Raw genomic sequence first — 72,089 nt, 5'->3', positions numbered from 1 at the left:
CTAATTGCTTCAATACTACTAATTCAAGTAGAAAATGCTTTAAATGTCATGGTTTTGGACATATTGCTTCCGATTGTCCAAATCGCAAGATGATCTCCCTTGTTGAGGAAGAATTGGAAGATAATGCTGAGGAGGAGCAAGGTGAGGAAGAATCCAAGGAGGAGTTGACATATGCGGATCAAGGAGAGTCTCTTGTCATTCGCAGAATCTTGAAGTCGACTTATGTAGAAGATGATTGGTTTCGGAACAACATTTTTCACACCAAATGCACTTCCAATGGCAAGGTGTGTAATGTCATCATTGATGGGGGAAGTTGTGAGAATGTGGTATCTACAACCATGGTGGAGAAGCTAAATCTAAAAACAAAAGCCCGTTCCCATCTTTACGAACTTCAATGGCTTCAAAAGGGCAATGATATCCAGGTTACTAAGAAATGCTTTGTTCAATTCTCTATTGGAAAAAGTTAATGAGGATGAAATTATGTGTGATGTTGTTCCTATGGATGCATGTCGTATATTACTTGGTAGGCCATGGCAGTATGATAGGAAAACTGTCCATAATGTCTCAAAAATACCTATTCTTTTGTAAAAGATTGAGTTAAAGTGACTTTAGTCCCATTGAAAAGGGAAATTACTCCTAAGCCTTCTAAATGGGAGGGTTGCAGTTTACTTTCTATAGGTGAAGTTGAGAAAACTTTAACTGAATGTGGGGAGGGGTATGCTCTTGTGGTAGTTGAAAAAAAAGACCCCATTGAAATTCCACTTATAATACAACTACTTCTTGAGGAATTCCCTGATGTTATTCCTAAAGAACTTCCACGGAGCCTTTCACCTATGAGGAGTATACAATACCATATTGATCTTATTCCAGGTTCTGTTTTATCTAACAAAGCAGCCTATAGGATGAACCCAAGGGAGCACGAAGAGTTGCAAAGGCAAGTTGACGAGCTGATCTCCAAAGGCCTTGTGCGAGAAAGCATGAGTCGTTGCTCCGTTCCAGCACTTCTTGTACCAAAGAAGTATGGCTCATGGCGTATGTGCATTGACAACAGGGCTATCAACAAAAGCACCATCCGGTACAGCTTTCCCATCCCGCGGTTGGATGATCTCCTCGATCAACTTCATGGCACCACAATCTTCTCAAACATCGATCTTTGTAGCAGATATCATCCAATTCGCATGAGAGATGACGATGAATGGAAGACAGCGTTCAAAATGAGATATGGTCTTTATGAATGGATGGTCATGCCATTCAGACTATCTAATGCTCCGAGTACTTTTATGCGCCTTATGAATCATATTTTCAAACCATTTATGGGTCAATTTGTTGTTGTTTACTTTGATGATGTCTTCATCTTCATCAAGTTTTCCAAACCCTAGGAGAACAAAAGCTATATGTCAACTTGAAGAAGTGTCATCTCTTCACCAATAGCCTTATGTTCTTTTGGCTATGTTGTTTGCAAAGAAGGAATCATGATGGATCCGAGCAAGATAGAGGCAATCACCAGCTGGCCTATTCCCAAGTCCCTTCACGACATAAGAAGCTTTCATGGACTTGCATCATTCTATCGACGATTCATCAAAGGCTTTAGCACCATTATTGCTCCTATCATGGAATGCCTTAAAGGAGGGACATTGAAATGGACGGAGGAAGCCCAAAAGAGTTTTGAACTTCTCAAACAGAAGGTAACAAAGGCCCTAGTCCTTACACTCCCAGATTTCTCCAAAGTGTTCGAAGTTGATTGCTATGCCTCTAATTTAGGAGTTGGTGGTGCTCTCAGTCAAGAAGGTAAGCCAATTGCCTTCTTTAGTGAAAAGCTCAATGAATCTTGAAAGAAGTATTCCACCTATGACAAAGAATTCTATGCTCTTCTTCGTGCCTTGGAACATTGTAGTCATTATCTACTCTTTAAGGAGTTTATACTTCATTCAGACTATGAAGCTTTGAAGTACTTAAATAGTCAACAAAAACTTAGCAAGCGACATGCAAAGTGGAGTGAATTTTTGCAAGCTTATTCATTCTCCATCGAGCACAAGTCAGGTAAATTCAATCAAGTTGCTAATGCCCTAAGTCGAAGACACTCTTTACTTAATACCATGCAAGTGCAGGTTTTGGGTTTTGAAATTGTCAAGGAAATTTATATAGATGATCCTGATTTTGGCGATACATGGAAGGAATGTTCTAAAAGTCCTAACAGCCATTTCCTGTTACAAGATGGGTTTCCCTTTAAAGACAATCACTTGTGCATTCCTCAATGTTCGTTGCGAGAAGCCATTATCAAAGAAGCCCATGGAGGAGGTCTTGCTGGTCATTTTGGTAGAGAAAAAACTTTAACTCTTTTGCAGGAACATTTTGTTTGGCCAAAAATGGTGTGAGATGTTGTGTGACACGTGAAGCAATGTCGAATTCACCACCTCGCAAAGAGTCACAAACAGTTTACCGGGCTATACATCCCATTACCTGTTCCTAATGCTCCATGGGAAGATATTAGTCTTGATTTTGTTGTAGGTTTGCCAAGAACTCAAAGAAACAAAGACTCCATTATGGTGGTGGTTGATCGATTCTCAAAGATGGCTCATTTTGTTCCTTGCAACAAAACTCTTGATGCAGCTCATGTTGCCAACTTATACTTCAGAGAAATAGTCAAGCTTCATGGCATTCCTATGACGATCACCTCTGATTGTGATTCCAAGCTTGTCGGATATTTTTGGCGTACTCTTTGGGGAAAGCTTGGCACTATCCTTCAATTCAGCTCTACTTATCATCCCCAAACAGATGGTCAAACTGAAGCTGTTGATCGGAATTCGGAAAATCTCTTGAGAAGTATTGTAGGAAAGAACATCCGTCAATGGAACCTCCTCCTAGCTCAAGATGAATTTGCCTATAATTGGTCTACAAGCCAAACCACTGGTTGTAGCCCATTTGAAGCTGTCTATGGTCTTAAACCCATTAGCCCTCTTGATTTGGCTCCACTTCCCACTACTACTCAATTTAGTGTAAACGCCGATGAGTGAACGAATGAGATCAAGAAGTTACATGAACAAATTCGAAGTCATATTGAGAAACAAAATGAGAAGTACTGCACACAAACAAATAAACATAGAAAGCCTGCAACTTTCAAGGAAGGAGATCTGGTATGGATTCATCTTCAAAAGGAGCGTTTCCCGAGAAACGTCGGTCTAAATTTCTACCACGAGTAGATGGTCCATTTAAGGTACTTTTGCGCATTGGGAAAAATGCTTACAAGATTGAACTTCATGGAGATTATGGTATATCTGCAACTTTCAATGTGAGTGACTTATCTCCCTATGAAGAAAATGAAGAAATCATGGACTTGAGAGCAAGTCCTTAGAAACCGGGAGAGTCTGACAAGGGTATGTCTAACAAGAGTCACATAACATCATGTCAAGTAAGCAAGGTTGAAGCCCAAATGGAAATGATCCTGATGCAACAACCGATTGGGTTTTAAGTCCATCATAACCGGCCCAATATATATCCATTTTAAGACTTTCTTATGTCTAAATTGAAGTTCAAGATGTCATATTTTCAACTAGACAAGTTTCAATCTATTTGGAGGTGCGCACATGGAGATATGACCGTTTTAACTAGAGTGGTTGGGGCAGGCCGAAATTTCAGGATCCCATTTTCTTCCTACTTGACATTTGATAGCATGCTTTGTCCATTTGACTACTTTCCCACGAATCTTACATGTTTGTCTTTAGATTATTCTCAATTCTATGCTTAGAGGGTTGTTCTAAGCTTCTATAAGTATTTATGTTTGTAAGTGTAGAGTAGACTGAAGTTTATGAATTGAATCAGCCTTTGGTTTTGTAAGAAGAGAGAATTCTCCTTCTTGTAATTCTATATCTCTTTGGTATAATCCTTAGAGTGGCGAATTCTTTTAGTTCTGTATCCCTTGTTTTAATCCTTTCGGTGGTGATATTCTATATCCCTTTGGTGTTATTTCTTGGGTGGTGAACCCCTATTTTTCATTTCTTTGTTTGTTTGTTGAGTTTCCTTCACCTCCATTTCAATCTGGTATCTTCTACTAAATTTTTTGAAATTTTTTCTTTGTGACTTCAAATGACTATCTCTTGAAATCCGACCTTTGGGCAAAGCTACCATTTTTAGAAATTAAATTTACCTTCGTCATGGAAGTATTATTTTCATTTTGAACCATCAAAGCATCTTGGCCTCTAGCTTCCTCTTCTACCCGAATATGCATAATTAAGGTCCCTAAGGATGTCTCCTTTTGTTTGTGATGCATCAAATTTTGAAACTCCCTCCATGAAGGTGGTAGCTTGTCAATGATGCCACAAACAATTAGATTGTCTCCAATTTTGATGCCTTCGGATCGAACTTCTGCTATAACCATTTGAGAATCTTGCACTTGCTCTACGATGGACTTTCCATCTACCATTTGATATTAAAAGAAGCGACTTGTCGCATATTTCTTTGCTCCAACTTCTTCCGTGTCATATTTATTACATAAAGCTTTCCAAATTTTCTTTGCAGACGAGTAAGTAGTATTGTAGAAATTAAAAAAAAAATGATCTACAAGGCAATTCAAAAGGTAACATCGGCAATTATACTCATCTTTTGTATATTTTTCAATCTTTTCTTCATGAGTTTTCACTTGTGCTTCAATCATGTTCTCGATAGTGATCTTACTAGGATTCTTTGTAGTGAGAACATAGGAGACATTGAGAAGACTTAGATAGAAGAGCACATTATACTTCCATATCTTGAAATATGCTCCCATGAAACAGAAGGGCTTGTTGAGATCTCCAACGCTTTCTGTGGATTTTTCGTTTGTAAGCTCCATATGAATCTCCTTAAAATTGTTAGGAAATATGCAGTAATAAAATAACAATTACAATGAAATAAAAAATGCAAATAAGACCAGTTTGGACGGAAGCATTAGAATCTCACTCTTTTTGTAGAGATCTATGCCCTCTGCGATATGTAAAGTTTCAAATGAACGGGTGCAATAGATCTCCTCTTGACTTGTCTCCTCAAGGATACAACAACTCAACTGATCATCATATAGTTTAAACCAACTTTGCACAAGTGATTGGGTCCAAAGCTTCTCTAAAAATAACACATCTCTCGTCTGGAAAATTCTCTATAATCTCTAAACACTACATTTTTTTTTTTTTTGTAAAACTTCTCACTATAGACAAATGACTAGCTTTCTCAATAGCCTTTAAAAGCAAATGTTGAAGATTTTTTTGTTAGTCGGTTATTCACTTTGAAATTTTAGATGCCGAAAATAAATGAATAAATCTTTTTCAACGAAAGAAAATGATTCGGTATAATCCTTCCTCAACAGAAAAAGGTTTGAAGGAACGCAACGGTTATATAAAAAAATCTTACTAACAAATACAATCTGTTAAAAAATGTCAACATCTTGCAGTAGCTTATGCCATGTCCACACTTCACGCCCATGAAAATGATTCTGTTGCAACTTGCGTTGCTCCGCCACAGGTCAACATCCACCTCCACACTCCACGGCCCACTCCATGCCATAGGTATAAGCTAAATAAATATATATATATATATATATATATATACACCCTTTTGTTGAGTAGTGAAAATTGAAGAAGAGAAAAATGGTCTTGAGGAGGGAAGTAGTCAATTTTCCGTCGGTGGTAATAATAGTGGTGGGAATATTAATGTAATTTTGAATTTTTTTTCCTTGCAGTGAGTCTTGTGGACCTGTAGTTTGCACGTAACTATATTTAAGATATATTCTTATTTCCTTTTTTAATTTTATATTATATAGTTCCATGGGTTTTAGGATTGACTCTCAGATATATTCTACGGAACTTGGCATTTGCAGGGTTTGATTTTTTTTTTTTTTTGCTAGGACAGGGTTTGATTTCTGATTTTTTGAACATCCTTGATATCTATGGATCATTTGGTGATATCCTCTCTAGGTTATTCATGGGAGTCTGTAACTTCTATTAGGATTGAAGTTTAATAAAAAAAAATTGAAATTTCTATTATTTAGGTCAATATTTGAATTGATAAATTTTGTACCATGAGAGTTGATAGCTTGATTTCTCTTCTCTTTTTTTTTTCCTTTTTTTTTTATCATTATGCAATAGTATAAAAGTGTCAAGTCACCAATCCAATACTGCTACATCTATGACACTTGCTCCAGCAAGATCAGAGAATCCAAAATGGGCCCATGCACGCATTGTGCAAGGGCAATATATAGTACTCAATGTGTCTATTATAACGAAATAATTAGAGGCAATGGAGTCATTAGGTTGAAATATCATCGATCTGAGATTCCAGTAATATAGAAGCATATAGAAAGATCCCTAATGATATAAAATGGCCAATGAAGGAGCTAATCAATGAATTGAAAAAAAAAAAGAAAAAAGAAAAGAGAGAGAGAGAGAGAGAGAGAGAGAGAGAAGAAGAAGAAGAAGAAGAAGAGGAAAATAAACGAAAAAATTGGAAGCCCTTATGGTGATGTCATCATATGATGATAATGAGGGACACTATCATGATTCAAAAGGGAAGGGGAAGGAGAGGAAATGTAGAAAGTTAACTGGGGTATTTAATAGGTTTTTCGCTTCAAGAATAGCTCCTGGATCTCAACCTTCCATAAAGAGTACTATGTGTTTAAAGGAGATCATTGACAAAGAAAAGATGTCTGTAACAAAGTGGTGGTCTGATACTAATCTACCTTTCAATGCACCTCAATTTCAATTTTATCAACCAGCTATAGATACCATAACTGCTATTGAGCCAGGATTCAAGAGTCATTGTTTACATGAGTTAAGAGGAAATCTTTTGAAGAATTCAGTGAATGAGGTGTTCTCTTAAATATTAAAAATGGGAGGAAAGTGGTTGTTAACTAATTTAAGATGGTTGGACAAATAAATAATTAGAAACCAATAATCAACTTTTTAGTTTATTCTCCAAATACTACAATGTTCTGGAAGTCTATTGATGCATTGGATTTTCGAAAAAATGTAGAAACATTATTTAACATTTTTTTTATGAAGTGGTTTAAAAAGTTAGTGATATGAACCTGCAGGAATGGAATCCCTACCTTAGTTCCCATCAGTTAGGGTTGAGAATATTGTGTAGTTTATCACAGACAATGATACAAACTATAAGGCTGTAGGGGAAAAGTGGCAACAGAAGTCGGAGGGCAGAGTCGGAGGGCAAAGTCGAAGTTGGAGTCGGAGCATGGAGTCAAATCGGATCGAAGTCGGAGTCAAAGTTGGTCCAGCAACACCTCCAACTCCGACTTCGATTGAAAAATTAAAAAAAAAAAAATTGACTCCAATTCCACTTTGTTTAAAACATAATAAACAAATCAACTTTTTCAAATCACAAACTAATATTATTATTAAAATAATATTCTAACAATATTTTATTCAACTTTCAACTTTCATCTCATCTCAATTCATTATCCAAACGGCACCTAAGTTTTATTGGGTTAACCTAAATACGACTCGTTTAACCCGTTTTCATGTAAATGTATTGAACTAACTTGTATATTTATTCTGAACTAATTAATATAATTTCATTTATAATATGAGAATAATTATATAAATCATTTACAATTACAAATGGATTTATGATAAAAAAAAATATTTTATGATCAATATCTAAATCTATAAAAGAAATCGAATATTCCATAAAATGAAATTACATATTACAAAAAAGTTTAATAGTTTGAGATATTTGGTAGTCAAATACTAATACTAATATTACATCCCAACAATAGTAAAGGCATATAAAATTAAACAATTATAGAATTTAAAAATATAATTTATTTCTGTTATACGGGTTGATTGTGGGTTTTGCGAGTTGATCTGCGATTGACCCTTTCATTAATCATGTCTTATCGAGTCAACATATTTTAACCTCATTAATATCACACTCAAATTCGATAATTTCGTGTCATAATCATGTTGATTTAATGGGTCGTGTCATATATTGTCACTCCTAATTGCTAAGACTGTTCACCCAACCTGAACAGGCCAAAATCTTACTTTCGACTCAACTTGAATTTAGTGTGAGTTAGAAGAAATATTTCTGAACCAAAAAGGTCCGGTAGAATTTCTAACCTGACTGCTTCCGATTTTATTTTTGTACTTATTTTTATTTTAATCAAATTTCTTTCAGGTGATTCAGATAATGTTGGTAGATAATTGCATCGGGTTGATCAGTATGATACATTTCGAAATATTATGGGTGTAACCGGTCCAGTTTTAAACAAAATTCGAGACTAAATCGGTATGTACCGGTTTTATATTTTCAAAAACTGATTACGCATCAATTATCCCCCTAAACCAATATTTCTGATTTTACCGGTTTAGGTCTGATTTGATTCAATTTTTCGATTTCAATAAAATGCAAATTTGTAAAAATAAAAAAAAATAAAAAAAAATCTATTTATAACAAAATCTGTTGCTATTAAAAAACTCTGATTTACTAAAAAAATCCAATAACTGATTTAGAAGCGCATATGGAATTTGAAATTGGGGTCCAGTGAAATTGAGCTATAACAATGCATAATCAAACAATAGTCCAGTGATGATTCACAAAAAACAGATATTTGGAATTGGGTCCCTACGAAAATATTTAATGGCTGAACCTTATTCGCAAAAAACAGTCATGACACCACATTTTTAAATAAATTAACAGATGATACTTAAATAATTTTACAAATAATTTCATTTTGTTACAAAGGGACAGAAAGATTAGTATATAGCATTAATCCAATCATATATTGTTTACAAGGTTGGACCAAACAATGCAAACATTGTCACAGACTCAAAGTCATATTTCTAACGCTTTCTCACCAACCAAACATCGTCATAGTCACAAACAATGAAAAACAAATTCAAGAATCATTGACAAAAATTAAAATGAACAAGCAAAGTAGCAGATTAATGAGTAATGACTATGTAAATACTAAATAGTAAATATAAGTTACATTACAACAACAAAAAAATCATAAATAATCGTGGCCCATGTGATGACTGATGAGGGAGAGAAATGCAGGAGAGAAGAAGAGAAAGTACTGTGGGTTTGTGAGAAATACATGGCTAGGAGAGAGGCTGTGTGAGACGGCGATTGGTGAGAGAGATGAAGGGAGGTCCAACGGCAAGAGTAAGGGTCTTGTTAGGGACCCCGATCTTGTCCCTAACACTAAGGTCCACGGGCTCATCTTGGTGATGATGGTGACCGAGTGTTCTTACCAACTTGCTTGGCCTTCCACAAAAGGATGGTGTTTGAGTGATGGGATGATGATATATTTGGGTAGGCTAAGTGTTTAGGCTAAGGCAAATCAATGTGGATGGCTAGTCTTGTTCTTGAGTGAAGTGCCAAGATGATGGAGGCTAGGGTTGAATGGATGAGATGAGGTTAGGGTTCAGGTTGGAGGCAACTAGGGATGTCATTGGCTATGGTAGAATTAGGGTTGGTGTGGTGTTGGAAGATTGGCTTAGGATTCTGGGTGTTTGATGCAATGAGAATGGCTTAAGGGTTGCCCTTGATGTTTGGACCACTGGGATGGTGATTAGCGTAGGAATGTTGAAGTGTAGCTAGGGTTTTTGTGAGGTGGCTAGGGTGGATTTCGAGATTTGGAAAAGTTGGCTTAAGGTTGGAGTTTAGGATGATGCTAGGGTTTAGGAATGAGATGGAAGAGTGATGCTAGGGTTCGGTTGGCTAGGGTTGCCGAAATGGTAAGGTGGGATTAGGGTTTTGGATGTTGGGTGGCTAAGATAAAGGGATTGGGTTGACTTGATATTTGGAAGGTTGGCTAGATTTTGGATGATTTGGAAATGGATATGGAAGTTTGAAAGATGAAGGGAATCTTTGAGGGAAGAAGGGAATTCGATTTTGGCTAGGATTGGTAGATAGAGATGATTGAGGGAAGATTCCTAAGTGGTAGGAATCTTGGAGGGAATTGGAAATTCGAATTTGAATTGAGATGGTAAGTCAATAGTTGACTAGAGGGATTTTAGGAATAGTGATTAAAGGAATTGAAGAGGATTTGCAATTCCTTAAATTAAGGGATTTGAATTGAAATTTGAATTTGAATTTGAATTAGAGGAAGTCAAGACTCCTAAAATGAATGAGTTTCCTTATAGGGCTTGAGGTGGGCGGCTAGGATTTATGGTGGATGAATTTAGGATGGCTGAATATGGTAAGTGGATGGTGTGGCTAGGGTTTTATGACTATGATTGATGAAGGGCAATTATGGGAATGTGAACTAATATGGAAAGTAGGGCAACACTAGGGTTGGCCGAATGGTGTATGTGGGAGTGGAGGCTATATGTATTTCGGCTAGGGCAAGATGTATGGAGGGAACAATTTATAGAAAGTTGACAAACTTATGGAAATGATGACAAATACTATGGTGGTCGAGTATGTGGTATGAAATGGATCAAATGAGCAATGAAATGGATGAACACTAAGAACAAATGAAGAATACGACGTACAAGTGATAAATAATCAAGACAAAGTGAACAAAAGATAGCCAATTCAACTATGATTCACAAATTGCACATAGATGAAATAAACCTCTTTATCGATGAACTTGAAAATAACAAAGAGAACTACAACTTGGATTCACAAATTGCACCAAGTTGTAAGAACAAAATAGATTGAACCACACCTATTCACAAATTGCAAGGTGTGATCCTCTCTTAGGGGATTCACGTATTGCGCCCCAAATAGCCCAAGTGCATTAGCACCGAATGGTGATTTCAAGAACAAAATAGTCTACCCACAAGGGAATTTGCCAAAAGATGTAAATGCAAAGTCTAAGGGTCCTATTTATAACGATTACAACTTGGAAACCCCCAATAGGTTCCTTGGAAAATAAATAATTAAATAAAAGTAAATAATAAAAAATAACATAGTTGGCATGGCCAAGTTGACCCATGGCATGCATGAGCTCATGGGTGGGCTACGCTGGCCCATGACATGGGCCATGGGCATGGCTAGCATGGCTGTTGGCATGTGGCTGACATGCCCATGGGACTGCTGTGGGACTGTCCAGCCTTGTCATGACATGGCTAGTGGCTTGATCATGGGTCACGAAACATGGGGTCCTACCATTTCCCCTCCCTTCAAGAACATCCTTGCCCTCAAGGATTAAATTTGAAAATTTCCATGCTCTCCCCTCATTCTCTTCCTTAGCCATCTCCATGGCACAACAATGTGCCCCTCCTTTGCCCAATTTTTCTAACATTGAGACCTCACTCGACTTGGCCTCCTTGGGAGCTAAAGTTGCCCATACTTTCTTCTTGGACCCTAGCTTGAATTCTATGGTCCTATTGTTGTAGTCAAGCACTATTCTTCCAAGGCCCTTGAGCCATGGAGTGCCCAGTACAACATCAAGCCCTACCAAAGGAAGTACATGTAGGTCCGCCACTACTTTCACTCCTTGCACATTCATTTTCACTTTCTTTACTAACCCTTCACATTTCATCTTGTCCCCACTTGCCATCCTTACATCAAATGGCTCTATAGAAATTGGCTTCAACCCCAACCTTGGTGTTAATAAAGTTGTGTGTGGAGCCACTATCTACCAACAAAGGAACCTCAAATGTTCCTATCCATGCCATCACCCTCAATGTGGTATGCTTTTGGGTCCCCATCAAGGTATTAAGGGACAATTCGGCCTCCCCATAATTTTCATTCACTTTGGTCTCCTCTTAGTTGCACTCTTGGCTAGATGATTCCACAAAATAACCATCATCATCTTCCTCACTTCTTTCATCAACCAACATGTACACTTGTCCCGATCCACGTTTGTGCCCTATGCCCCATTTTTCTCCACACTTAAAACAAAGACCCTTTTTTATTCTCTCTTGTACCTCTTCCCTTGAAAGCTTCTTCACTTCAATTTGCTTAGACTTAGTAGCACTTCCCCCTTTCCTCCATGCCTTTCCAAGGAACATTGGTTTGCAAGGGTGTAGTAACCTTACTCCCCATTTCCTTAGATTGACGTTTCTCTATATTAGTGCTCTCTTCTAGGATCTCCACCATCCTCATAGCCTCTTGAATCTTAGTGGGTTGTTTCAAGTTAATTTCCTTGGCTATCCAAGGCTTTAACCCATCCACAAATATGCCCACAAAGGCCTCCTCAGACCAACCTCTCACAAGTGTTTGGAGTTGCTTAAACTTCTTAATGTAAGCATGCACCTTGCCTTCTTGCCTCAACTTGGCAAGTTGGCCATGATGATTAATGGTTGGGGATGGTCCAAATTGCATTAGGAATTCTTTTTCTAAGGCCGTCCAACCCAATATTCTCCTATCCTTCTCATATTGGTCCCGGATCCATCTCCACCATTTACTTGCTTTTCCCTCCAAATAAAAACACATCGTCGACACTCTTTCTTCCCTAGGCACCTCATATGCATGGAAATAGTAGTCCACCTTATCTAGCCATTCATATGGATCTCCCCCATTAAACTTGGAAAAGTCCACCTTTGGCCTCTTAGGTCCCCGGTCATAAGCCCGGTGTCCCCTTCTATCATCATGGTGGTCAACATCATACCCCCTCCCATGATGGTCTCTTCTTCTCTCATAATGGCCTCCACGGCCATAAGGCCTCTCATACTCATGCTCATGCTCAAAGGCTTTCTCTCTTTGTGGTCTCTCAAGCCTTACATCTTGATACTCTTCTCCCACACTTGGGGTTCTAGTCGGATGGTCAATATTTAGAATCCACCTCTCAACAATCACTCTATTGTTTTCAACTCTACCCCCCTTCTCAACTCATTTTGTGGTAGCTCACGTATGGACCCTGTGACACTTGTTTCGGCCCCATCCACAAAGGCTTCATGCCCTTGCCTATTTGGACTATGTGGGGGCCTTTGACCATTAGTTTCCACCATTCTCCTCTCAATCCTCTCAAGGCTTGCATTGGTCTCCCTCTTATGGGTCTCCATCTCCCTTCTACTCTCCTCAACCGCACGGTTGGTAGCATTCAAGGACAATGTAAGTTCGGTCAAGGTAGTCTTGACCTCATAGATGAGGTGGTCAAGCCTTAAGCATTGCCTTTTTATGGCTTCTATGCGTTCCCGGTTGGAACCCCCTTGTTCCTCCTCTTGAACCACACGGCTCATGGCTAACAATTTGGGGGTGGGTCTTGCTCTTGGTTCACAAGTCCAACCTTGGGTCCCCCACCTTCAAGGGTGGTCGACCCCTTCCTTGTACAAAAGGTCCAACCTTGGATCTTCCACCAACTTGCACGGTCGACCCCTACAAGAGAACTACTCATTTCTCCTCCTCAACCCCCAAACTCCAATTTCAACAATTCACAAAAAAATAAATGGGATCCAATGAGGGTCTCCCCCAACCAATTCACAAAGTTTGGGTTAACACGTTGTTTACCTATTTATAGAAGTGAGAACTTCTCAAAAATGCCAAGCAAGGTAGCCGTCTCAATGAAAGCACCAATTAATGTTAGGAACCCCAGTCTTGTCCCTAACACTAAGGTCCACGGGCTTCTATTGGTGATGATGGTAACCGAGTGTTCTTGCCAACTCGCTTGGCCTTCCACAAAAGGATGGTGTTTGAGTGATGGGATGATGATGTATTTGGGTAGGCTAAGGCAAATCAATGTGGGTGGCTAGACTTGTTCTTGAGTGAAGTGCCAAGATGATGGAGGCTAGGGTTGAATGGATGAGATGAGGTTAGGGTTCAGGTTGGAGGCAACTAGGGATGTCGTGGGCTATGGTAGAATTAGGGTTGGTGTGGTCTTGGAAGATTGGCTTAGGATTATGGGTGTTTGATGCAATGAGAATGGCTTAAGGGTTGCCCTTGATGTTTGGGCCACTCGGATGGTGATTAGGGTAGGAATGGTGAAGTGTAGCTAGGGTTTTTGTGAGGTGGCTAGGGTGGATTTCGAGATTTGGAAAAGTTGGCTTAAGGTTAGAGTTTAGGATGATGCTAGGGTTTAGGAATGAGGTGGAAGAGTGATGCTAGGGTTCAGTTGGCTAGGGTTGCCGAAATGGTAAGGTGGGATTAGGGTTTTGGATGTTGGGTGGCTAAGATGAAGGGATTGGGTTGACTTGGTCTTTGGAAGGTTGGCTAGATTTTGGATGATTTGTAAATAGATATGGAAGTTTGAAAGATGAAGGGAATCTTTGAGGGAAGAAGGGAATTCGATTTTGGCTAGGATTGGTAGATAGAGATGATTGAGGGAAGATTCCTAAGTGGTAGGAATCTTGGAGGGAATTGGAAATTCGAATTTGAATTGAGATGGTAAGTCAATAGTTGACTAGAGGGATTTTAGGAAGAGTGATTTAAGGAATTAAAGAGGATTTGCAATTCCTTAAATTAAGGGATTTGAATTGGAATTTGAATTTGAATTTGAATTAGAGGAAGTCAAGACTCCTAAAATGAATGAGTTTCCTTATAGGGCTTGAGGTGGGCGGCTAGGGTTTATGGTGGATGACTTTAAGATGACCGAATATGGTAAGTGGATGGTGTGGCTAGGGTTTTATGACTATGATAGATGAAGGGCAATTATGAAAATGTGAACTAATATGGAAAGTAAGGCAACACTCGGGTTGGCCGAATGGTGTCTGTGGAAGTTGAGGCTATGTGTATTTCGGCTAGGGCAAGGTGTGTGGAGGGAACAATTTATAGAAAGTTGACAAACTTATAGAAAGGATGACAAACACTATGATGGTCGAGTATGTGGTATGGAATGGATCAAATAAGCAATGAAATTGATGAACACTAAGAACAAATGAAGAACACGACATACAACTGATAAATAATCAAGACAAAGTGAACAAAAGATAGTCAATTCAACTATGATTCACAAATTGCACATAGGTGAAATAAACCTCTTTATTGATGAACTTGAAAATAACAAAGAGAACTACAACCTGGATTCACGAATTACACCAAGTTGCAAGAACAAGATAGATTGAACCACACCTATTCACGAATTGCAAGGTGTGATCCTCTCTTAGGGGATTCACGTATTGCACCCCAAAGAACCCAAGTGCCTTAGCACCAAATGGTGATCTCAGGAACAAAATAGTCTACCCACAGGGGAATTTGCCAAAAGATGTAAATGCAAAGCCTAAGGGTCCTATTTATAAGGATTACAACTTGAAAATCCCAAATAGGTCCCTTGGAAAATAAATAATTAAATAATAAAAAATAACATAGTTGGCATGGGCCAAGTTGACCCATGGCATGCATGAGCCTATGGGTGGGCTAGGCTGGCCTATGGGCATGGCTAGCATGGCTATTGGCATGTGGCTGACATGCCCATGGGCTGATGTGGGGCTGTCTAGCTTTGTCATGACATGGCTAGTTGATTGACCAGGGGTCACAAAACAGGGGGTCCTACCAGATCTGTGTGAAGCGGTGCGACAACGAGATGTGAGGGTTTATGTGCATCGGGCCAATGACTGCGTGATTTACGAGTGAGGTAGAGAGGAAGGAAGGGAATATGGTTGGTAAATTTTAGCTAGAAAACCGGACTGGACCGATTCACTATAATATAGATTTAAATTAATTTTTTTAATATTATATAATATATATAATAATATAAATTATAATATATATATAAGATATTATATAATTATCACTATGACCATATATTATTATATAGTATTAATATCACTATTTGTATAATATATAGTATTAGTAATAATTTAGTATCAATGTATTATTATATAATATATAGTATATATTCCATAATGTATAAAATACAATAATATAATCACCAATGGCTCTGATACCAAAGGCGTATATCCCAGGTAATAAATATATAAATAGATAATATTAATAGAAATAATATGCGGTAAAACCAGCCATATACATGATAGCAAATAGAGCAGGCGGTATAACCGACCATATGTATGAGGAAGTAAATAATATAAGAAAGAGATATGAAATAAATTTCTTCATTAAAAACATAATACTTACAATGAGACTAATTATCAAAGGAGTTGGAAGCTGAAGCATGAGGGAAGGAAGATTGGAAGATTTAGGAAGTGATGAGGACTAGAGAGATTTGGGCGAGAGAGGAAGGGATTTCAAATTATAATTCCGAATGTCCTTCTTCCTTCGTGAGCCCCTTTATATAGACACTAGAATAGTACAAAACAGTAAGTCTAATAATACATGAACAGTACTAGCCAACACTAAAAACAAAAAAAGTATCAGTCGACGCTAAAAACAAACACAATACAGGACACGTAAACTTGTATGTACAAAAACATTTGTTGTTTTGCTAGACAATTATCTGTCATGAATAATAATCTTCTGGGGAGATAATATTCCTGACAACTTCCGTCTGTCATACTGACTAATCGAGAAAGTAGTAATCTTTTGGAGTCACATATTCTAAGGATTATAATTTGCTAATTCAAGTTCAAACGGGTCTTGAGAATCCATCAGATGTACTGGATGATAAGGTGAGTAATCTTGAGAGTGAGAGGCGGCTTGGTTACCCTGAAGTTGAGAGGCCTGTTGAGAAGGAGAGGCCTAATGAGCTGGTGATAATGCGAGTGGCTGCAGTGGAGATAATCTGGATAGATGTTGTGTTTTTTCTTCTTCGTCACTGTCTGATACTTGTGACATTGTTTCGGGTAAATTTTTCAAATCCTTCTTGTTGGTAATGGATGCTAATTGTGCTTGAAATCTGCTTCGTTGGACTAGGACTTCTGGAGTTTTGGTAACTTTTGAAAACATCTTTAATACATGATCATAATTGTATTTTTCCCATCATTTGACGGAAACTTGGCGGGATAGAAACATAATGGTTTTGAGAGAGGGATGAGGTTTGATGACATATTCTCATTTCATAATCCAATTTCATTTTGTTTTGAGAAAGAAGAGCAGAAGTGGTGAACAATGGTTTAATACTGGTGGACTGTCATTTTGTAAATTAAAATTTTGGAGACTTTCCTGAAAGAGAAGAGGAATGAGAAGAGGTTCGGGTCCGTAATATTCCCACCATAGTAAGAACTATTTCGGGAGTGTGTTGATTTCTTATAATTTGTCAAAATTAAGGAACCATGAATGACATAAATTTTTATTTTATTTTAGAAACATTTTTGTCCATACTTGCTGGTAATCATAGTAATCATAATAAAGATGATCATAAGGGTGAGAGAACTTTCTTGTTAAATAGAGATTTTTTTCCCCATTGTTCCAAAGTGAGAACCTGTTTAATGGTGACTTTATGAAAAACAATAATTGGAGATGCAGGTGGAGAAGGTTGAGTTTGAAGATAACAATGAATTTCAGAAAGAATAATTGAGTCAGTATCTACTAATATGAATTCATAAAAATGTTGAGTTTTCTTAATATTTTGCGGAACGTAATGCCAGTCTAGTAAAAGAAATGCATCAAGTAATTTCTAGAGGTCGGATAGATATTGAATTTCATATGCGATAGTAAAGACTGTGTGCCAATGAGATTTGTTGATAATAGGAGATGAAGAAGGCTGAGATAATAATGGAGGATTAATAATTTGGGAAGGAGAAGAGGAAGAGGGAGAAATAGCTTTGGAATAGGTTGGCAATTTTGGAGAAACTAATGTTGAAAATGAATTATAAGAGGGTCTAATGTTTTGCGGTAATGACCCCAATACTATATATGGTCTTGGAGTTACAGAGGGACAAGGTGAAGGATAAGGAGGAGATGGTGGCAGCACGTATGAGGATTTGGACTTTACTTTTGACTTTGAAGATGACATGATTTTCCCTGTAAGAATTCTCGGAATAGAAAATCAGGAAGAGAATTAGATTCTTATTTAATATTTTCAATATCAAAATAAAAAATACTTAATATAGCTTGTCATCTAGCAAATATTTGCTTACCAACCAGGTTTTTAACATCTTTAATCAAAATTTCATTGGCTGATTTACAATCTATTCTAAGTAAAAACTTTTGATTTAACAAATCATCTTGAAATTTAGAAATACATAATACGATAGCCATAATTTCTTTTTTAATAGTACTATAATTCTTTTGGGTAGGATTCCAACATCCTGAATGGAATCGAACAATCTGTTCCAAATCAGTTGATAATTTTTGTTTCATAATTCCTCCATATCCAAGATCAGAGGTATCCGTTTCAATGATTTTAAAAGTATGAGGAGATGAGATTCCTAAGCATGGTAATTTCTTAACATGAGCCTTAATTTGTTTTATAATATTCGTATGTTTTTCTGTCCAACGAGGTGGATTCTTTTTTAATCTTTTAAATAATGGTTTACATAATAGCCTGAGAGATTGATAGAAGTCTGCAACATAATTGAGGCTTCCTAAAAATCTTTTTAGTTGTTGCTTGTCTTTTATTTCATCTGGAAATTTATCAGCAAATTTTATTGCTCTACTAATTGGTGTAATAGTTCCTTGATAAATCTCATGTCCAAGGAATCTAATCTTATCTTGAAATAATTTTATTTTAGGTGATGAGACGGCTAATCCATTTTGTTTGATGATTTGAATGAAAATATTTAAATGTTTTCAATGTTGTTCAATGGATGAAGAAAATATTAATACATAATCTATATAAACTATCGAAAAATGAGTAAAATGGGTAAATATCTCATTCATAATATTTTAAAATTCACTGGGAGCATTTTTTAATCCAAATGGCATAACATTCCATTCAAAATGTCTAAATGGAACTATAAATGCTGTTTTATAACGGTCTTTTTCAGCAATTTGGATTTGCCAAAAGTCAATTTTCATGTCAAATTTTGAAAATACTGTAACATCATATAGTCGGGATAATAAATCTCTTTTTTACCGTATTCTAATAATTCATTATTCATTTGAATAGGTCTAACCTTGGTTGAAATATTTTTCTCAAAAAAATCTTTTTTAATAGGATAATTCAACTATATGTTATTTTCTGTTTCAGAAAGCATTAAGCAGGTTAGAGCATACTTCATTTTTAATTCTAATTTTAAAATTATCAATTTTTTGGGTTAATAATGGGTCTTTTAATTGTTCTTGAATTCTTTTATATTTTAATTCTTGTTTTAAGAAACTTATATGTTTTTCTTTTCTTTTAATTCTGTTTTTTGTTAAAAAAAATTAATTTTTTTGGTTAATGAGACTTCTTTTAAAGAGTGAACTTCTTTTGATACTGGGGGAAGTAGGAATTTAAATTGAATTTCTTGTCCAAGTATTTTAGTAAAAATTCTTTCTTCTATTACAGAAAAAGGATAATGTAGGGAAAGAAAGAGATTTCCTAATATTACTTTAGTATTAATATTTTTTACTAAAATGAATGTTTCTTTAAAACAAATTTCATTATTACAGATATGTGCATTGGATAACTTATAATTTATATTTAATTTTGTTCCATTGGCTTGGGATAATGTTTATTTTATTTTTTCAAAATATTTAGAAGGTATTAATCCCTCTTGTATACAATTTAAGTCTGCTCTTATATCTAATAAGGCAATGGTAGTAAAAGAGAATTATTGATTAATTGAAACTGTTACTTCAGCATACCATTTTTGAAAATTTATCTTATCAAGAATATTAATAAAATTGTCTGTTTCACCTTTTATAACTAATGTTCAACATTCTTCTTGTTCTTTATTATGTTTTTTATCATGAAAATTATTTCCGTTTTTCTCTATTTTTAATAATATAATTTCTTGTAATAATTGTTCATTTGAAACTTCTAATTTGAGATTTGATGTTTTTAAATTTCTAATCTCCTGTTTTATCTCATTGATTTCTTGTTGTATATCTTGTATCGTAATTTTTTGTTTGTCGGTTTTAAATCTTCCTATTATTTCTGAAAAATTATAAAGTATTGAGGATGTCATTACTGACGTATTTTGATTATTAAAAATATCTTTTAACTTTTCTAAGTAATCTTTTCTTTCTTGAGGGTTACTAATTTTGTCTATTAATTATAATATAATGTCTTCTTGTTTTGAAAGTACATTTATAGTTTTGTTACAGATACAATTATCCTTATTTAGACAATTATAAATATGTACTTCATCTTCTTCGGATTCAATATCAGAAAATTGTTTTGAAAAACTTCTTTTTATTAGTCTTTTTATGACTTTTTAGTGGCTTATTATATGTTTATTTATCTTTTATCTTTTTATAGGAGGTTTGTATTTTCTTTTTTTATTAGAATAATTCTTATAAACTCTCTTTCCTTTTTTGTGTCTTTTTGAATGAGCTAATAATGGAGTATAACCAAATTGTTCACAAAATGTACCTAATTCCTTTCTAGTAAATTTCTTTTCTTTCTCCATTTGTTTTTTTAATCTTAAATCATTGTACATAATTAATCCAGTCCTATTAATTTTACTTATTATATCATCATATGTGAGATTATGAAAATCAATAGTACCATCTTATCTTAATAATGATTCTCGTACCTTTTGGGTGAAATAATATGGAAGTCCGACTATGAACTTTTCCCTCCAGTATAGCTGTTGACAATCATTTCTGATCATAACTTTAGTTAGAAATACATCTTTATACCAACAGAAATCAGATAATTGGTTGCATTTTAAATTAATCAATAAATCACTAGTTCTTTCTTTGAATTGAACCGGATCGCCAACAAAGTGTTTAGTTAATACATATATCAATGTGTTTACAACATCTTCTATAGGTAAATCATTTTTGGTTTTAATCACTTGCATGTTTTCATCATATTTATAAGCAGTTAATATTTGTGACATTTGTTCATATGAAAGATAGTAATCCCACCAACCTTTTAATTGGCCAGTAAATCCTGTGATAATAATGTATAATATACAATATTAGTATCACTATATTATTATATAATATATATATACACTATATGTAGTAGTAACACTATAATAGTATAATAAATAATAATAGTATGTATTAATATATTATAAGAGTTATTTCATAATATATGTATAATAGTATAATTAACTTAATATGTTAGTATTAATATCACTATTAGTATAGTATATAATATTAGTAATAATTTAGTATCAATGTATTATTATATAATATATAATATATGTTCCATAATGTATAGCATATAATATTAGTATATTGACATACTCTAAGTTAGTAACAAATTAGCAATTAACATCATAATTTTTATTGCAGATTTTTTGTATAATATTTTTTTTTATAGCAGAATTTTTTATACATAGCAGAATTTTTATAGCAGAATTTGTTTTACATAGCAGATTTTTTTTTGTAAAGCAAATATTTATAGCAGAATTTGTTTTGCATAGCAGATTTTTTTTATAAAGCAGATATTTATAGCAGAATTTTTTTACATAGCAGATTTTTGTAAATGGTAACATATTTTTAATAAAATAGATTTTTTTTAAAGCTTTTTTTTTTTTTTATAAACAAATTTTTTATAACAAATTTGCAAAATATTTAAACCAGAAAACCGGACTGAATCAGACTAGAAACTGGTAAAACTGGAGGAATCGGTTTAGGAGGGTAATCGGTGCGTAATCGATTTTGAAAAATATAAAACCGGTATATACCAGTTTGATCTTAAATTTTATCTAAAATTAAATCAGATCGAACCGATTACACCCCTAGAAGGGAACTGAGGGGACTTGATTGGTGGCCTGGGGCTGATTTTAGGATTTATTGGAGAGGAAAGAATGTCGTTTCCTGTGGTTTGGGCTGCTGGGCAGATGGGCTTTTTGAGCCCATTGGCCTTTCTGGCTAGCTAGGCTTCTTTTTTTTTAATACCTATATAAATATATACGTATTTAATATACTATATATACATACATGAGACATATATATACTGTATACACATTAAGATTTGTAGTATATTATACTATGACATTTATATTATACACACTAATACTCTATATAGCTATAGTGATATTAATAATAACATATTAAGTTAACTATACTATTATAAATTTATACTTATAACTCTCATAATATATTAATATATATTAGTAGTATATATTATACTATTATAGTGTTACTACCACATATAGTGATATTAATACTATATATAGACTATAGTCATACATTAAGGAATATAATAATACATTGATACTAAAATATATATAGTTATAGTGATTTAGTTATAATGATTAATATAACTATATAATAGTATTAGTATTATCCTATCAGTATAGTTATATATTTGTAATATTAGTTATAGTGAATAAGTGATTTAGTATAACTATAGTCTATATTACTATATTAGAGTATTATTATTCATATAAATATTAGTATTAGTTATAGTGATTAGAATAACTATACATTAGTATTTGTTATAGTGAGTTTAATTTATTATAACTATATCATTGACTATATCATTGATAGTGATAGTATTAGTATACTAATACTAATAGTATTAGTAATTTAGTATTACTATATCATTATTTCATATGTAATTATTTAGTATAGTGATTTATATAGTAATTTATATATAGACTTAAAGTATATTACTAATAGTAAAATATTATTAGACTATTAGTATTAGGCCATAAATTGTAAATTGTAATTAATATACATTAAATACCAATGTATATTAGCATTACTAATTTACTAATATACTTATCAATTTGGTAATAATATTTAAGTGATTTTCTTTCGTTTTTGGTAAATAATATTTTAGTGATCTTATTTACAACTTTGGTATATAAATTCAAATCTTTTTTATATTTAGGATTTGTTTTCAATTTTAAACTAATTTTAATTGATAAAAAAATATTGGTGTGATTTATCAATTTCAGTTTAAAGTTTTACAAGTTCAGTTTATTTTTAAATTAATTTATTATTTATCAATTTTATGATTTATTAATTTTATTTTTAAGTATTTTTCTCAATTTAAGTAGTTCTTATGATAAAATGTTATTAATATATATATTTTATGTTTAAAGCATATGACCAATTAAATTTTTATGTTTAAGATTAAACTTTTATTTTATAAATTATAATAATATTCTCTTATATATAATTATATTTTATAGTATTATATATATTATATAAAAAAATCTATATTTTTTTAATATCATATATAATATTAAAAAAATAATTTAAAATACATATTATATGGAACTGGTCCAGTCCGAGCTTAAAAAGCCTAGAATTGAAACTGGACCTGTTTCGGCCGATTTTCTCCTTACAAAAACTGATTCCGAACCAAACCGGTCCAAAACTAGACCAGTGTTCAAACCGGTCTGGATCAATTTTCCGAGTTATTTTTACACCCTTAAGAAATATGATCAAACCTTTTCGGTTTTGGGTCGGCCATCCGCCTTTATTTTACATATTTTTCTCTTTCTTATTTTAATACTTTACTTTTTAATATCTTTATGCTTTTGAATTATTATCTTATTTTATTTTCATGTTATATCTAGTTTTTTTTTATTGTAATATTTTAGTTATCTTTTAAAAAAGTACTTTATGATTTTTATGTGTTTAAAAGAATTTTCATCTAAAGTTTGTATTTTATTAATCTTTTTTAATTTAGTTAATTTTTTTTCTTAGTTTTTGTAACTTTATTTGGCAACTTTATTTATGCTATTTCATTAAGTTTTTTTTTATAATTTTGTTCATATAATTTCACTGTTCATACTTACGTGGCATGTTAGCTCTACATTTTAAAACTTTAAAATGCTGACTAGATGTACAGATTCCATGTGCTCTTCTCGTGTCGATATTTTTCGTCAAGAGATCGACAAAGGAACCATTTTTAAATTTGATCCAAACCACATGTGTTAGTTATAAACTTTTTGGACTCGGTTGGATAGTGAAATGAAATGAGATAATTTTAGATAAGTTGAATTAAATATTATTATAATATTATTTTTTAATATTATTATTATTTTTAGATTTAAAAAAGTTGAATTGTTATATTATATTTTGTGTGAAAATTTAAAAAAGTTATAATGATGAAATGAGATGAAACCATCTCTATATTCAAGCAGGGCATGAAATGATGATTTTCCATTAAAATCAAGCTCAGTTGGTTCGATTATATGAAATTAAGTTTGAGTTTGATTCGAAACTTGATTGAAGTGTTTTCGGATTATAAAATATTTTATTAATTCTTTAGATTTTAAGATAGAAAAATTATAAAAGAATCAAAATAAGACAATTATTGATTATTAAAAATATACCATTAATTAAGCAAAGTTACAATTAAAATTTATGCAGTTTTCTTTCTTATAAATCACAATTATTATGTGTGCCTAGTTTGAGTGTAAAGTATTTTGAGAATACTTCGCTATTATTTATTATTTTATTATTATTTTTCACATAGTGGTTGTATTTAGGTAGTGAAGTATTCTCAAGTATTTTATAAATAATAATAAAAAATTAATGATAAAATATTAAATAATAATGAATAATAAATAAAAAAGAATAATAAAATAATAAATAATAGTGAGATATTCTCATAATACTATTCTCAGTACCCAAAGATCTTAATCTTTTTGGAGGGAGAGCTTGATGTGGCCTCCTGTTTGATAATTGAAAGAAATTGTGACGACGAGCAGCAGAGATCTGCCGGTTCCTGGAATCAAGCAAACTGATCCTCAAAACTTCAAATAAATATGGTTTGTTTAAAGAAATTTATAAATATAATACCATATCTAAAGAGGTAAAAAGCCATGGGTGTAAACAATCCTTTGGATCCCACCCGCTCGTGAAAAGTTAACGATTTAACTAGTTTCGTATAGAAAATTTTTCGAAAGTACGGTACACGGGACTAGGATTTACTTTGCAGAGGTAGGTCTATAGGACCCCTGCCTTGGAGAGGTTCCCGACATATAAAAAAATAATAATAATAATAATAATAAAATATCTAAAGAGGTAAAAGAGAACCAAGCTGAATAAACCATATAATGAACTGTGGAAACAGCTTCTAATTCTTCATAAAATGAATTTCATCCTGCTGTTTCAAGTCAGTAATGTTACAAAAGGTTCAGGTATGCATTACAAAAAAGTTATTAGTATGCATAGGAAATTATCAATGTCATCGACTTCCTCAGAAGTACACCTTTTTACTTATTAACAAACCAATTCCACCCCCATGAACCTACACAAGCAGTCGGGTAAAAATAAAAAAATAAAATAAAAAAAATCTCGGGGAGGGAGGTTGGTGTCCATTTTAATCAAAACTATTGTTTTACAACAGCTGTCCCAATGAAGTTCAGCTAAAGAATATTGTACCAGAAGAGTCTGTCCCTGACTGTAAGTCATCCACCATAGGCAGCAATCATCCAGGGGAAACATTTTCCGTGTCCCTTGTGTTCCAGCTACCACTACCAAGAAGAAGAAACTTTGTAGACGGGTAAAGATGGACATCCAAATCATATCCAAAAGACTTCATTCTACTTACAAGGCTTGGGACATGCTTCTTATATCGGGAACGAAGTAAGCATTTTAGCAGCTGGTTTAAAGGTCGTGGTGACATCATGAAACCACTCTCTAAGGTATATAGGAACACATTTATAGCCAGGTCCAGATTCCCTTCCTGGCATAGACCATGAATCAACTTTGCACAACTTGGGGCAGTGATAATGACCTTGTAATCCTTAAGAATTGAAAATATTGTCATAGCTTCGTTCATTTTTCTTACCTCACAAAATCCAATGAGCAAAATGGTATATGGACTCGAGTCAAAATTGTTCAGTTTAAAATCCATTTCAAGTATGCCTCGGATAACCTTCCCCACTTCTCCTTTCTCAAAATATTCCTCCACTGCTCTGATGGCTTCGTCTTCCGTGCCTGGAAGGTTTCTCAGATACTTTAACCAAAGACTAAGAGCTAATGAAACCTTCCCTTTCCTGTTTGACCAGGTCATAAGTGATTTATAAACTGAAAAGCTAGGTGTAATCCCATTCTTCTCCATTTGATGGAAGACCCCAAATGCATCCTCTTCTCTGTCAACCCTTTGAAGCCCATCTATAAGTGTTCCATATGTAATGGAATCAGGAGATAAGCCTTTCAGTTGCAGGTCCTTGAAGAGCTTGAAAGCACCATTGATGTTCCCAGTCTTGCAAAAACCATTGATCAGAACGTTGTAGGTTGTGATGTTGGGCATGGCCCCACCACTATCAGCAAGCCGCATGAGAAGTTTGTAGGCCTTAAGAATTAATCCTGAATCGCACAGTTGATCTACCATTTTTTGGAGGCTGGCACCATCAAGAACTGGATTGGAACCTTGAGAGAGCCGGAGAAATATAGAAGGATTTCTCCCTATCTCCATCTTGTAGAACAAAAGATGAGCTTCCTCAAGCTGGCCGGCCTTACAAAGTCCATCAATAAGAGCATTGAAGGTCACAACAGAAGGAACACATCCAAGTTTCTCCATCTCATTAAACATCAGTTGTGCCTCCTCGACCAGCCCATTTCTACACATACCACAAATAAGAATGGTGTAAGTATAGGCATTAGGAAAGCAATCCTGCTTTGAAATCTCAAGTTGGAGGGACCGAGCCTCATCCAGAAGACCCATATCACAAAACCCTTTAATCACAGCATTGTAACAATAAGTATCAGGAACCAAATCCCTCTGAGTCATCTCAGCCAACAATTTCAAAGCCTCCTGAACCTTGCCTCCATCAGATAACCCCCGAATCATTATAGAGTACAAAACCAAATCCGGCTTTACATCCTCCTCGAGCAATTTTCTGAACCACGCATGTGCTTCGTTATATCTCTTAGCTCTAAACAAACTATCAATCAAAGAACTGTACCCATTGAGTCTAAGTGCATACCCATCCCTCTCGAAGGTTCGCAAAAGTGCATATGCTTCATCAATCCTACCTAATTTACAGAATCCGTTAAGCAAAGCATTGTGAGTAATATCATCGGGGCGCCCACTCTCTCTCATCATATTGAACAGTCGATGTGCCTCACTGGGCCTCTCTCCCTGACACAATCCCGATATACTAATAGTATAGGTTCTCTTGTTGGGCAGGATACCCCTCTGGATCATTTCGTCAAACAGCTTGAGTGCATCCCGGGTCTTGCCAGTTTTGAAAAGGCCATTCATCAAGATGCCGTAGGTAGCCGAATCAGTAGTACAATTTGACTTCAACATATTATTATATATTGCTAACGCTAACAAAAACACCCCCTTTCGAACCATAATATTCAATATACAATTGTAGGTAAACACGTCAGGCTTACAGTCGTAATCTTTCATTGTCGAGAAGGCTTCGACGGCCTTTTCGGCCATTCCCATCTTCGCATATCCTGCAATCAACACAGTAAAAGCATTGGGAGTGATCGGTATCCGAGAGTTTTTGAGGTCTTGGAGAGTTTTCCAGTACAAGTCAAACCCATGTTTATCCCTGACAAGCATGTCAATGACAAGATTATCAGAGGCCCGGCTACGGAGACCTTTTTTCTGCGTCGCCCAGATGAAGAATCGAAAACCCTGCTGCGGGTCCCGGTGTTGTTGGATGACGTAGGAGACGATGTTGGATGAGAGAGAGGGGACTAGGCGTTCCAAGGCGGGTTCCATTGGGCTAACCTCATGGAGGATGGAAATGACTTGATTGGAAACAGTAGTTTTGAAATGGCTGAAACATTGCAGCTCTGGTGAGGAGGCGGGTGTTCGGATGAACAGAGTCGAGAGTTTCATCGCCTCATTGAGGTCGTGGAAGCGGCACAGGCAGAGATCTTACTGTTCTTGTGGAAGATCTATCATTGCACTTGCTCGGATTGGAGTTGGATTGAATTGGATTGGTTTGAGAGTTTTGCAGCAGTAGCAATTGGCAAAGCTATGGAGTGAAATGCTAGTCTCCGTGAGGTGCAGAGAGCTATGGGTCATTCAACTCTTGGAAGGGAACTCAGCATTAGCATTGATCTGTACATACGAATATATATATATAAAATCACATCTTTTGTATAACTACTTTATCATTCGAACAAAATTAACATTCACTACATATATTTAACATTAATAATATAAATACAATAATAAAAAAATATAATTTTTTTATATATTATATTAAAAATATAATAAACTGAAATATATATATAATATATTATAATAATAAAATAAATATACAAGTAAAAGTTTATTATGTTGTTGAAGGAGGGATAAAAGAAAATGATTGTGAGAGAGAGAGTGGGAGGAGAGAGAAATAATGAATAAAATATGTTTTGTAAAGTGAATAGTAGTTATCCAAATTTAGATAAATATTATTCATAACTAGCTAAATATTTGAATATGCATAAGCAAATATAGATGATTTTAGAGTCATATTATGTAAATATGACTTTACATATACATATATATAGACCAATATGGATACTCTAAATGTTATCATGACTATATATAATATGAGAACCTCTCTTCAGATTGGTCATCGCCCGGGTTGTAAAGGACACACTACGGATCGTAACGGATGGCCTTGTTTGGGTAACGAGATGCGAACACTCCAAATTTATGGTAATTTTCTTCTTAAACATTTTCAAAACAAAATACCTTCTAATTTTAAATTTTTAATATTTTTATTTAATTATTACCTAATCATTATAATTTTTACAAACTTCAAAACAAAATATTAAAACATAAATTTATACAACAATCCGGAAAGAGTTATCCCAGCCCACGCTGGTGGTTTGAGGCCTCAAGGATGTAGTAAAAAAGCTCACAATAAATAATACATAAAATATAAATAAAGAGAGACATACGAATTTATGTAGTTCGGCATAAAAACTTACATCAAATGGTTGTTTGAGGGAAAAATCCACTATGATGAGTGACTTTACGATTTCTCATTGCCTCACTCATCTCTCAATACAATTGAGAAAAATGAAAATTTTGGAGATTGAAAAAGTTACCATCCTTCTGAAGAGAGGAGAATTTTGGAGTCACTGTGCGTAGTAGAGCCCCCCAAATATGAAATTCCCTCCTTTTATAGAGTCTCTTTCATTCCTTGGAGTAGGAGTGTCAAATTGTATTTTCGTGCCGTATTAAGTCATGAATATTCAACTATATAGATTAACCCTAACCCAACTCATTAAGCTAAACGTGTCAAGCTTCCAAACTTTAACTCAACTTATTTAGATAATAGGTCGTGTCGTGTCACCCATTTTGACCAGTTTAATAAATAATTAGAAATATATTAACATGACACGACTCATTTAAATCTGTTTGTTTCATGTAAATATGTTGAACTAAAACGCATAACTCATTTGACTTGATTAATATAATTTCATATAAAAGTTAAAATCTATATTTATTAATAACCACAATATCTTAAAGAATATATATCAATATTTTTCAAATTTTAATATATAATAAAACCAATATTACTAACCATACAATAACAAATATGAACATAGATCTAAAATTATAATCCCAACAATAACAATAAAAATATAAGCATACTAAGAAAGACCAATATTACAACTTAACAATAATAAAATGTTAACTTTGAAATAAATTCTAAACGGGTCAAGACGGATTGATTTCATGTTAAGCAGGTTGACCTGTTATTGACACGTTTATAAGTCGTGTCTTAACGGGTCAACCCTTTTTGACCCGAACCCATTAACATTAAACCCAAACCCGCTAATTTCGTATCGTATTCGTGTTGGATTCACGGGTCGTGTCACATATTGTCACCTATACCTTGGAGTAATTGAGTCATACTTGCCTTATGAAACCCTTTCCTTTTACGTGTTTAAGTCAACTTATATTATCTATTCTTGACTTTATCTTTGGACTTGATTCTTGGATGTTGATTTTAATCATTTTATACCCAACAAATACCCGCGATTAGGGGTGTAACCGGTGCGGTTCGGTCCGGTTTTGGATAAAATCTAGGACCAAACCGGTATGTACCGGTTTTGTATTTTTCAAAACCGATTACGCACCGGTTACCCTCCTAAACCGGTACTTCTGGTTTTACCAGTTTCCGGTCCAGTCCGGTCCGGTTTTCCGGATTTTTTAAAATGTAAGTTTTACAATTTGTCACTAAGAATTTGTTTATAAAAAAAAAAATTTTGATTTTAAAAAAACTGTTTTATACTTTTATTAATATATTAGACTATATAATAGTATTAATATTAGACTATTGATATAGTTATAAGTTATATATTAGTATTAGTTATAAACTTTTAGTGATTTAGTATTAACATTTTATGTAATAATTTATAAATTATAATAAGAAATTATTTCATATATGAATATATATTATATATAAAATTTCACATAAAAATTTATAATTATACATTATATATAAAACTTATATATATTAATATTTAATATATATGAAATATTTTGTATAAAACTTATATATAAAATATTATTTTTTATTTTTTTTAATCAACCAGTCCGGTCCGGGCCAAAAAATTCCGGAACCGGAACCGGCCGGACCGGATCGGTTCAAAACTGGTAAAACCGATCCAGTTCGGTCCGGTCCGGACCGGTTTTCTGGTTTGAGTTTACACCCCTACCCGCGATTCTTAGGGTCGATTTGTTTAACAAGAAGATATTGAGAATCTTCAAGTCAACCGTTATAGAGATATTATGTAAAAATAAATATAAATTTTGGGAAGTTTCTTTATGTGAACGTTTTCCTGATAATCGAGTGTTCGGATGGTCGTATGTAACTATTTATTGTGAGCAAAGAGAACATATTTTCGTATTTAGCAATCGTTTTTATTTTTGTTGGCACTAGTGGATTTTTTGCATTTCGAGGCAATTTGTTGTTTGGGGGTTAGGGTGTGTCCATCGTAACTTGCACTTAGATGGTTAGGGAGTACATTGGCTCTCTAGGTCCATTCTAGGGAGTTGTTAAACCCGTCGACTTGCTCTCAAAGGCAACCCATTTTAGGGAGTTTTGCTTATAGGGTAATTCCTGGCCATGCACAATACACGTGTTCACGATTCTGTTTACATGAGATTGTGCATATTATCATCTCGTACATTATCTCTCATTAGCAGTATTGTCATAGTTGTTTAACTTATCTATGATTTCGTTTATCGGAACCATAGACTTTGATACAGAGATAGATCTAGTAGAGGTATCCAAGGAAGAATGACCAACTCAGCCCGAACAATAGATATGGAGGCATGTCTCCATTAATAGTAACTATGTTTGTTAATGCCAAAAATAGCACAACGGGCCGAAATGGGAGAAAAAGTCATCCCTGGTCCACAATAGTGTCTCGAGCCTCCATCGATGTCGTCAGATACCCACAGTTATTTGCGAGGAGTCAAAGGACTCGACTTTATAAGCGAGGATAGGGCAGTTAAGGGACTGTCACCGCCCAAAGTTCGCGGCGAGTCATGGGACCTGACTTTGTACGCGAGGGTCGGGCAATCAAGGAATTGTTACTGCCCATAGTTTGTGGCGAGTCAAGGGATTCGGCTTAGTACGGGAGGGTTGGGCAGTCAAGAAATTGTTACCACCCATAGTTTGTGGCAAGTCAAGGTACTCGGCTTTGAGTTTGTCTGTAGTAATCCACAATAAGTGGTCAGGGAGCCTGTCTACCCCCTAGGTCCATCTTAGGCATTTGCCAAGCTCGTCAACTCGCTCCTGAAGGTAACCCGTGCAAGGTAGTTATGGCACGAGTGTACACACTCTGCATTTGCTAGAGAATATGTTGCACTAGTGTTATTGTCCAGGTGCGAGTCCATTGACTCGGCTTTTATGTGCGTGATGGTCAGGCAATCAAGGGACTGTCATTGCCTATTGGTTTGCAACAAGTCTAGCGACTTGACTTTTGTAACACCCCACTTAAAAACCCCTTAGGCCTTCACCTTAGCCATGACCCTAGTTAATTAGGAGTTAGGCTATTTGAGAGTAAGAATATTTTTGGAACTTGAGTTGGCAAAAAGGATCGTATTCTTTGGGTTTAGTATAATTATTAAAACTTTAGAAGACATTTTTAAGTGCTTTATTAATTTTGAGGATAAGAAGTCAAGAGGCCAACAAGGGAATGACACATGGCATATTGAAAGTTTGCCACATTAATGGGCTAAGTAATTTAGATTAATTATTAAATGGATTTAGGAAGGCCCAAGAGATTGGTTTATTAAGGACCCAAACTTTTTGATTATAAAGGCTTAGGAGAGGCACTAAGACTCAAGCCCAACTTGTTGGACACAAGGCTATGGACTTGTTTGTTTTTCTTATATTAGGCCCAACCTAATAAGCATAAGGTTATTAGGCCCAACTTAGTAAGATTCAAGAATTTGGCCCAATTGAAGAAAGATCCAAAGCTATAACCCAACCAAGTGGGTTATTGAGACCAATGATAGGCTCAATAGAGCTAGACATAAAACTCATTGGTAAGCCCACAACCAAGGCTTGTTCATATGGCCCAATAAAAGTCCAAGCTTTGTATTTTATTCCATTCTTCTAAATGGGACTCACATACACCATACCATTGGTTTTCCTTCTTGCACAACTCAACCACACATCCCTAGGGTTCCCAATTCAACCTTGGTTAAGTTTTTAACTTGAGTTAAGATCACTATTCATCTCACCCATGAATAGTAACTCAAACATTAGGATTTTTGCATAGTTTCTTGAAACCTTTTTTTTATCATAATTTTTAAAATATGAAATTCTTGTCTTTTGCACTTATTTTTCATCACTCTTAGAAAACTCTTGAAGGTTAGGATTAACCCAACCCATGTCACATAAACCAAAGGCATGTCAATGCCAACTAAACAACCAATCGGCACCCTTGGTGCATCACCATTCAACACTTCAACAAACCAGCCCCAAACCCACGCCTGTTCCACAATTTTTCAAAGGCTTTTCTATACCTCTCAACCATCATTACATCCTAAAAAATTAGGCCTAAAAAGGATCCAAAAAAAGTCCCATAGATCAAGCCAAAAACCTAACTATTCACCTAGGAAGTGAGTTAGCTTCAAACCCGAGTAGCTTTGGCTCTTCAAGAATTTTTTTTGCACCAAAACAACCCCCTTCGCAAGCCACCACCCTTGTCATTTAGTCCCTTAGAAGGCCTCAAAGCACACAGGTGCTTGCTTGTCCAATTACCACCCTAAGGCAGCCCGACCGATTGGCTCAAAGAGAGGCACACTTGAAACCACTCGGCTGAACCATCACCCATTTCATCCCTTCCATTTTTCTGCTCAAGCATGATCACTTGGCTGCCAATCCCTCCTCTCTTCCTCACCTGAAAAATCCTTCAAATGATGGACATAATGCCCCCAATTCAGACCAAGGAGATGAGACAATAAGTGATAAAAAAACTAGACATCATGGGAAGAACCAAACCGTCGGCCATCTTCATGACTTCCTTGTTATTTGATTCTATTTTATTCAAATTTCTGAACCAATGCAGCACCCTAGACCTCTGGACACATTATAGCACCTGACCTTGATGAAATCATAAAGCTTTATATGACTATTCAGCTGACAAAGCATGACAAAATCTAGAACAATTTCACTCAACACTCCACCGCCCACTTCCACCACTGACAAGCCTTAACCTTCAGCCAAACCAACGCCTCTCACCCTCCATTGAGCCTTATATATACCCCTCTTCCGCACACAACTCTCTCAAGTTTTCTCTTGGTCTTCTTGAGAGCTATACACTCTTAGTGTGAGAAAGGTGAGAAATTGAGTAGGTTGAGAGTTTGATCTTGAAGTGAGTTTGTTTTTGGAGCATTAGAGCCATGTTTTGATGAGTAATCTTGCATTATCTCTTGTTGAGTATTAGATTAACATGTTAGTCTTTGATTTATGGCATGATAATAAGGATTTGATTGATTTATAAAAGGTTTTACTCAAAGTGTTGCATTTCGGCCAGATTTGAAGTTTAGCATGTATAAATTGTTTTGGGATGCAATTTTAGCAATGACATCTCTTGATATGATCTTATATGTTTTATTAATATCTTGAGGGATTTATTGAGAGTTTAAATTTGAGAAAAATAGCATGTCATGATAGGATTAGAAATCAGTATATTGTGTTGATCATCAAGCATGTTTCAGTTTTTACATGATTGAAGTTTATTTTATGAAGTCTTGGTTCAATTTTCCCAAGCTTGAGTAATGAGCATTTAGAAAAGCTTTGTGATTGGGATAAGAATAAAAAAATACATGATTCATTTAGGTTTTAAATCTCGCTTTAACAAGGAAAAGCTAGAAACATCATGCATATGCTCGATTTGATGGTTTTGTGATAATTTAGTTTTAATCAATGCATAAGTGTTGGGATGAATTCGTGAGAACTGAATCTAAGCTATAAACATGTCCCTCAGATCATTTTTATGGTTGCCACTTGATGGAATTTGAGCACACATGCATCTGTAGAGGTTATAAACTTGAGATCACAAATAAGCCTACAAAGATGCATGCCTCGGGTTGGTTGATTTTGGAATACTTTTGAATTGATTCATGCAATAATAAGGGCATAAATGGTTTTAGAATATAGAAAATATGGGGTTTGTGAACTTTGGTAAATTTTGGAGCTCAATTGCAAATAGTAAAAATTTAGTGCCCAAGTGGGAATTGAGAAAAATATAGGGGCAGTTTTGAAAATACTAATTTTGAACATTTTGATTATGAATATTTTCCATAGTTGTGTAACTCCTAACTTAGAATAAGTCTTATTACAGCCGCACCAATTTCCTAACACTTGGAAATTTTGTAAGTTGGTTTCTAACTTACTCTTAGATAATTTATTTATGATTTATGTATAAATGCCACATTCATGATATAAATGTCATTTTGAGTATGAAACATCATGTGACATATCATTGGACATTTAATTACTTGCTTAAATGACATGAGTAATTTTTTACCATTTTAGCATATTATATGAAATTTGTTATTTTCTCATAAAGCATACTTCACAAGCACATGTCATGAAAAATATTTTCAAGCATAGTATGAAAAATAAATAAATTATCACGACCCAAAAGGCTAGGATGAGGAATTATCCTAGTAAAACTCTTATGTCCACTTTAGAGTGAGTAAAAATTGAGTGGGCTTTTGGGTACGACTTTGCCACCTCCTAAGTCTTTTTGTGTAGTCCTGAAAAATTTGTACATGACAGCAAGGGTCTTGTCCTTGACCATTGCTCATCTTCATCTCGTTCTTTGCCTTTGTATGTTAGGTGACTTTTTTGAACTAGGAGCCTCTTAAGTTCGTTCTCACCCAAGTGCTTGCCTGCCCTCCCGTTGGATTGGCTGCAGTTTGCACACTATCGCTAACTTGTTTTTCACCCAAACTGAGGAAGGATCATCTTTTGGAAAACCAAGTGGAAGGCAAATATCATCTATCCATGAAATATCATCTTTCCTTGGAAGGTAAAGTTCCACAAAGATCAGCCATCCTCAAAATTCGATGAGGATGTGACCTTGACGTTGATGATCTTAGGAGCCTATTCTTGCCTTTCACTCAGAAAGTATAGGCTCCTAGGATCATTGTTTTCCACCTAAACTGAGGAAGGATCATCTTTGTCTACTCTCTTTCGCTGACGCAGTCCTCACATCCTCCCTTCATTACAAGGAATTTTGTCCTCGAAATTCGTAGGATGTGAACTTGATCTGGCCTAACAAGTGAGGCTCACAAAGTGGGGAATTCTCTATCGACACTGTCTGGAGCACATCTCTCCCCTCACCTCAATCCATTAACTAACATTCATTGTCCACATTCAAGACACAAGCTCTCTCTTCCGTCGGCTTCCACCACATTTCTCACGTCGAGGTGCCCTAGTCGCACCATCATGTTCTAGCATTTCTACTATTAGGTTCCTTGCCCTATGAGAACTCTCTTTGTCTCCACGATGCTCCTCCTCTGCTTGTTGTCATTCGACCTCCAATCTCATGTCCTCATGTCATTCTTCCAAGAACCATCACATTATTTTGAGTGGTACAACTGCCCTCCATGCGGTTCTCTTTTCTCACACCATAGCTACGCTTCTAAGTCTTATGACTCAAAAAGGGTAAACTAGTGGCCTATTTATAGCCTTACCCAGGTCCTAGATTTGACTGATTTGCCCTAGCCTTGAATGTTACAATGAACTTATTATGACTAGAATAAATATGGGAACTGCTCCCCCGTGACCAGCTCGCTTTCTCAAATAGAACTCCTTGTTTCTTACATCTCTCCACTACACCTTTACTAAGGGTATGGCCTTAGATCACAATCTCTGCTCCTTCCTATCTACAATTCATACTGGCCTTTCTACATAAGTGAGTTTCGGTTGCAATGGAACTAGATCCGGTCTAATTAACTGGGGTTGATGATCCCCAAAACTTCTTTTTAACAAGGAAATGTGGAATACGTCATGAATCCCTTCGTATTCCATTGGCAACACGACTCGATACACTATTGGGCCTACCTTCTCTCCATCACTTGGTATGGGCCAACATACCTTGGGCTTAACTTCCCTTTTAGCCCAAATCTTTTTTGCCTACTCTGAGCCGCAACCATCCTAGCTCGGATGAGCTTGACCTGCTCTGTCATCTCATGGACAATCTTTAGCCTAATCATTCTGGCTTCCACTACTTCATCCCAACATATTAGCGAACTACCCCTCCTGCCATACAATGCCTCGTATGGGGCCATTTGGATGGTCGCCTGGTAACTATTGTTGTATGCAAACTCTATGAGTGGGACATAGCTTTCCCAGGATCCTTTAAAATCCAAAATGCATGACCCCCCAAATATGTCTTCCAAAGTCTGAATGGTCCTTTTCGACTGCATGTCGGTTTAGGGATGATAAGCACTACTAAACCCCAGCTTAGCTTTTGTAAGCTCTTCCAAAAACGAGACGTGAATCTCCTTTATGTACAACCAAGTAAACTTACTTAAAGTGTCTGGAGTGTTTATCGATAAGAAGTGGGGACTCCTAGTCAACCCATCTATAACTACCCATATGGCATCTGTGTCACTAGGGGTTCGAGGTAACCCAACCACAAAATCCATGGCGATATCCTATCATTTCTATTATGGGATCAGCAAGGGCTATAGATTCTCAACCAGTCTCTAATGCTCAGCCTTCAAACCGAAGAAGGATCATCCTTGCCTTCCACTGGGCAAGTATAAACTCTCTTCTTCGCCTTCCTTATGTTCCTGGATGGTGGTCTGCTCTCTTTCGCTGACGCAGTCCTCACAATGATAAAAGACTTATCTTCTTAGATATTTTTGGTGTGGTTTCTTCTTGGTCTAAAACTCTATTCCTTCTTTCCCATTGTAACCCTCCACTCAGTTTAGTGCCTCCTTAGTGCAAAATTCGCCTTTATTGGGTCATGCAACCTCTTATTCAGACAATTTGTCCATCTCATAAACGGCGCCAAACTATTGATGCAATTTTCAACGATGTTCTTCACATACTCTACTAACATGGAACCAGAATAAGAGCTTTGGGGAAACCAATGGGAGATGCCTCCGATGGTTAAGTTAGAGAGGGAACTACTTCTCTCAGTAAGCAACTTAGAATCCCCTTATAACATTCTTGATAGGATATCTATTGCGGTTGAGGTGTTCTATTATGGCATTACCCTTTCAGGAGCACGATTATTGGTACCGATTTAGGAGTGTTACTTTCTTGAGCTTGATTCTGCCATTGACAGTGCTTTTCAAACGCGGGTGTCTTGCTCTTACTTATTTTATGGATTCTAGTCTTATAAAGATACGATTGGTTAAGATTAGCCATTGTAAACATGACATCTTCTTTTGACTTTATCTCTTCCTTTCTCTTGGCAATGGGCTTCCAATGGGTTAGACCCAGTTCATTTTCTATCCAATAATGATCAAATTGGTCTCTTCATCAGAAATCAATTAGAAAATAGTTAAATACCACATAAGAACAATGATGATTTGATGTCCTTAGTTTGACATGACCCAATAAAAGCCAATCATTTGGTCATGTTCTAGACTTTTACATCCTATGGTCAGGAAGTTTTGGCTTATTTCCAAACTTCATTTTCTATCTTGAGTTTTAGGTTTTTGTAGTGTCAAATCTCAAACGTATTTTATGCTTGGAAATAGTGTTTACATCCCTACTAGGACGGGCTCAACTTACCCATGAGGCCCAACAACCGAAGTTAAGTCAGCCCACAAGTTAGAGAAAGGGGAAAGAGGCACGGGGCCCCTAGAGAATGAAGTAGACGTGGAATGATGGAACGCTGACATTTCTTACACTGCCATGCACACACACGTAATGATAAGGCCATACCGCCCTTATGTATTGACACGAGATGCAGATAGGGATCACAACGAAGTGCCCTGTCTCTGATAGTGTGTGCGACGCTGCACTTCTCCTTGGCAAAGTGTGTTGAAGGTGGCCGTACTCATCAACCTACCACAAGGATGTAACTCAAGAAGGCCACGCCACAACAACAATGACGGCGCAGAGGCCCACATGAAAGATAGGCACCTCTAATGCGGGATACATAAGACCCCACAATAGGCAGTATAAATGCTAAACACCAGGTCAGAATTAAGATCCATGCTCTCTTGCACTTAGGCATTGGAGGTGTCCCTTCCACTCCGAGCTCATCATCTTCTTTGTGTTGCAGGTGACTGAGTCCAATACCCGGTATGTAAAACACGTTGTTAACAATACTAATTGTATTTCTATGTTTTTGTTAATTAGACCTTTTATATAATACCTGAAATACCAATCAACCAATTAGGCAAGGGGATGTATAACAAGAGAGAGGGAAGACATTGCGGAAAAGAACGAAAAAAGACATATAGAGATAGAGGGAAGGGAGGGCAGAAAAATAAGGTGTGTATAGGCTAAGTATTATTTGAAGAAAAAGAGAGGAGTGTGTATGCAAGTTGTGTACATATTAAAAAAAGGGCGAGATCGAGCCCCATCACCGTAATTGCTCGGCTGAAGACTAGAACTTCAATGGTCAAGTATATGTAGTGGTACGTTATATAGCCATTTAGGCATCATTAGATCCTCTTGATTGCATTTCACTCTCATGGTATTGGATTAGAATAAACTATATATATAATAAATATCTGACTAAGTATACTCATATTAATTACATAATTGTCTACAACTCTACAAATCATAGCATGCGTAAATTTGCACAATAAGTCGAAAAGAAAGAGAGTTAATGCGTAAATTTGCACAATAAATCGAAAAGAAAGAGAGAGTCGTCTCGGCCCATTATATGGTAGTTTAAGGTTCCTCGATGGTATGGTAAAAAACCACGATTATAATTTGAGTGCTGTCGAATGTTCAACATCTATGGAAAAAAATAATAAATAAATATATAAAATATAAATAAAGAGAGATACACGAATTTACATGATTCGATGTAAAAATTTACATCTACGAATCATTTTAGGATAAAATCCACTTTAATGAATAATTTCATAGTCTCTCATTACCCCTCGTATCTCAAATCTCTCAACATAATGAAGGAAACTTCAATTTCTAGAAGTTTAAAAAGATATCATCTCCTTATTGTCCTTCTTTAGCATAATTGAGTCATACTTATAATTTTTTAAAAGCTTTTCTTTTTACGTGTCTCGACCCAGCTTGTTTTATACCCATCACATAAAGTTGGATACATCAAGCTACTTACAACTCTTATATGATTAGAAAAAAATCTATATAAAAAGGGAGAAAGAAAAATTGTAGACTAATTCAGTTTGGATCTCTAACCAATTAAATGTAAACCCATTCCTTAGTATACACTCATTCATCTCATCACCAAAAAAATAATAATAAAAAAAAATTATATTTACAATTTGAAAAATATTCTTAAAAAAAAAATAGTCTTCAATAAAGAAAAAATATATTTACAACTGTGAATTATGCAACTGTTACGTAATCGCAATAAAATATAAGATCCAACTCTTATCTGATTAGAAAAAAATCTATATAAAAAGGGAGAAAGAAAAATTGTAGACTAATTCAGTTTGGATCTCTAACCAATTAAATGTAAACCCATTCCTTAGTATACACTCATTCATCTCATCACCAAAATAATAATAATAAAAAAAAATTATATTTACAATTTGAAAAATATTCTTAAAAAAAAATAGTCTTCAATAATGAGAAAATATATTTACAACTGTGAATTATGCAACTGTTACGTAATTACAATAAAATATAAGATCCATATGAAAAAAATTAATTTTTTAATAGTAAACTCCACTTTTTTTAACTTTTTTTCGAAGCGATTACGTAATATTTACGCACTTCACAATTGTATATAAAATTACTTCTTAAATTATTCTTACAAATTAATCAAATCCCAAAAATATCATGTGTGTTCGATCTTTCGCGACTATACAGAGATAGAAAATTTGTACATCTATTTTTCCTCCCAACCCAAGATTTTGATACGCCAATTTCAATTATTATTTTAATAGAAGTTATGTTGTCTTGAATACACATTGATTACAATTTACATCCAACATCTCCATATAAATCTTTTCGTTTTGGTTCAAATTCTACTGATTTTATAAGAAAAATAGATTTTTATGATTAATTTATTGCAACTAAAAGACTATTTATAATTAATTTTAATTATAAATAATTATTTTACTGAAATTAACTGATCGTAAATAAACAATTTTCTCTTGTAGAATCAATAGAATTTGCCACGCGAGCAGCAGACCTGATTCATTGAATCAAAATATTGTTTCGAGAAAAGAAATTAGGATTTTATTCAAATATTAGAAGGATAAAGGGTTCTACATGAAATACTAAAATGCATGGAAGCAGATTACAGCACAAGTTTACAGCATATATACATATACATATATATATATATAGAGAGAGAGAGAGAGAGAGAGAGGCAGGCAAATTAGCCGGTCCCAGTAACGCCGGGGTCCTGCTTCTCCTGGTCTTTAGCGAAAACAAAGGCAGGGCCAGCGCCAACTCTTCCAGCAATATTATCATCATCGACCTTGTCCTGCTCCTTCTCTACCTGAATCATACCCTGATCCTCCTTTGAACGTAGGTCTGTCTTCGTCTTGTTCTCTCCGCCCGGCACCGACTCGTACGTCGTTGGAGTCTTCAACTCCGGCGGCATCGTTCCCTGTACACCCGACATCACTTTATCTTATATATATAGATGACCTTATTTTCTTCCTTAATTTCTTTTATAAAGACTGTATTTACGATTAGCTTTCGATTGAGAATATATATATAGAGGACCGTAGTCTCTGCATGGAAGTGCCGGAATCGTGTGGCTTCCGAATAAAGGCCACGTTATCATTAATCTCAGTCAACGTGGCATTCAAAGAGTACTCGCTCTGTGCTGTTCTTTTCTGTAATAGTGATCTCCGAGTCACGTGAGCAGCCAGCCTTTCACGTAAGCATTAGGGACAGTGCTAAGTCCACCAATCTCCGTTCAGTTCCGTTGGGAGCTCCCGTCACGTATAATTACTGTTTTCTTTAATTTTTAATATATTTTTTATGTTTTTTTAAAAAATTAAAAAATTACAATATTATTAAAAAAAAAATTCTTAATTATTAAATAAATAAAAAATTCCAACATTAAGAACAAGCGTTAAGAAGTGTGAGTATTACTTTCCGAGCATTAATGGCTATATATATATATATATATATATAAGTAATACTAACTTGGAGGTTGGGGTTATCTCAAATAATCCCTACGTGTGATTCCATCTTGATTCAATAATACCAAGAACCAATCCTTCCATTCTTTTCTTGTTTCTTGATCATTGTTCCTTACATCCCTTTAGCTTAACAGTACTTTCTAGAAAATTATTGAGATCTTCATCTCTCCTTATTAGATTTTCTGAAGTAGTAGATCCAACGAAATAATATTTTCTTTTATTGATCAATAAAGGTCTATTAACGTTATTATCAAAACTTATATTGGCAGTACCATTAAGATATTGTTGAATATAATCAAGATTAATCTCATCAGAAACAAATTTAGCAGGTTAAGATTCATGTTCCAATAACCATTTATTAGAAAGAGTAACATATTTCCAATAAATCATTTTAGGAATTTGGATCTTAGTAACAGAGGTAGAACTTTAGATTAGCAAAGTTTTGTCACCTGAAATTTTCAAATTAGCTTTAGGATGTAAATTAATTTTCAGCACTCTATAGTAAATACGATAAACTATATCAAGGGATTCACTCCGTTCATCCATTTCGTAACAAGATGTCAAGATATTCAAAGTTAAAGTTTTAAGAATATTAAAATCATCCAAAGCAAAGGTTAGATTAGGAAAGCAATCAAAATGAACTAGGCCATTAAACAAATACAATTGAATCATACCAAGTATGCTAATTTCAAACCTTCTTAATCTAGCATCCCTTAAACATAAAGTACAAAGGCATTTATATCCTTCCGAGTAAGGGGCTTAACAACAATTTGAATAGAACCAATTTGCAGAAATTTATAACTTTTTTCATGGGTTTTGGATATAACATAAGTCTGTTCAACAGCCTTAACATTAAATTTAGTCTTAAAAAGCATATTGAATCCAACTAGTTTTGTAAATAGCCTTACCATCAATCTTAGAAATACTCCATTTATTAAAATCAATGCAATTAAGTTCTTCAACAAAGTAGTTTTTCTCATTAATAAAATCACGGTGTAAACTAGATTTGGAGCTAACAAATGAATTGAGTCTAAACATCCTACTCATACTTAATCACTCTAAAACCCTAAGGTCAATACTTACTTAGGCAGTCTTTCTCTACTCCTTGATACATTTCGTAACACATACTCTAATTAACCGGATACTGCTCATGCCCTATACACTGAACAAGGCTTACTGTTTGGTGGTTGAAATACACTTTACAACAAGGGTGGCGCCAACAATAACAATAAAAAGACAAAATCAAGTAAAGGGTGAGGATAGGAAAGTAGAAGATAAGAAATGAACAAAAAGAATAAGAGCAATTCAACTATCACTAGCCAAATCGAGTTGGCTCTAATACCAGAAGGAGCGGAAGCAAGTAAAGAAAAAGGGGTAAGTAGAAAAGTAACCAGATTGACTAGAGTTGAAAACGGGACCAAATAACTGGAGTCAGAAGTACTTGATAACTGGAGTGATAGTGCAAGTAAGTAAATAATTAAATGTTGGGACCAGATAACTGGAATCCAAGTTGTAAGCAAGTATTAAAGAGCAAGATAAAAATATAATTGCAGTAAAAAAGAACAAGGTAAAAATACTGAAAATACTCACAGATTAGCAATTGAAACAAATGAAGTTCTTCATTTCAAATGAATAATAATACATGAAAACATCATAGGATTACAAAGGAAGAGTAAGGAAGTAGGGGAAGAGAAGTATACTTGGGTTCTGGAGCTCCTAAGGATTCCTAAAAAAATTAGTTGTTAAAGAAGAAGAAGAGACCTCTTCCATGTCTTCTACTGCTTCTGATTTTGCTTCTCCTATTATTCACAACCAGTTATCTGTGATAAAAAAGAGCTTTTGAAATTGATCTGATTTCTTTGTATGATAAGTATAGTTCTATTAAAAATAAAGAAAAAATAAAATGTTATCATGCTACTTTTGTTAACAAAAAAAAAAAAAATAAATAAATAAAATTACGTGTTAAAAGAAAATGAAAAGAAAAAATGCATGATATGCAAAAACATATACTATTTTTTTATTTAATTGAAAACTACTATATTTCAAAGAATGTTTCTCAAAATAGTTTATGTATGGTCAAAAAATCTAATTTTGCTACAAAAAACAAATCTATTGTTCGATCAAGCCATCCACCTCTTGAGACGGTTCTTATTGACCATCAAGGATCTAAGGTTAAAGCTTCCCCTTTTAAAATTCTCCTTTTTGATTCAAATTGTCCTATTTCTATTGAGACAAAAAAGATTATTGAACAAAATAATTTTATCCATAATTCTTTAAATATTATTGGTTAACAATTGGATCGTATCGAAGAAGGACTTGAAAAACCTATTAAGATTGAAAAACCTTTGCTCAACTTACATGAAACAAGGCAAGGTCTAAGTCTTAATGCAAACCAAGCCAAAAAAATTTAAAAATTTGACGAAATGCTTTCTGATTTACAAAAGGTAAAAATTGATAATACCAAGACTTCTACTAGTAACACTGCTTGTGTTATTAATAGTAAAAGTAAAAAGGTAATCTCTTAGGAAAACTCATAAATTGAATCTTCTAATTTCTTCACGGATTAGGATATTGCTTTAGTTGAAGAAAATCTTGAGAAAATTAATTTGGTAAAACCTGAGATAAAAAGGTTTTCAGAAAAACCTAATCCCATGAGTTTTAGTATTCCAAACCTACTTCTATTGATCTACAGTTTGAAGAAATATTTTTCCAAACACAATTTTATATTTCTTCCGACAAATTTTATAAATGGAATATTGATGAATTATCTGAATAAGAAATCCTCAATACAATAAATAAGATATCTATAGTTGCTAAGGCTTATGCTACTAGACATAATCTTACTCATGTCGAAATTTTTGATTTATTAATTACGAGATTGTCTGTTACTCTTTGTCATTGGATAAGCATCTTATTAATGAGTCAAGACAAACCATCATAAATGTTGGTAAGTGTCGTGATGATGGTATGCCTATTTTTTTATATAACTATAAGTTAGGGTATCCCTGATAGTATTAACACCTTGATTTATACTATTGTTAAACATTTTATTAGCATCCCTTCTAATATTACTACTCGTATCAGTGATTATTTGAATAATTTAAGATGCTATATTATGTCTGACTACAAATGATATCAAGATGTTTTCTTTTCCAGAGTAATACTACAGGAAGATAGTTTAAAACCTTATTGGAAAGATATATTCATTGATAGATTACCTCATCTTTTTGCGCATAAGGTCAATGATGAACTTACCAACATTACTGGTTTGCTTAACTATGATAATTTCACATATGGTGATATTTTCAATACTATAAAAAGAACTTGGTATCGACATGTGTAATGATAAAAAAATGTTACGACAACAGCTGGAAAATACCAAGAAAGCCAAATATGAAATGAGAAATTTCTGTGAACAATTTGACTTTCCTCCTATTGCCCCTTCTAGGAAGAAAAAGCAAAATCTTTGTTTATAATAATTCTGATAAGTTTTATAAATCCAAAAAATACACACCTAAAAAACGTGATGATTTTTACAAAAGGAAATCTGTTTCCAAAAAATATTTTACTCAAAACCCTACTAAAGAAAATTTTCTCAATTGTGGTAAGTATGATCACTTTAGTAAAGACTGTACTAGAAAACCTGGCAGGATAAAAAAAGAGGATAAATCAGCTAAACATTGATAATAATGCTAAAGAATAACTTATTGTTTTAGAGAATTCTTAGGAGCTCCAGAACCTAAGAATACTTCTCTTCCCTACTTCCTTGCTCTTCCTTCGTAATCCCACAATATTTTCATGTATAATTATTCATTTGAAACGAAGAACTTCATCTATTTCAATTGCTAATCCATGAGTATTTTCAGTATTTTTATTTGCTGTTTTTACTACAATTATATTTTTATCTTTCTCTTTACTACTTACTTGTGACTTGGATTCCAGTTATCTGGTCCCAACATTTAATTATATACTTACTTTACTTACATGGACTATCACTCCAATTATCTGGTCCCGTTTTCAACTCCAGTCATTTGGTCACTTTTCTACTCACCACCTTTTCTTAACTTGCTTCCACCCCTTCTAGCATAGAGCCAATTCGATTTGGCCAGTGATAGTTGAATTGCTCTTATTCTTTCTGTTCATTTCTTATATTCTACTTCTCTCTCTCTCTCTCTCTCTCTCTCTCTCTCTCTCTCTCTATATATATATACACACACACTAGTAAGCGCACAATGCACAATGCACGTATGCCCAGTTGCAAAAGTATGACAAATAAAATCCATACAAAATGGGAAATGAGAAAATGAGAAATAAAATCTATACAAAGTTAAAAACAAGTCATGGATTTATACAAGTTAAAGTAAACCTAATATAAAGTTAACAGAAGTGAAAGATCCATGCAAATCAGTGTTTTATCTAGTTATATAATTACAACACTGGAAGTTTGATGACAAAAGACTTGAATGGTTTATGCCATTGTTTCATTGATGGGGTTGATGGAGAGGACGCTCAATTTCTTTTGACTTTGTTGTCCAAGTTGATTTACTTCTGTACCAAATGGATGAACCATTCCTTTTTCTGAAGGTTGTATTGCAATATTTTGGAGATATGGTAAATGATCATGCATGGATTAATGAAATGGTATAAACAAATTATTTGTTGAACTAAGTAGATTCTTTTGAATTAATTAAATGGAATAGATAAAAGTTTTTTCTTAAAGAGATCTATAGGTATAAACGATTTTTAATTTTACAAAATTTTCATTTTTAAATGAACAAATTAATTTAGAAAGCAGACATATGAAATGAATTATAGAAAAATAAAACAAACCTACAAATAATATGAAGTTTAACCTTAAATTTGTGAACAAATGTGTTTAAACCATTGTTGTTTTGGATATATTGATGTTCATAGTTTTCATCAATGATTTCATTACAGCACCACTCCAAATGAATTTAACTTTTAGTTTGAGAATCCGAACCATATCATTTTAACTTACTTCAAATGTTTCGTAACCTTCTTTTTAAACATTAATAAAATACGAACAATTTTTAATTCTAAATTTGTAACTATTCACATGTAAAATAATCAAAAGCAAAAGCTATATAATGTCTGATAGAACGGGAAATTTTTTTATTAATTTATCTCATTTTTCAAAGACATTATAACAAATAATAAAAATGCAAAACATCAATTGATTTTACATTCTCACACTTCTCAAAGTAAAATATTAATAATGACATATTATATATATATATTTAAATTATCAACAAGTTATAATTATTTCTTTTTGAAAATTTATAACTATAGTACTACTTCACCTATTATTATAACTCTTAATAGTTAAAATCGAATGCGTATGTTATATATTATTTTTTTGTAGAATAAATATGTAACGCATCAATTTTAATAATATAAACTATAGTACTACGTGTTAAATAATTTGACCATATAATTATAATGTAAAGCCCTATCCTTTACGCTAAGAAAAAAAATAAAGAAATTGTAATACAATTCAAACCAAAAATTAGATTCAAATTTCAAAAATAATTTAAGGTTAATGAATAAATTATTCAATTCATAGGAAGACGATGAAAATATTTCATTTTCAAAATTATATATCTTAATAGAACAAATCATTAACAAATGCAATATATATATATATATATATATATATATATATAAACAACTATAGATTCATACTAAAATGTAACAAATCACCTAAATATTCACACAGATCAAAGTTAAAGAAAATAAAATGTTGCCCAACATTAAAGTTCATTTTTTAAGAGTTTCTTTTTTTTTTTTAATAAGAATTTTATGAAAATTTACTATCATTTTTCGAGGGAAAAAAAAAAGTTGTAGGCCATTTCTGATAAATTCTTAAAATTACTAAAACCAACCCCCCCCCCTCCTCTCTCTTCCATTGTAATAATAATAAAAAAAATATTTATTTTCATAGATGAGATGAATTGAAATTAAAAATAAAATTAAAATAAAATATTTTTTTAATATTTTTTTTAAATATGAAAAAATTGAATTTTTTTTTTTTTTTATAAAAATTTGAGAAAATTATAATGATTAAATAAAATGAAATGAATTGAGAGGATTTATGAAAACAAACTAGCCCTAAGCCTTCTCCACTGTTGCCGACGACATCGCAAGAACCCAGGGTAACTCTTCTCTTCCATCTCTCTCTCTCTCTCTCACTCTCACTCTGTCGGGCTCTCTTTTCTCTCTTCTCTGTTTCATCGGTGTTCCACCAACTGTTGCCGCCACCCTCCACAAAATCACAGAAAGAAGTGTCTAGTCTAAAGAGAAAGAACAACATCACAAGCCATGGGTGGTGGGTCTAAGAATACCTCAGATGTCCCTTCTCTCTGTTTCATGAATCCTCTCAGCATGATTTTTTAAAGTATATATTACATATTGTGTTTGGTTTGGTCTGATTTCTGTGAGGAATTGGGAAACACAGAACACTGAAAATACAAGAGAGGAAATTTTCATGTGAAAGGTGCGAGTAAAAGAGGGAAAAAATGTTGTGGAAGAAATAATCTCAAGACAAAACCCATTGTAAAAGGTAAAAGAAATCAGCAGACAAATAAGCCTCCAGTCAATTCCGAGGGACAAAACAGACAAATCATGAGGGATGAAACCGTCAGAAAAAATTTGAACCAAAAAACACTGCTGCTTTTAGCCTTTAAGATAGCCACTTTAGTAAAATAATTTATAAATAATAGTAAATGATTTGAGTTAAGATGTTTTATTGTGTTCTTGAAAATGAGAAAGAAAAGATTAAACAAAAATATTATAGGGTTTAATTTTTTAATATTTTTTTTGAAGCATGAGAAAGTTGTATTAATTTTTGTGTTTTGTTTTGAAAAGAGGAGGGAAATCTTTTATGACAGATACTGTGGGAATAAGTAGTGAAGTGGTGGGATATTATTTGGGTGCTACATTGATGTTGCAATGAACACAATATGCCAAAGAATACTGTAAACTAGTAAAATAATAAGGCATACAGCAAAATAGGGTATTACATTATGGTATATACAGCTAAGCTAACAAAGAAACCAAGCAAAGCACCTGCTATGACTTCAATCTCAGTGTGGCCGATTGATTCTTTTAATGGAATTAAATTATCAGTAGTTCTTTCTTCTTCAACATCAGCTTGTTCAGTAGACAGCACTGCTTGACTAGTTTGCCTCCTTTTGTCATCCGGTTGAAGTAATAGAGAAGAATTAGTTGGTTTTGATGAAATAGAAGTTGCTTCCTTGGACAGAAGTTGCCCAAGGCTCCCCAAACTTCTGGGATACGATGTTCCCGATTTAGTATCAATAACATCATCTGTGTCCTTGGTGGGAACTGAATGATCCAGCACTTTGTTCAGCACTTTCGCATGATTTCCTACTTCCCTTCGCACACCCTGCAGCAAGTCAAATCCAAACCAAATGGAAGATTCAGTTTGTACGATGTTGTTTCTATTTCTAATTTAGGAAGAACTGAAAATGTAATGAAAAGTAACCCTACACAAGTTGTGCAAAAAAAAAGTAGATCATGAGAACATATTGGCAACATTCTAAACATTTAAAAGTGAAGAATCTAGATATATTACAGGGAATAATACACTTTTCATCCTCCAACGAATAGGCGTTTTACCAATTGCACCCCAAACTACCAACAAGGATAAACTGTACTCTCAAACTACCAAAGTATTACAATGTACACCCTCTGTTAAGATCTAACAATTAAGATTATGTCACGTAACCTATTTTCACATATTTCTCATCCATATGAACATAATTAAATGAAAGTGCTACTTATCAATTTTTGGTAATTAGAGAATGCAATGTGTCAATTTTAGTCGTTTGGGGGGCGGTATTAATACGTATCCCCCTATATTCTAGCATGAATTATGAGTTCTCTCTCATTCTTGGAAGACAATACAGTAGGGTTTGACCTATAACAAATGCCTTCACAAAAGTATACTTTCCGCTTGGCTTTCAATACTACAACTAGGTTAAGCCACTAGATTTCTTTTGCTTTTCTTTTCTTTTTCTTTTTTATTTATTTTTTATAAGAATTAAGAGGCCAATACCCCGCAATTTTATTGAAAAAAAGAAAAGAAAAAGAAAACCAGATTCACAACAAAAAGTAAACCATACAACAAAAACCAGATTCTCCGAAGTAAAACTATACAGTATGCAAACAATGGTATCCTATTTTATTCACGTCTCAAATAAGAACAACCTAATCTGTCCAACCTAATCTGCTATCCAAAAACTCACCACGCTTTGCAAAGAAATAAGCAGCACTATTCACCTCCCTAAAAACATGGGACACTCAACAGAAACAGCATTCCTTACTTCCATGACTTCTTCCCATTTAAGCCACATATATACCTCAGATTTATACATCAACCAGTCGACAACCAAGCAAGAATCAGAATCCAAATTGATATGAGTCAAGCTTAATTGAATACAAAGCTTTAACCCATCTCGTACTGCTGCTAACTCTGCTTCGGTGTTGGTTCCAGTCCCATAGCTAGCAGAGAATCCAGCAACAAAAAATCCCTCAGTCCCGAATGATACCACCACCACCACAATTTCCCGGGTTGCCAAAAGAGCTGCAATCAACATTCAATTTCACTCTACCTGGTAAAGGTTTTAGCCACTTCAAGACTTGGACAGTAGGTCTATGTAATGGTAGCACCTGTAGTCCAAGCTGAGAAAAGATAGCAATTCATGCTATCCAGCTCTCTAACTTTTGACACTTTCAAAAAAGAATCCTTCAAATAGGCTTTTATCTTCCTAATCCGCTCTGAAGCTTCCCCATATAAGCCCTCCATTCTTGCATTGCATATCCTACCCCATTAGCACCAACTATTAAAACAAGGAAGGAGACCAAAAATAATTCCCAGTTGTGAATTGCTATTGGCTCTTTGAAACCAAAAGCTCATCCTCTGGAACCACGAGTGCTTCTCCCAGAATCTCGCCCTCACAACTGCAGAGAAATATTTCCATATCATTGTTGCAAGCTTCCCTGAACACATTACATGTTTCAAGGTTTCCATAGAATGATAGCACAGCAGTCACACTTAGGGGCTAACGGAATGTGCGAACTTCGAATATTTGCATCAAATGGCAAACTATTATCCCTATCCATGCTAAAACCAAAATCTGCTTAGGCAAAAGATTACACCAAACCCATCTATGCCAAGGCAAAATTCTTCCCCTCTTCATCTTATGGGGGCCAGGCTGTCTTGAGTGAAAAAGAACCTTTACTATTGGCTGCACAAATTAAAATATCTGGAGCATTTCTCAGATCAATCGAAGTATGACAGGTCTGAGAAGACAACTCGAAGCACAACGAGCTTTGTTAGGCTCCGAGATTCCATACATTTGAGATAACATCTCAGCAACAGTTAACCCAGCATTTTGAACCTCAGCTTGCTCTGCCAGAATACCTTTGGTAGACCATTTGTCATACTAGAAGTTCACGTTCCCTTCCCTGACAAGCCAAGTAGTGCCACCAGCAACTTCTTTAATCAATGTCAAGACCGGTTTCCATAAGCTGGAATCTTTACAAGAGGCTGAAATAAGAGAGGGATACACGAATCCCAAATATTTCTTTTGGAAGAACTCACCCACAAAGATGATCCATGCAAGAATTCCAAGCAAGCTCCATGTGCAAAGATTTCTTTACTTCCATTCCAAGCCCACTAGATCATTCTCTAGTTCTTGGTGACAACTATGTATCCATCAAAAGTAATTGAAAAGGACACGCCCAGAAATGTGAATCAGGGCAAGTGACATTAATGGAGAATGTCAATGGAATATACAGTAATCAAAAGGTAAAGTCCTAGATAAATTATCCATCTATGGCAAAGCCCTGAAGCTGTTTTATGGAGAATCCTTTACATTCTCTCTTATTCTATTGTTATAATTGTCACCATCTAGGATACATCCATATATACCTCAGATGTTACATTCTTATATGATTTCATTAATGGCTGGTAGACAACTCAAAAGCTAAATATTTTAAGAAATTTATGGCTGACAGACCATAAAGTATTCGTCTCAAAGGTATTAGCTGCAATGACAAACCTTTTTCACCTGAAGGAGCAGTTTGGTGACAATAGCATATAAAAACAACACAAAAAAGAGAAGGGAAGTATTCCACTTAGGTACAAAAGGGGAAAAAATACAAGAATTGAGAGCTAGATTTTGAAATAATTCAACAAAGCAAGAAAACTGTTACTAAGCAACTCATGGCGAGCAGGGTGGGGGTGGGGAAGAGAGAAAACATGTTCACGAACGAACATTCTGTTGTTTGAGACTATCTAAACCAGGAGTTCGGTTCTGCATTCATGGAAATTAGCAAAAATGTTTCATGATCAGAGCTTGTAACAGCTCCCAAAAAGTTACAAATGATATTCACAGATGGCCATGAACTAAAGAAGGTTAATGATGTATTCAAAGGTTTAACAAATAGAAGATCATCACTGGTGAAGAAAAGAGCAAAACATTATTCAAGGTTCATGAGGCATTAGCAGATCAGGCTCCCTGATTTTTGCAACAATTAAAATGGAGCACATGAAATATCTCCCATGTATGTTACAATTCTGATTGGAAAAACAGCCTAAAGACCAGCCACTTTGCTTTCTGCATGTTTTACAGGCCTAGTATGGCTTTTGTCTACTTCTGACATGTATGGGAGAGGCATATAACAGTTGTGGCATGATGTTAAGGTTATTATAAGGATATAGTATTCTTCAATGCCATCAATGCCAGGACAGAAATTAGTTAGCTGAATTAGACAAACTGAAACCACATTACAAGCATGATTGAGGGACGGATCCATTATCTAACTCCTTTTCTCCAAAATCACAATATAATTCAAAACAAGGAAACAACGTAATTGTGAAGCATCAACCAAAACCTGGCTTCAGCGCTGAATCCAACAAACAAGAAATGATGACTCAGCATATGCTGTTTTACAAACAGTGGCACCAACTACAAGCACCTTTAAACTGCAAGCATTCAACTTCAATTTCTAAGACAGGGGGTTAATACAATTGGTTGTTAAATTTGATTCATCCTTGGCAAAGCAATCACCAAACAAGAGATCAAATCTAATAGCTCTTGCTACCTTCTCAACTCCAATCTTAATGACCCTTAGTTTAATCAATCACATTGATCATAAATCATTGGTTCAATTGCAAACGATGCATGCCTATATGATTTCATATTATCACAAATCCCACCCCGAAAAAAAATTTATGTAGAATAGTATTAAGCAGTCCACGATACTTTAATTGTGCAGATCAAGTCTGTACGGTTGAGAGATAGGGAGAGAATACATGAGGAAACCCCATTTGCCTTAGTAACAACTATCAAACCACCAAAATGAACCGGGTCTAATGATCAAAGAGAATGGAAAAGCCCTTGACAATATTTACAGGAAGATCCACACCAAGATCCAGTTCCTTTAATCAACCCATTGGTAGAGAAAGGTCTCAGGCCCAGTTCAAAACCATATATTTATGTCAGTAAGGTAATCAGAACCTGCAATAGATCTCTTAGGTATGCAGTCATGTTTAAATTACTTTACTTTTTTTTTTGATAAGTAAAATAAGTATATATTCATCCAAAAGTGTCAATTACAAAGAAAAGTTCTACTGCTCCCATCCTAACTAGGTGGGAACATTAGAAACTAGAAACTCATGAAATTCCATGCCATTAAAGTCCACAGCATGAGCCCAAGTACAAAGGGTCCGAAAAAATAACATTTTTAGCTCCGCTATTGATCTCTCTTTGTCTTCAAAAATCCTCTCATTGCGCTCCTGCCATAAGCACCACATAATACAGTTTGGAATCATCTTCCAAACCGCTTTAATCTGTCTCACTCCTCGAATTGAGGTCCAACAGGCCAAAGCATCCATCACAGTTTCTGGCATAACCCATGCTAGATCTATTCTGTTAAACACCGCATCCCAAATAGTCCTGGCTACCTCGCAATGTAAAAGTAAATGATCCACCGATTCACCCCCTCTTTTACACATACAACACCAGTCTGCTATAATTATGCTTCTTTTTCTCAGATTATCCGTAGTAAGAATCTTCCCCAGAGCCGCTGTCCACACAAAGAAAGAAGCTTTGAGAGGAGCCTTATTGTACCAGAGCTTTCTTCATGGAAATTGTCTGTCAGGAACTTGTGTGAGTACCTTGTAAAAGGAGCTAACAGTGAAGACCCCTTTCCTTGTTGGACACCACCACAAATCATCTGTATGCTAGGTATTTGGGCGACAAGAGTATAAAAGGCTATAAAAATCTATAAAACTCCCCATCTCCCAGTCATGTGCTGCTCTAAAGAAATTGATATTCCAATGGATGTTTCTACCTACAACTTCCATTACCTCCGCCACCATGGCATCTTTAGCATTTGCAATCACGAAAAGTGTAGGAAACCTGTCTTGTAGAGTACAATTGGTACACCAAACATCCTTCCAAAATCTGATCTTTGAACCTGTACCCAATTGCAATCTTGTATGTTGATGGAAAACCACCCATCCTCTTCTAATGTGTTTCCATAGTCCCTTTCCAGTTGCCCCTCGAACATCTCTAGTACACCAACCCCCCTCTAGACCACCGTATTTGTTCTCAATCACAATCTTCCATAAGGCATCCGGTTCCTTGATATACCGCCACAACCATTTGCCAAGTAGTGCCCGATTGAACATCCTCAAATTTCTAATACCCAATCCACCATTGGAGATAGGACGACATACAATTTCCCACTTGACTAAATGGAATTTGAACTCTTCACCTAGGCCCCCCCACAGAAAGTCTCTTTGTATCTTCTCAAGACGTCCCGCTACACTAGCCGGTATAGGGAATAAGGATAAGAAATAAGTGGGTAGATTAGAAAGCGTACTTTTGATAAGCGTGATCCTGCCCCCTTTTGACAAATACATTCTCTTCCAACCTGCTAATCTTCTCTCTACTTTTTCAATCACAGTATCCCAAATAGAAAGCGCCCTCGAGGCTATACCCAAAGGTAATTCCAAATAGTTCATAGGGAGAGACCCTATCTTACAACCCAGAGTACCAGCCAATACCCTTAAATTTTGAACTTCTCCAATAGGCACCAACTCAGATTTATCATAATTCACTTTTAAACCAGACACTTCTTCAAAACAAAGCAACAATGCCCTCACAGCCCTCAACTGATCTAACTCGGCATCACACATAATAAGCGTATCATTTGCAAACAGTAAATGTGAGATGGTAATGGTACCCCTACTCGGCGATCCAATCTGAAAACCACTCATATAACCATTAGTCACTAAGGCTGAGGTCATCCTGCTTAGTGCCTCCATAACAATAACAAAAAGTAATGGAGATAATGGATCCCCTTGTCTCAAGCCACGAGAACTCGGGAAGAAACCCTCTGGACTGCCGTTGATTAACACAGAAAATCTTGCCGTGGAAATACACCATCTGATCCATGACCTCCATTTTTCTCCAAATCCGCACCTACCCAGTAGATATAGAAGGAAATCCCAATTAACATGATCATATGCCTTCTCCATATCTACCTTGCACATAAGCCCTGGGCGACCAGTCTTCACACGACTGTCCAGACATTCATTAGCAATTAGAGCCGCATCAAGTATTTGTCTACCCTTCACAAAGGCATTTTGGGGCTTAGTAACGATCTGTCCCAAGACCCCACTCAGACGGTTAGCGAGTACTTTAGCAATGATCTTGTACGTACCATTCACTAGACTAATAGGCCGAAAATCGGAGATCTCAGAAGCCCCTACCTTTTTAGGGATTAAAGCAAAGAAAGTGGTGTTGAGGCTTTTCTCAAATTTGCCAATCGAGAAAAGCTCCTGAAACACCTTCATGAGATCCCCCTTTATCACCTCCCAACATTCTTGGTAAAAACCCATGGAGAAACCATCAGGACCGGGTGCCTTATCTTTAGCCATTTTCTTTATTACATCATAGACCTCTTCCTCTTCGAAAGCCCTTTCCATCCTTTCGACTTCCTCCAACTCTATAGTACCAAAAACCAATCCATTCAAAGTAGGCCTCCACCCCACCTGTTCAGTAAGAAGCTCACCAAAGAAATTTACCACATGGTTTTTTATTGCTTCTTCTTCTCTACACTCGACCCCTTCAATTTTCAGCATCTCAATGTTATTATTTCTTCTATAAGAATTTGCAATTTTATGGAAGAACTTTGTGTTCCGATCCCCTTCCTTTAGCCAAAGGGCTCTTGATTTCTGGCGCCACGACATCTCTTCTTGAAGAATTATTCTCTCAATGTCTGCACCCATCATAGTTTTATATACTTGTTCCTCCTCAGTAAGTGGTCTCCCTTCTTGGAGTCTTTCTAACTCCTGTATTTCCTCCCACTTTGTATTTTTATTATCTTCTACATTGCCGAAAGTATGTTGGTTCCACGCCTTTAGATCTCTTTTTAACTCTTTCAATTTACTTGCAAAAATGTAGCTAGGTGTACCTTCAAGATGATACGAACTCCACCATTGTTTGACCCTATCCACGAAACCTTCAGACTTCAACTACATATTCTCAAACTTAAAATACTTTTTACCGCTGCGAATGCCTCCACAATCAAGCAAAATTGGCCAATGATCTGATGCTAGGCGTGCCAAACGAGTTTGCCAGATATCAGGAAAATGACTTTCCAACTCAGGTGAAATTAAGAAACGGTCCAAACGGGACCAAGTCTGATTATTTGACCAAGTTGCTACACCCCCAACAAGTGGAAGGTCGATCAAATTCAAGTCAAAAATACACTCCGAGAACTCCAAACTTGCTGGTCTCAATCTTCTACTTCCAGAACATTCACTTTGAAAACGAACCACATTGAAATCCCCTCCAATGCACCAAGGGAGCTCCCACCAACTATACACCCCTACAAGCTCATCCCACAACATGCTTCTGTCTGAATCTAGATTAGGCCCATACACGCCTGCAAATGCCCATGAAAAACCATCTAAAACACATTTAAATGCGCAAGCTATCAAATATCTCCCTATATATTCCTCCACTTTCTCCACCACTCTCTTGTCCCACATCACCACCATACCTCCCGATGCCCCTGAAGAGGCCAAATAAACCCAGTCTACATATATGTTGCTCCATAAACTCCTCACAATCTTCCTGTTGATCATTTTCAGTTTTGTCTCCTGTAAGCACACAATGTCCGCTTTCCACTCACGAATTAAATGTCTAATCCGAAGACGTTTCTCTACCACATTAAGGCCCCGAACATTCCAAGAAACAATCTTAGGGTTCATTGAGAAATATTCAGCCCCTTCCCTTTTGCCCTATTCCTACTCGAACCACCTTCCGAATTCATCGACCACATCAATCTTTTCAGTTCCCGGCTTTTCTTTGATTCCCCCTTCTTATTATGGCGGTGACCAGCTTCCATAGCAGTTAACAAAGCTATGAACTGCTCCTCAAACCCATCACAAGCTATCCCTACCACATTTTGAATTTCCTTTGCTTTGTGTATTACCCAATCTGAGACTTGGTCTGGAAAATAATAGTTCAATGGGATTGGATTCCCCACTCTGTTCTCCTGAAAACTACCCCCTACCGAAAGCTCATCAAAACCGCAAGCTTCAGGGATGAAGAGTTCATCCTCCACGGAGTGCATCAAATCGTCGGAATCATTCTCCTCCTCATCCACCTCAAGCTCCTCTAAATGTCTCACAGAGAGGTCCACCGGAGTCGAGAACCCCCCACCTCCCTTCATCGGCAGTTTCTGTCCCACGTGTGGCGGAGAAAGACGATCCTCGAAACCCACCAGAGCCTGTTGCGCGCAGAACACCGGCGTCGCTTCATCGGCGACATCCTCTGCCACCATCGGCACTGTCTGTGTAACCATCGGCTGACCCAGCGCCGTCGGTTGGCTATCCGGCACAAACCCGAGGCTGCTCAGCTCGGGTGGAAGGTTGCTAGGGCTCGAGGACGATACGGGTTGCTCTGACCCGAGTCCTGTAAGATTCCTGGGCTGGGCCGGCCCAAGCCCAACAAGCTGCTGTCCAGAAGGCCTAGAAGGCCCTGCCCCATCAGCCTGAGTGAATACGGGTGGGCTGCTAAGAATGGTTTTGGGCCACGCCGGCCCACTCTTTTTTCTCCACACAGCCCAGCTCTTTCCTTTTCTTCTTTTCTGCTGGGCCTTGTTCTGAGAGAAACCCGGCCCATGTTCCTTCTCTTTCCCTTAAAACCCCCGTCTCCTCCATTGCTTAAAAGACCCGGTAAACTTCACTATTACAGCCACCTCCCTCTGCAGTGAACGCAGCTGTCCCTGCATTTCCGCCAAGTCCTTTCTGACTTCCCACGTCTCCTGACACAAAGCATGGCACGACACACAATTTGGATGCAGCGTTCCTTCCCTCTGCCATGGCCGTTGTCCTCTACCTGCAGCTCTCGCACCTTCTTCATGCAAGTTCCCACCGCCATCGCGCAAGTTCGCACCACCCTGCCGCTGGTTAATATTCACAGACAACGCCTCCTTATACGACCAATCTTTATTTCTCAGTGCCCCACTACCGAGGTTCCGCCCCCCTCCTCCATGCACAACATCCCTTTTTGAGCCATCCATACCTTTCTCTCTCAGCTTCTCCCTCATCTTCCTCCATCCCCCTCAGTTTTCACCCTCAGGAATATAGATGACATTTCTCCTCCCTCCCTGATTGTACTCTGATATTTCAAGAAATCTCCCTCTCCTGTTAACACATCATTGTGCTATAAGACTAGAGAATCCATTCCGTGTTGCCGAATAAACCTCATTCTTCCCCTTGCTTAAGCACTCCTCCAGTACCTTCACAAGCCACTGAATTGAAGAGTACCCCAGCTCCACCGAGTACTCTGTTTTCCAACTTCTCTCTGTTACTCGCACACCACCCTCTCTAAGTTTTGACAAGATGAAACATTTGGACTCAATCACCGCTTCAACATATTGACCCCTCATAATCTTAAAACTTACATAAATCCCTTCAGTATTCTTGCGCCATTAACGACTCACCAAAATGAAAAAACATAGTATTTTCGCAAGTGTACGGAGAGCAAAAGTCTATTTTCGCACCAAGGAATCCAAAAGGGGTCATTAATGCACTATGACTGAGAAACATGCCATAAATGTAATTACTTTACTTAAGAAATGTAATATGATAAAATATTTTATATGGATGGAATTTCTAGTTAAGCTGCTATCAAAAGCTTCAAAGGTGGAGCAATGGCTTGCTAGGTCAACTAAACTTAAATAGGGTAAGTCAACTAGGGTGAAGAACGAGCTCAGTACTGAAAGTTTTTTAATTTTGTTGATCTGAAAGGCATAGTTCACTTGACCTAGACAATTGCAACTATTTTCTGCATGGACTAACTTGGGACCATATTGCCACTTCTTTAAATGTACTGGTGAATGTTTTACCAAATCACAACTGGTTTCTTGAAAAGCAAAACTTCAACAGTTAGATTCGTTACACATAAACTGATGATGTGAAACCTGTGCCTAAGATCCAACTTCCCTTCTCTAAGTTCTCACTGGCTTATATTTAGAGCAAAGAAGAGTTGATAAAAGTCAAAATACACCAACCATCCTGAATCCCGTCATTATCTTGTGAATACTAGATCTGGGTTCAGGTTAAAGGAGTTGGTTGTAGCGCCTCATTCTATTGGTAGCATGTGGAGTTTGAATTACCCAGATATCATTAAGCGTACAAATGAAAATGAAGGTAGTTTCTAACATTCTTAATATATTTAAGGCAGCATTTGAAGAATCCTCCCACTGAATTATTGAGGAAACAGCACTGAAATTGCTTTAACCTAGGAGATTTGAAATAATGAAGTGAAGTGACACATGGAGTAGAATGTAAAACGAAAAGGACGCGTATACCTGCGCATCGTACATAACAAGGCCGGCATAAACAAGCGTTAGGCCAAAAATTGAATCGGAGAGACCCCTGTGATCAAATAACATTGTAAAGATAGGGAAGACGCATCCACATATTGAATTGGGCAGTATATAGTGAACTTGCAATACGTTAAAAACCGAGATAAAGAAACACGAACGCCGCGTACCTTTCCAAGCCAATTGTTGTTGCGGTAGCCACTACTGCCTATCCATAAGATGTGAAAAATATATCGACTTAAAAAGTAAATCCCCAATGGCGATACCCAGATGCATGAAAAACAAATAAACAAATAATTGGAGGATGAAAGGGAGAGGGAGTACAGAAGAATGAGTAGAAGGGAAGCCTCCAGCCTGAATGGTAGCCTTGAAGTCCAAGTCTTTGCCATAGAGCAATATAGAAGTGAAGGGCTTAGAGAGCTGCCCAATCGCCGCAGAAACAACAGCCGCAACTAGAACCTACGGCAGGAATTTGATTTTTTTGGCAAACAAGGATAAATTAAATAACACCAATAAAAAGTGGGTGGGAAAGAAGAATTTCGGACCTTGTTATGGGGGAGTTGCCAAATTTGGTCGCTTAATTCAGCTCCGAGACAAGTCGGCTTTAGAGAAGAGGATTTGGGCCGTCTTACTCTTGGGCGAAGAAGCAGAAGAAGAAAGGGTTGTTTCTTGTTAGAAGAAACAACATTATGGTGGCTTGCCGATGATAACGACGGATGAGTTGAAGCCCAAGAACATGCGGAAAAGCTCCAACAACACTGCAACAACATGGTAAACCACGCAGAATGGAATACAGAGAAATGAAGATATACAAGGGTACTTCTTTTATTTAGAAGGAGGTTGGTTATTCACAGAGAATGGTTATGCAGGACTACAGTCAATTGCGTCATCATCGTGTCAACCATTTCCACTGTCCACCCAATTCTATTGGAGCGAGCAGTAGTTGTGGTGGATGGCATAAACTTGGTGTCGTTTAATAGGATTGTTTGGATGTTAAAAATAGTTTTATCCCATTTTATCTTATTATATTTCAATATCTAAACAGCAATTAAATATATATTTTTTTAATTTTTAATTTTTAACATTTTTATCTAATTATTATTTAATTATTACAATTTTTTCTAACAATACATAAAAAATAATTTAACTTTTTCAAATTCTAAAAAATAAATTATATTAAAAATTTATATTATAATAATATTTTAACTTTATAATATTTTTATTCAATTTTTTCTCTTTTATTTCTCAAAACTTCATAAAACATCATAATTTAAACTATTTCACTATTATTCATAAATTATTTTACTATTATTTATAAATTTCTCACCTTATCTCATTTTCTAAACATTCCCTTAGTCAGGACTACCTAAAGCTGCACGTGTGACGTATCGGAGTGATTTTGTAGGGTTTACAGGGATTTTTATGTTTTATTTTAGAGCATTTGGCTAGCAGGCCATCACATTGACTATTTTGAGATTTCAGAAATGATATTTATCATGGAAGTTTTACGTATTAATTTTTTAAAAATTGATAAATTTGAAACTTACATAAAAAAAAATTATTTTTTAAATAATGGACCTATTTTTTTCAAAGGGAAAATGGGATACTTGAACATTTTTTTTTTTTTTTTGATAGGAAGATAAAACTTTTATTCATGAACAACCACAATTACATCAAAGTCTCATACCAAATAACTTGTGAAATATACTCTAGGAATGAACCCCACCAAGTTACCAAGTCATCTAGATGTATGTCATACTTTGCCAAAGTGTGAGCTGCTTCATTAGCCATCCGTCCCTTATGTTGAATAGAACATTTTGAGAACATCTTCATCATATTCTTCACCTCATAAAAAAAATTACCCCATAAAGATCTTGATTCACCTACTTCAGTCAATTCATTTACTATAAGTAGTCAATCACTTTCAATAATAAGTTCATAAATACCCATGGGAATACAGATTTGTAGCCCTCTCAATATAGCAAGAAGCTCAATCTTCATCGGGTCATTCACTCCATTTTCCTTCATACTTGCAGCCATGATCACTTCACAGGAAGTATTTCTTAAAATAACACCAACGCCTGCTATATTTAGAGTTTCAAAAACAACCCCATCTACATTTAACTTCAATGCATTTTGAGGAGGAGCCTGCCAACAGCAACTTGAAAGCTTTCTGGTTTGTTTCTTAACTCTAGCTTCTTTGTAATCCTTAGCCAAAATCAAAGCATGCTCAATTACTTGGTCTGTTGTTAAGATTTTATTTTAAAAAATCTTCTGGTTTCTCCTATGCCACATGCAGCCTTTGACTCAAGATCTTCATGTTTACTTTGACTCAACACTTTCAAAGCAATTTGCATAATATCCAACTTAACATCATATGCCGTTAAGTAAGGAAAGAAGGTCTCTAAAATTTATTTTTTCTCTAAAATTTTAATTGCATCTTATCCTATGTTATCACAAAATTTTAAAAATTAAAAGAAAAAAAAAGGTCTCTCCTTCTCAACAGACACTAGGAGTGTAAAAAAATTGAAAAATCGGTTGAACTGAATCGGATCTACCGATTTGGTCCAATTAGTAAGCGATCCGGTGCAATACCGGTTCTTAAGAACTAAAATCGGTCTTAAACCGGTGCGATTCCAGTTTTCATATTTTGAAAACCAGTTTAAACCGAATCGGACTTGAGTATATATTTATAATTTTTAATATTATATTATATATATTATCTGCTAAATTGTTAATTAATATAACATGATATTCTAATATTATTATTCAAGTCTATTAATCTTATAACATAGAATTAATATAACATAACATGTGATATAACATAAAATTAATATTATAATTTTTAATATTTACACATTTGATCATATATACTTATATAAAAGTTTAGAACTTATATAGACTATAGTTAAATTTAATATTATACTAGTATGTGTTAATTATTATTAAAATAATATACTTATACTATAATATAAATAGACTAATAGTTTAGTATATGTAAATACCATATTATTACTAATATATATAATCCATAAAATCGGAAAAATCAGACCTGATTTGACCAAAACTGGAAAATCCAAAAGTTTCGGTTTCGGTAGTAAATTGGTCTAGTATCGACTCTTAAATCTTCAAAATCAGTTTTTACCGGTTTGGTTCTAAAAAATATATAAAACTGGATTAAACCGGACTAATTACATTCCTAACAAACACCAAGTGGTGGCCATGACTCTTACGACCGACCATGACCACCACCTAGTCCAAGGGATTAATACTTGGTCACCACAAATGCACAATCAATTTTTATATTTAAATTTTTTTTTATTGTTACTTCATTTTTTTAATTTTTCTTAATTTTTTAAATATTTATTTGTTTGGTCGACATGTGATGTTGACAATATATTTTTAAAAATGTTCTTCAAGTTATTTTAAGGCAACTTGCATTTAAAAGACAAGAAGTCCGATAGTAACCTTGTTACAATACCACGCCAATGCAATAAAAAAGAAAACAAAATGTAGAATGGGGCCAGATTAACGATGTGGTCCTAGGCTTTTGGCCACGCGGTCAAGCATGGTTGCTACAACTTGCTAGCATCGAAGATCAGGTACCAAGAAAGTGGTCGCCATTAACACGGTTGATTCAATACTTCAGAATGTTAGGAAAGTTTTATTTTATTTTATTTTATTTTTTAAAAGTAATACGTAATTTTCTTTTATTTTATTTTATTCAACACATTACATAATTTTTTCTTTACAATTAAATGATCTATCTGATATGGTCCTTCTGTCCAACAACATTCTTCTTCTACATATAAAGCCATTTGCTAAAATATGTGTCACTTCATTCCCTTCTCTATGTATGAAAACCAAAGACCCTATGTCACTCATTCTTAGCATTGTCTTTAAATCCTGAATCACTTGTCCCCATTCCGACTCATCCTCCATTTCAGAGTTTACTGCATCAATCACATTCTTCGCACCACCTTCCAATACGACATCCCAAAAGTCCAACTCTTTGCATAGCTCCATCGACCTCCAAAGTGCATAACACTCTACCAGAAAAGGAGATACTACATACCTCATAGAAGATCACATTGTAGTCATAATGTCTCCCGAGTTGTTTCTAACTAGAATCTCCACCCTTGTCGTCTAATGTTCTATGTCCAGAGCAGCATCAAAGTTGACCTTGCAAGTGTTTGCCATTGGCTTTTCCCATTTCTATTTACAGCTAGGTGAAAATTTTCCTATCTCCTTTTCACAGTATATGTTATTTGCGTCATGAAAGTCTTCCAATCCTGTAATGGCTCCTTGCATTAGTTCCCCAGGACTCATGAACTTATTTTCAAAGATGATTTCATTCCTCTTACTCCAAATTTTATTCATAATAGCCATTATCTTCTCCAGCTTGTCCTTCGTGAGACCATTCACCATCTTCATCCACAGTTGCTGAAAGTCTTTCCCATCAGATTGCCACTTCTCTATTAGACTCATCTTTTCAGCCCATACATCTGATGTAGCTGGACAAAGCCATAGGGCATGTGGCACAGTTTCGTCCTCTCTTAGACATAGTGGGCACAAAGAGTCATCTATTATTTTTGGGTGGATTACACTTTACCCTCTCGAACTTTCACTTAATTTACAATATACCTCCGAAACTACTAATTGCATCAAAATGGACCCTCAAACTTTCAAAACTTCTCAATCCCCTTTTCCGTCTACTAGCAACGTTAAATCTAATAGAAATTCACTGCAAATATGTAATTTTATCTAATTTATTATCATTGACTATATAAAATATAAAGTAATATATGCTATCAATTAATAATAAATCATTAATCATTAACCATATATAAAATTATTTTATATCTAAGTTACAAGCAAGTATGAATAATCTATGTACACAATAAAATTATTTGATATTCATTAGCCATATATAAATTAATAAAAAAAATTTAAATGATTTATGATTTATTATTAATTGATAGCATATATGATTTTATGTTTTATATGGTTAATGATAATAAATTAGATTAAAATTACATCTTTGCAATGAATGTTATGCACATGAGCAGCACGTGCAGTGAATTTCTGTTAGATTTAATGCTGCTGGTAGACCAAAAGGGGGGAATTGGGAAGTTTTGAAATTCGAGGGTCCACTTTGATGCAATTAGTAGTTTCGGAGGCACATTGTGAATTGAGTGAAAGCTCGAGAGAGCAAAATATAATTAATCCATTATTTTTCTATTGTATAGATGAACTCTTGTTGGCAAGGTATTGCTAACAGCTTTCCATAAGAAATGTTTACAACCTCCACACACATCAAGATCCCATATTTGCTTCCTCTGCTTTGATGTCCTACTTTCCATAGAAGACTCACCCTTTCTCTCATTATGGGTGTGTTTGGCAAGTGAGAGTACTTGAGGTACTCTCACTACTATTCTTTACTTTATTATTACTTTTTACCTACTTTTCTACTATTCATTACTTTTTACCTACTTTTTACTACTATTCAATATTTTATTATTACTTTTTCATTACTTTTTCACTACTATTGACAAACATTCTCAACACTTCTCAACACTTCTCACTACCCAAACCTGTTTATTAGCATTCCCCAATCGACTAATTGTGATAGACACTATTACATCTGCTTCGTCACTGTTAAAAATGCTTCTAACTAGTTGTTCCTTCCATCTTCTTCCTTCTTCATCATTTAGTTTATACACTTGAGAATCAACATTAAGAATTTTTATGGGTGATTATACACAGAAAGTTGTGGGTGTTGGCAGCCATTTCTGTCCCGAAGTTTTTACCTCCCTTCCATTCCACACTCTCCACCTTGTTCCCTTCAGCACTAACTCCCTGACTGACCAAATGCTCCTCCATATTAGAGAAGGGGCATTTCCAATCTTGGCCTCAGTAAAGTGCAAATTCTTAAAATACTTCTCGTTGAAGATCCTGGCCACTATGAGTTTGGTTCCTTCAACAATCTCCAACCTTACTTTGCCACCATTGCCCTATTAAATTACTCCATATTTTTGAATCCCAAGCCACCCACCTTTTTTGAACAGCTCATCTTATCCCAACTCCACCAATGTATATTTTTTATCCTTTTGATTATGTCTCCACCAGAACCTTGAAAACATAGTTTCCAAATCCCTACATAACTTCTTTGGGAGCATAAAAACACTCATTGAATATGTTGGAATAGCCTGTAGCACTTCCTTTATTAATACTTTCTTCCCTACTCTAAAGAGAAAAATATTCTTCCAATTTTGTATCATATGTCATACCTTCTCTTTTATGCTGTTGAAAGTCTTATATTTTGCCTTCCCTACAATTGCAAGTAAGCCCAAATATGTCTCATAGTTCTCACCTATTCCTGTCCCAGCTTCATTCACAATCAGATTCTTATTGGCCCTACTTGTATTAGAGCTAAATAGGATTAAGGTCTTTTGTTTATTAAGAGTCTATCTTGCGGCCCTTTCATACTTCCTCAAAATTACTTAGACCTGCTTCCACTCATATTTTGCTTTACAGAAAATCACACAGTCATATGCAAACATTAAGTGATTAATTATTGTGCCTCCTCTAGCAACTGCAACTCCCCTTATATCACCCCTCTTTTCTTCTACCTTAAACAATTGACTCAATCCTTCTGCACAAATTATAAAAAGGTAATAAGAAAGAGGATCTCCTTGCCTCAATCCCCTTGAGGGAGTAATCATCTTTCCTAGCCTTCCATTTAGTAAAACAGAATACTTCACTCAACAAACACACTCCTAAAAATGGTCATTCAATTCTATCATAGGCCTTGGACATATCTAACTTTATGGCCATACTACCAGTACCACCCTTCTGTCTTCTCTTCATGCTGTTCAACAGCTCATAGACAATCATAATATTATCAGAGATAAGCCTTCCTAGGATGAAGGCACTCTGATTTGCAAAGATAATCTCATTTAAAGCCCCTTTAATTCTGTTTGCTAAAACTTTGGAAATCAACTTGTATATTACATTACAAAGGCTGATAGGTCTAAATTCCTTAACAGAAACTAGAGATTTTACCTTAGGTATTAAGGCTAGGTACGTATGGTTGAGCCCAGCTTGCATTTTCCTTAGGGAAGCTGTTATTTTGTCTGGCTACAAAGAACACTATAGTAGGAATGGGTGCATTGTTGTAGATTGTAGTTGGGAAAACATTAGAGATCTTTGTTACCACATTTCTGCACGATTATGAGAAGCTTGAGTTCTTAACAAAGTAGTAACATAGTACATAGATTGAATGGACTAGAGGGTTCCTTTTGTTGATGTGTTTCGCACCCCGATCAATGGGCTCAGAGGACCTGCAATACAAGAAACATTAAGGTTTGGTATGTGTGTGACACCTTCGATGCCTCAGTCAATCATTTTATTTCTTTAGAGAATTTGACAATGCGTAAGTCTAAATTTCTTACTTGAGATTAGGCTCTTATATTCCCTCTTTAGGTGGCACCTTTGTTTCCTTTGTGCTAGGGGTGTCCGCTCATTGTACTGGGTACCATGTCATCGCATTTAATGTGGCATGGCTTCCCTGGGTCGTATCCATTGTGACAGGTGGTGAAGTTTGGCCTTCGTTTGTGCACCATGTCAGGGATAGAGCCACCCGCCAAGATCTCCTGTTTGTATTCCATATCTGAGCATTTAATAGGGCGTGGCTTCCCTGTGGATTTTTCGGACAAAGGCATGCTAACATGGATGTTGTCCCATCCTCCCACGCAGATCCTTTTTATGCCCTGATCTTGGGCCCTCTTTTCCTTAATCATTTGCTAGGCTAGTTATATTATGACCTTTGGGCTTCCTTGCGATGGACCAGGCCCAACCCGGTAGGGGAAGAATATATCTCTTCAAGTTAGTCCGCAAATTCTTACCATACCCATGCGGTGATAATTTTCTTTTTTACACTATGACACTTCAATGACTCGTAACATGTAAAGGCTCGGTTTGTGTTCATTGTCTACACTACTACACTTTCCCACGCCTAGGGTAGTATGTGACGGCTCGATCCCTATGTTTCATCATGTAGCAGGGATCACAGGATTTGGTCCTAAAGTTCCCTCTCTAGTGACACTTGTCACCTTCTTGCTCAGAGTAGTCCAATCGACATCGACCTCTATTTAAACCCCAAGTTCTGACCTTCATCTCTTCTTTTCTACCATGCCTTCCTCATTTTCCATTTTCTTCAAAAATCTCCAACTTCTCTTTCTCTGTGCCTTTTCCTTCTTCATAAAACCCATACACTTCTTTCTCAGTTCCTTTCCTCCAGTGTCAATGGCACCCAAAAACACCTCTCATTTCTCATCTCGGGGCTCACGCTCGTCACACCCTGAGGGGTCTTCCAGGAATCCTAGGGCTTCTGACCATCCTGGGGTAGGACAACCCACAGTATTTTAATGGGTACCATTGGTTTGCAGCCACTTTCTTGTCAAATTCGAACATAGTGAGGAACTCCTACGGAGTGTCTGACTCCGTTGTTTTGGAAGTCTCAGGGGCTCTCTGTGGGGCCATCAACTCAGACGGGTTCACTGAGAAGGTCGCACTGTACACCTCCATGTTTTTGAATGGTATGCGGCTTCCTTTCTGTCGTCCAATTCAAGATGTCTTAGACTACCTCGTGTTGGCCCCGTCGCAGCTTCATCCCAATGTGTGGAGGATACTAATGTCATGTTGCATCCTTTGGCACATGGTCCTGGGTGCTGAGGGTGAAGACTACACTACCCTGATTTGACGGTCAAGAAGTTCTTTTACACACATGGGGTGTGGCACCATGAAGACAACCTCTACAGCTTCTATTCTCGTGGCAAGTACAGGGTTACCTGCTAGAACCCCACTTTTCCCATGTTAAGAACTGGTTCAAGAGGTTCTTTTTTGTGTCAGGCCATGGCTGGAAATTTCCCTTCGGTGAGGCCGTGTTAAGGGTTCCCTGGTCAAGTCGTGGGGAGTCGATCCTGACGACAATGAGTTTTCTCTGAACTTTTTTTTACCGGGAAAAGGCTTGCTTGGGGCGGTCTATTCTTAGGTCGAGAGTCACCAGGAGGAGGTTTGGACTGACGCCTTGCTGACCGGAGCCAATATTGACTAGTTTTTCGTGATGCCGGACTGACCAAGTTTTAATGGTTGCCACTTCTTAAGAGATCCATTCACTTCTTGGGGCTAGAAAAGGCCTTGTAGTCCACTGATGGCGAGGAAGGGGAAGAAACCTCTCACCGAAGGTGAGGTGGCTTATCAGTCATCGAGAACCAACAACATCACTGAATCAAGCAGGAGGTACCCCTTCCATTTGGAGGCCCTGGCTAGTCTTTGCAAGTGCCGTCATCCTTGGGGGCTGGGGAATCAACTCGACGTGAACTGCTTATCCCAAATAGCATGGACGCCATCCTAGAGCAAGAAAAGTTTAACTTTTTGACAACAATGAGTTTAGATCGTCCTTTGCGCGATCCTCGCTCTACCACGTTGCCCTTATTGGTTCCATCCTCTACCCCGCCAAGTGATCAGGGGCCGACCAAAGCCCTTAGTTAGGATGAGGAAGAGCTTGAGATGGTCTTTTTTTTAGCCTACCTTGAACCTACTCCAAGGGGTTCCCCCGAACCCATTGTGCCGTTCGAGGATGCAGCGGAGACCCTTACTTCTCTTGATGACGATGTCGAGGAATGCACGGCTACCTCTGAGTCGACCGTTGACCCGGTTGTTGTCATATCTCCAGGGATCGGAGACATGGGTGACCACTCTCCTCACTCTATTCCCTCTATGAGTCTACAACATCCGGTGGCGTGACACCCACTCTCCCTTTTAACTAGAGGTCTTTGTCTCAAGATAACCCCTTGGTCGTGGATCTCAACGAGGACAGAGTTTCTATACCTTCCTCGCCTTTCAGGACCTCATCCAAGCCAGAGGTTGCTTCATAGGCAGTTTTGGAGGAGCCCATGCCACCGACTTCTCGGTGGGTGGTGCGGATGCATCAAGAAAGTTGCTAACCGATGCGGGTGCTATGGAGATCCCATTTAGGCAGGTGATGGAATTGGGGGGGGGGTATCACTGAAACATCCGAGTTGCAACAGGTGGCCGATGCGGGTGCCATGGGGACATCTGGGCTGGAGTAGGTGGCCGATGCAGGTGTCGCGAGGACATCCGGGCAAAAGCAGGTGGTTGAGGCGTGTGTTGAGGGGACATTCGAACGGAAGCATATGGTTGATACAAGTGTCGCAAGGACATCCAGACAGGAGCCGGTTGTAACAACCGGCCGAAAATTCAGTAGATGAATTTCTTAAGACCTTAGGAGCATCTTGACATTCCGTAAAGATTTCACGAATTGAACAACTGCTTAGGTTTTAACATGTCAGCATAGTCAACTTTCTACCCGCTATGGTGGCAAGAGTGTCATTTTATTTATTTGAGTTACTTAAGGAGTATGAGATTGAGAAACAGTTTGCACCATTAGTCTTAGATGAATATTTAGGATTTTATTTTGTAATAATACGTTTTTAATTTTCTGGATCATAAGTGTTCCAAAATGCATTTTGGTTTAATTAAGGCACATAAGAGTCAAATTTTGCGAAACGAATTGCACCACTAGACTCATAGAAATATTTAAGATTTTATGGTGCAATAATAATTTTCGTAATTTTTTGGGTGAATAGTAACACCTGGGATAGCGCCATGTGGCACTTGATTCAAGCGATTGTCAAATCGCTATGTGGAAGGTCCAGATCCACCTAGAATAACTAGGATTGCTTCTTGGATGAACACTTGGCACATTCCTAGCTATTTAGTCAAATAGTACTAGGACATTTGTCACTTAGTGAGTTAAGTGTGATGGATTGGATGCAAATCAAGCCATGTGATCATGCCACCTATGCAAACACAATTTCATCCAACTAAAACCTTTTTGACCAACCAAAAGAGGGTTTTAACCCTAGTGAAACCCCAAGCCATTGAGTTTCAATTGAAAGCCTAAAACTCTCATGATGGCCAAAACCCTAAACCACAACTTCAACCCTTTGTGACTGGGGTGATTAGGTTTCGTTTGTTTTCGTAGATGAGATGAGACGAGATTATATGAGTTGAGATAAAAGTTGAAAGTTAAATAAAATATTATTAGAATATATTTTTTAATATTATTTTTATTTGGGATTTGAAAAAGTTGAATTGTTTATTTTATTTTGTGTGAAAAATTGGAAAAGTTGTAATGATTAGATGAGATGATAATGGTTATGAAAACAAATGAGGCCTAAGTGTTTAATCACATGGATTAATCACTTTTCCATACTATTAATCACTCAATTTTTCACTCATGCACCCTTAACCACTTTATTACATCTTGGTAATCACATTGGACCAAGAAAAGTTGGATTTGGGTTTGAACCCAAGTAAAACCCCAAAGTGAAACCTATGAAACCCCAAAATTGAGCCCATCAGTAAGGCTCACCTTTGGCCCACCGAAAGCCAACACCATCGGAGGCTTCTTTAAGAAGTTTCTTCCCTCCCAAGGCCTATAAAATGGCTCAAACCGCCACTCACTTCAGCCCCCAATAGTCTTTTGATGGAAGACATAAAGGCTACAAGATCATAAACATCCACTCGGCTAGGATTTATCTCCCCATCTATCGCTTCCAACCTCCTATCCAGAAGTCATTCAGCCACCCATGTCAGTCCTACACTTTGTATAAGTCTTCCCTTGCCTCCCACACTTTAGATTTGCATTCACAATCCATTTTCTAGAGAGAACCCGATAGAGAGTCTTCAAGCAATTTTCCTAGTTGTTCTTTCTTGATTTCTTTGAAACTTTTTTAAGTCGATTATCTCAAACTTTCCTTCATATATTTTGTTTCCATTCTCATCTAGTTTCCATTGATATATTTTTTGTAATTTTTCATGGAGGTTTGATTAGTAAAAATTTGGTTTGAGCGTGGAAAGGTCATATTGGACGACAATCTGGATGTTTGTGTGAAACTTTGATTTTTTATGAGAGTTTTGGTGAAATATTGGTTATATATTTTTATGGTGAAGATTTAGCATGTTAATATGAAATTTAGGTTTGGATTTGTTGCATGTTAATAGTGTTTATAGAGAGTTTTGCATGATTTTGGAAAATTGATAGTTTCAGTTTTGGGAAAGTTGTAATCTTTTATTGTAGAAACATGATCCTATAGTCTTGATATTCACATAGTTTGTTCTTAGGACTTTGATATATGTGCTAGGAAGTCATTTTTGTAGAATATTAGTTTTGATCTTGATGGAATAAATTATTATGCATGAAAAGGTTCGGTTATGACACAAACTTGATGCTCACGGGTTTACTTTGTGTTTTTATGAATTTTTTCCATGTGATCCTGGGTTTATTGCTTAGATCAAGTTTATAACTTGAATATGAGGTATATGATTTTATTTCTTGAAGGTTTATTTCATGAAAATTTTGGATTTAATGATTTGATCTAAGTCAAGAATATGTAATACTCAATTTTAGACTTAATAAGCATGTCAATGATTTGATAATGCTTTTTTGTGATTTTTGATTGTTTGTTCAAGTATGTTATCATTTATGTCTTTATAAACATGTAAAGAGTGTGTATATGGACTTTTGGAGTCCTTGGAGTTG

The 72,089-nt window shown here is 35.7% G+C and overlaps 3 protein-coding genes across 3 annotated transcripts; all 3 read right to left on the bottom strand.

Annotated features, from left to right (window-relative positions):
• Positions 1-24,842: 24,842 nt before the first annotated feature.
• Positions 24,843-27,787, bottom strand: LOC108998300 (pentatricopeptide repeat-containing protein At1g79540). Its single transcript, XM_018974820.2, has one exon. The coding sequence runs from the start codon at positions 27,578-27,580 to the stop codon at positions 25,205-25,207; it is 2,376 nt and encodes a 791-aa protein (XP_018830365.1). The 5' UTR covers positions 27,581-27,787; the 3' UTR covers positions 24,843-25,204.
• A 12,767-nt stretch (positions 27,788-40,554) lies between these two features.
• On the bottom strand, positions 40,555-41,030 carry LOC108998328. The gene has a single exon (XM_018974855.2). It carries the CDS (start codon positions 40,969-40,971, stop codon positions 40,723-40,725), a length of 249 nt encoding a protein of 82 aa, XP_018830400.1. The 5' UTR covers positions 40,972-41,030; the 3' UTR covers positions 40,555-40,722.
• Positions 41,031-48,424: 7,394 nt separating this feature from the next.
• On the bottom strand, positions 48,425-60,378 carry LOC108998361. Its single transcript, XM_018974901.2, has 5 exons — positions 60,004-60,378; positions 59,783-59,917; positions 59,629-59,666; positions 59,444-59,510; positions 48,425-48,926 (listed from the first exon to the last, which is right to left on the bottom strand). The coding sequence occupies exons 1-5, from the start codon at positions 60,226-60,228 to the stop codon at positions 48,537-48,539; spliced, it is 855 nt and encodes a 284-aa protein (XP_018830446.2). The 5' UTR covers positions 60,229-60,378; the 3' UTR covers positions 48,425-48,536.
• Between the last annotated feature and the right edge of the window lie 11,711 nt (positions 60,379-72,089).

This window comes from Juglans regia, chromosome 6 (assembly GCF_001411555.2).
Source record: "Juglans regia cultivar Chandler chromosome 6, Walnut 2.0, whole genome shotgun sequence".
Classification (NCBI taxonomy): domain Eukaryota; kingdom Viridiplantae; phylum Streptophyta; class Magnoliopsida; order Fagales; family Juglandaceae; genus Juglans; species Juglans regia.
Note: the sequence above shows the minus strand (reverse complement) of the source record. Positions and strands in the feature narration are given on the sequence as shown.

What these genes read in the sequence shown, in the direction of transcription:
- LOC108998300 (XM_018974820.2), bottom strand. Translation starts at nt 27,580, where the DNA reads ATGAAACTCTCGACTCTGTTCATCCGAACACCCGCCTCCTCACCAGAG.
- LOC108998328 (XM_018974855.2), bottom strand. Translation starts at nt 40,971, where the DNA reads ATGTCGGGTGTACAGGGAACGATGCCGCCGGAGTTGAAGACTCCAACG.
- LOC108998361 (XM_018974901.2), bottom strand. Translation starts at nt 60,228, where the DNA reads ATGTTGTTGCAGTGTTGTTGGAGCTTTTCCGCATGTTCTTGGGCTTCA. An exon ending in GGCAACTCCCCCATAACAAG is followed by an intron (nt 59,918 to 60,003) that starts GTCCGAAATTCT and finishes TTCCTGCCGTAG; the next exon opens with GTTCTAGTTGCGGCTGTTGT. An exon ending in ACAACAATTGGCTTGGAAAG is followed by an intron (nt 59,511 to 59,628) that starts GTACGCGGCGTT and finishes ATTTGATCACAG; the next exon opens with GGGTCTCTCCGATTCAATTT.